This window comes from Panthera leo, chromosome A3 (assembly GCF_018350215.1).
Source record: "Panthera leo isolate Ple1 chromosome A3, P.leo_Ple1_pat1.1, whole genome shotgun sequence".
In the NCBI taxonomy this organism is placed as follows: domain Eukaryota; kingdom Metazoa; phylum Chordata; class Mammalia; order Carnivora; family Felidae; genus Panthera; species Panthera leo.
Genome location: NC_056681.1, coordinates 25128100 through 25198957, shown reverse-complemented (window position 1 = coordinate 25198957; position 70858 = coordinate 25128100). Strand labels below are relative to the sequence as shown.

Here is a 70858-nt window from a genome sequence, read left to right as displayed (position 1 = left end):
AAAAAGAACAAGGAAAATATCAAGTCCTAATATTTATTTATTTATTTTTAATTAAAAAAAAAATTTTTTTTTTTTAACGTTTATTTATTTTTGAGACAGAGAGAGACAGAGCATGAACGGGGAGGGTCAGAGAGAGAGGGAGACACAGAATCTGAAACAGGCTCCAGGCTCTGAGCGGTCAGCACAGAGCCCGACGCGGGGCTCAAACTCACGGACCGTGAGGTCGTGACCTGAGCCGAAGTCAGCCGCTTAACTGACTGAGCCACCTGGGCGCCCCAAGTCCTAATATTTAATAGATGCACAGTTGGACTGCAAGGGAGGAAGCTTGGACCATAATAACTAAATCCCTCCTAGGTAGGCAGATGGGATGACTGAGGCCTAGAAAGAGGAAGGCCCTTGGTCAAGGGTCACTCTAAGTTGACAACAGAGCTGCTCCAGGACCCCAGAGTCCCTCATAGACCTCCAAGATGCTGGGAGAATGAAGTGTAAAGAGGGTCTGTCCTGAGCATCCAGGGTCCCACAGATTTTGACATTAAGCAGAGCTAGGTTTGAATCCTGACTCTGCCCCTTCCCAGCTGTGTGACTGTGGCAAGTCACTTCACTTCTCTGAACCTCAGTGGCCTCATATGTCAAATGGGGAGAATAATAGTACCTACCCAACAAGGTTATTAGAATTCAGAGGGAAGGGGCACCTGGGTGGCTCAGTGGGTTAAGCATCTGACTTCAGCACAGGCTATGATCTCAGGGTTCGTGAGTCCGATCCCCGCATCGGGCTCACTGCTGTCAGCACGGAGCCCACTTCGGATCCTCTGTCCCCCTCTGTCTCTGCCCTTCTCCCCACGTGCGCTCGCTCTCTCAAAATAAATAGATAAATTTAAAAAATGTGAAAAGAAAATATTTTTTAAAAATTGGGAGATTTCATATAAAAATCTGGATTCTGACTTCTGTTGAAAATTAGGATGTCTGGGGACACGTGGGTGGGTCAGTTGGTTGAGCGCCTGACTTGGGCTCAGATCATGATGTCAATTTCTTGAGTTCGAGCCCCACATCAGGCTCACTGCTGTCAGCCTGTCAGTGCAGAGCCCTCTTCGGATCCTTTGTCCCCCTTTCTCTGCCCCTCCCTTGCTTGCACTCTCCCTAAAATAAACAAATATTAAAAAAAAAAAAAATTAGGCAGGGAGACAGCAGTCAGGTGGAGCTGAGCTAGCAGCCCCTTTAAATGGGTACATACATTCTGGATGCCATAGTTCCTGTTTTTCTCTACTGTCTCCCTGACGTTGCAGCTGGATGTCAGTTGCTACTTGCCATACTTGTGTTGATTTGTTTTAGAATAGAGACATAATTCTAATTTCCCATGTCTTTCAAGAGTAGGAGAACAAGATGGCCAGAGAGGGTCACATGAAATTTTTTATGTTCCTGACCTCCTCAATCATCTTACTGTCTGGACCTGAGGTATACGACTTGAAGAACCCTATAAATAGTGCTTTGTTTTCTCCCTTCCACTTCTAGTCCTCTATTTGCCTCTAAGCTAGCTGGCCTCAGTTTCTCTTTCAATAAACGTGGGGAATTGAGTCATAGCTAACTTTACTGTCCACTAAGTGCCCAACCTTGTGCTCTGTGTCTTATTTACATGTCACTGAGCCCTCAAGACACCCCTTGGAAGCAAGCTCTCTTATAATGCCCAGTTTATATATGGGGAAACCGAGACTCACTCGGAGAGGTGTAACAACCTGCCCGAAGACTCAGCTAGAATGTGTGGAGCTGGGCTTCAAACCCAGGGCTGACAGACTCCAAAGTTCCTACCTTGTCTTAGGATCGCTAAAGCTCTCACCAGCTCTGATAGGCCAGTATTTGGGGCTTTTTTTTAAAATCACTCCTCCAAAGCTCCAACCACTTTTCGTCTCTGCCATCGCTTCCCTGTCCAGGCTGCAAGCCTCTTTTGCATGGATGATTGCATCACCCTTCTCTTTGATCTCCCTGCTTTCTCTCTCTCTACACCATGATCCATTCTCTTGACAGCAGCCCAAGGGATCTTTCTAGAGCCTCAATCAGATTATGCCAGTTTCCTGTTTAAAACTCTAGTGGCTTCCAATATCTCCCAGAATGAAATCTAAAGTTTTCCTGGTAGATTTCAAGATTCTACATGATACAGCCCGTGTCTCCTACCACTCTTTTCTTCTCTCATTCTACTCCAGCCATACTTGCCCTCTTGCTGCTTTTCCATCATGTAAATTAGTTCCTGCCTCAGGGCCTTTGTCCTTGATGTTCCCTCTGTCTAGAATGCCCTTACCCCAGATTTTCCTATGGCTGGCCCCCTCCCTCTATTTACCTTTGTCCAAGTTATTTCCTCAGGCTTTCCCTGGCCAATCTGTCTAAAATAGCCCCCACCCTACCCCCATCACACTTTAGTCCCTTACTCTTCTTTTTTATCCATCATCCTTGACACTATATTAGATATTTCTCTCTTTTTTTTAAGACTTTATTGTTAAGTAATCTCTACAACTCAACATGGGGGCTCAAACTCACACCCCTGAGATCAAGAGTCGCATGCTCCACTGACTGAGCCAGGCAGGTGCCCCTAGACATTTCTTTATTGTCTGTTCCCCTCATTAAAAACCAAAAATTCCACAAGGACAAGGACTTTTCTCTGTTTTGTTCGCTGATACATCTATGGTGCCTAGAACTGCTCAGGAATTTCTCGATCAATATTTATTGAATAAACCAACAACGGCACTTTGAGGAAACAAGACCCACTCTACCACCCCTGCTCCCGTTCCATGGAGGCCAAGGGTAAGTTTCCCTCAGTAAGCATCTGCCATGTAGGCTAACCCAATGCACTGTAAAGCCCCATTTTCCTTTGTTTTAAGAGGAAGCCGAGACCATCTGGGACAAATGATCGAGGCAGTGGTTTGGAAATCTCAGTTGACACAGCAGGTATCTGGTGTGGCCCAGCAGAACCAGTTGGACCAGTTCTGCCTCCCTTGCGAAGGCTGGAGTGGAGGTGGCAGCTGCAGGTGTTCCCAACCCCCCAAAGCTGCCAGCAAATGCCCCCTACGGGTTCTCAGGTCCTGTAGGGTGGGAGCAGAAAGCCCAGCAGATTCCACCCCAGGGTTGGGGGTGAACCCCTGCTCACCAAGGATGGCTTATGGGTGGTCAGGCACAGAATCCTGAGGCCAAGGGCTGAGGCCCAACTTCAGGGCCTTGAGCCCTTTGTAGAATCCTGGAAAATAAAATGAGGCACAGAGAGGGAAGGGGTCTTGTCCAAGGTCTCATAGCAAGGCTAAATCCAAATCTAGTTCTCCTGCCCCCCAAGTCACTGCTCCCTCAGCCCACTCATGTATTCATTTCACAAATGTTTTTATTAAGTGCCTACTATATGCTAGGCATACTTCTAGGCATTGACAACACATTATGAGCCAAACAAATAATGATCTGTGGAAGAAGCAGACGATAAACAGCAAAAAAGCAAATTATATAATACGTTAGAAGGTGATAAGTACTATAGAAAAAAAAGAAAAAGCGGAGGAGAGTAGAATGTGAGTGTGGGGTGGGGCGCATGTTGCAGCATTGTATGGGGTGGCCTGAAAAGCCTTTCAGAAGGAAGCACTTTACCCTCTAGGGCACAGAGCCTGTTGCATGGCCTACACATGCTTGGATGAAGAGGTATGGAGTAGGCAGGCCCTGGAACCTACCATTAACTCAAGGACAGGGGCCCTTCCAGAGCAGTCTCCACCCCCGCTCCCCACTTGCCTCTCTCAGGTTCTGCTGGGTCTCTCCTACCCCTACTGCTAACTTTGCCCTGTTCCCAGGGAGGTCATTCATACCTGCTCCCGGGCTCATCACACTTCATTTATTTGTGTTTATTTGTGCATCTCTCTCTATCCATTCATTCATTTGGATGAAGGCAGTGTAGAATAGAGAGGTTAAGGAGGTTGTCGTTACAGTAAGACTCTCAGCTTTGCCCCCACAAGCTTGTGACCTTGGGCAAGCTGTTCAACTTCTGTTTCCCCAGTACTTAATAATATAAAATGGGGACAATGATAATGCCCACTTCATGCAGGTGTGCAGGCTAGATGAGATAATGGATGTAAACGCTCAGCTCAGTGTCTTGCTTAGCATGAAGTACTCAATAAAGATTTCCGATTGTTTGCTGGGAGTTCAAATGCCAGCCACGTCACTTAATAATGGTATTGATGAGGGAGCATGAGGCAAGTTGAGGGGCAAAGCACAAGCTAGCAACACCTCCCACCCCCTGCCCCAGGTGGGATCTTGTGATATTCCTCAGACACTCCCGGCTACCCAAGAACAAAGGAAAGGGGTTTAAGTGCTTGCTATGGTAATGTGGGAAACTAAGGCAAATGAAAAATTAAATTCCCTTACTGCCTATAGCCCATTGACAAGTCCTTGAAACCAGCAGAGTGATCTCCCTCTAGGAGCTCAGCTGCCTTCAACATGACACTTTGCTAGGGGCAAAAGAGAACCTTGGCTTAACATTGTCCCAACCTCGAGGATCCAGTCAGTCTACTTCCTTTATCTCAACTGCCCCAGGATATATGCTGGCAATCATGCTCCAAGCTTATGGCCCCCCATATGCATTTGAGGGGTCTCATGACTGAGGTTTTATTAAAGGGTGATAAATGGTGTTTCCCTAGCAACAGCTAGCCCCTGGAAACCTTGCTTCCAAAATTCCTTAGAGACATCCTCTTTCCCTGACCCCCTCCCAACCTGAGGGTATATAATGAGTTACCCATCACAACCCCAGTGCAGCTCTTCCTGCCCATGGGTCCTGTCCCCATGCTTTAATAAAATCACCATTTTTGCACCAAAGACATCTTCAAGAATTCTTGGCCATCGGCTCCAAACCCCATGAATCCCGCCCCCCCTCTCATCACCACAAAACTTCATCAGTATGACTGTGGGCAAGTCATTCAAATTCTCTAAACTTCTGTTTCCTCGGCTATAATCTGTACCTACCTCATAGGGCTATAGTCAGATAATTAATGAGATATTCTTTGTCAGCCATCTGACTCAAAGTGAGGGCCCATAGATGTCAGTAATTAATTATTATTCCTGTTGTTACTATTATTGTTTATTTTATAAATGTGTATTGGGTGCATATTCTGTGCCAGGCTCTTTATCTATGTTCTTATTGAATCCTCAAAATGGCCCGGTAAGGAAGATAGTGTCTCTCACAGTTGGGAAACCGAGTCGGATGGCACACCTTGCCACATGGCTGAATGGCAGAGCCTCAGTTCTAATCTGGGTTTGTGTGGTGGGCAGCAAAACATGTTTTCCTGTCATGACTTCAGCACACTTTTTTTGAAAATAAAATTCACATAACAAAATTCACCAATTTAACTATTTTAACATATACAATTTAGTGCCTTTTGATTGGGTTGTTTGTCTTAAAAAAAACTTCTTTTAAACGTGTATTTTGAGACAGAGAGAGAGAAAGCAGGGGAGGGGCAGAGAGAGAGAGAGAGAGAGAGGGAAAGGGAGAGAGAATCCCAAGCAGGCTCCGCACTGTCAGGGCAGAGCTTGACAGGGGGCTTGATCTCACAGACCATGAGATCATGACTTGAGCCAAAATCAAGAGTCAGACACTTAACCGGCTGAGCCACCCAGGCGCCCCTTGTCTTTTTGTTTTTTGAGTTGTAAGAGGGTTTTTAAATATAAGTATATTCTGCGTGCACCTGGGTGGCTCAGTCAGTTGAGCGGCCAACTCTTGATTTTGGTTCAGGTCACGATCTCGCAGTTCATGGGTTAGAGCCCCACTTTGGGCTCTGCACTGACAGAGTGGAGCCTGCTTGGAATTCTCTTCTCCCTCTCTCTCTGTCCCTCCCCGCCCCCCCCACGCTCTCTCAAAATAAATAAACATTTTTTTAAAAATAAAAAAATCTAGATTCTGTGTCTCCCTCTCTCTCTCTCTGCCCCACCCCCCTGCTTGTGCTCTATCTCTGTCTTTCGAAAATAAACAAATGTTGGGGCACCTGGGTGGCTCAGTCGGTTAAGTGTCCGACTTCGGCTTAGGTCATGATCTTGCGGTCCGTGAGTTCGAGCCCCGCGTCGGGCTCTGTGCTGACAGCTCAGAGCCTGAAGCCTGCTTCGGAATCTGTGTCTCCCTCTCTCTCTGCCCCTCCCCTGCTCATGCTCTGTCTCTCTCTTTCTGTCTCAGAAATAAATAAACGTAAAAATTTTAAAACAAAAGAAAATAAATAAATGTTTAAAATAAATAAGTAAAAATTAAAATTAAAATTAAAAATCTATACTCTGAATGTTAACCCCTTGTCAGGTATAGGATTTGCCATTATTTTCTCCCATTTCATGGGATGTCTTTTCACTTTTATTTATTTATTTTTTGAGAGAGAGAGAGAGAGAGAGAGAGAGAGAGAAAACGTGTTGAGTGGGGGAGGGGGCAGAGGGAAAGAGAGAGAATCCCAACTCAGGGCTCGATCCCACGACCCTGGGATCATGACCTGAGCCAAAATCAAGAGTCAGATGCTCCACCAACTGAGCCACCCTGGCGCCCCATTTCATAGATGTTCTTTATCAGATTGAGCAGCTCTTTTCTATTCCTACTTTGTTGAGTGTTTTTTATCAGGAGAGGGTGTTGGATGTACTCTGTTTTTTACAGTTAAAAATCAGCAAATTCTAGGGGTGCCTGGGTGGCTTAGTTAAGCGGCAGACTTCAGCTCAGGTCATGATCTCGAAGTTGGTGGGTTCGAGCCCCGTGTCGGCTCTGTGCTGACAGCTCAGAGCCTGGAGCCTGCTTCAGATTCTGTGTCTCCCTCTCTCTCTGTCCCTCCCCCACTTGCACTCTGTCTCTCTCTCAAAATAAATAAATAAATAAATAAATAAATAAATAAATAAATAAATAAACAAATAAAATCGGCAAATCCTCTATTTGATTTCATATAATCACACGAGGCCAAGTTTCATAAAAAATTTTGTTATTCATAATTGAAACCTGTTTTATTTATTTATTTTTTATTTTTTAAATGTTTTTATTTATTTTTGAGAGAGAGAGGGAGATTGTGTGTGTGAGCAAGAGAGGGGCAGGGAGAGAGGGGAACAGGGGATCTAAAGCAGGCTCTGTACTGACAGCAGAGAGCCCAATGCAGGGCTCAAACTCATGCACTGTGAGATCATGACCTGAGCCAAGATCAAGAGTTGGACACTTAACCAACTGAGCCATCCAGGTGCCCCAACAATTTGAAACCTATCATACCAAGTTTTATTAACTCAGCTTTTCTTGACTTGATATTTTTAAAGATTACAGGGGTGCCTTGGTGGTTCAGTCTGTTAAGCATCCAACTCTTGATCTCAGTTCAGGTCTTGATCTCAGGGTCCTGAGTTCATACCCCATGTTGGGCTCTGTGCTGGGTGTGAAGCCTACTTAAAAAAATAATTAAAGAAGTTTACAAATAAATATATAGCTGAGTGTCTTTAACCATGTGACCTTAGGCAATTTCTATTCTCTGGGCCTCGGTTTCTTCAACAGCAAGCTGTAGATAGGGGCGCCCAGGGGGCTCAGTCGGTTAAGTGTCCAACTTCAGCTCAGGTCATGGTCTCACAGTTCGTGGGTTCAAGCCCCACATCGGGCTCTGTGCTGAGAGTTCAGAGCCTAGAGCCTGCTTCGGGTTCTGTGTCTCCCTCTCTCTCTGCCCACCCCCCACTCATGCTCTGTCTGTCTCTCTCAAAAATAAATAATAAACAGGGGCGCCTGGGTGGCTCAGTCGGTTAAGCATCTGACTTCGGCTCAGGTCATGATCTCACAGTCCATGAGTTCGAGCCCTGCATCAGGCTCTGTGCTAACAGCTTGGAGACGGGAGCCTGCTTCAGATTCTGTGTCTCCCTCTCTCTGACCCTCCCCCGTTCATGCTCTGTCTCTCTTTGTCTCAAAAAAAAAAAAAAAAAAAAGTAATAAACAGTAAAAAAATAAATAAACAGTAAGCAGTAGATGGTATAGTAATGCTTATTTCTTGGGGCTTTGGTGGATGCAGATGAGATTTTGTAAGTGAGAGCACTTTGCAAATTAATAAAAACTGTATGCTTCTATTGCTGCTCTTACCAGACAAGTTTTAAAAATGGCAATATATTTAGTAAAGTACATAAGATATGTGAAGGGCAGTTATCTTCATTATGAAGACAGGTTAATTTGTATACAGGCAGGTGAATACCACTGGATCTTGATATAGAACCTGTCCAGCACCCCACAAATATCATTCTGCCTGGTCTGTACCACACCTGAAGGTAACCACTATTCTAACATCTATCGCCATAGATTAGTTTTGCCTGGTTTTGAACTCTGTATAAATTGAATCATACAGACTTGAGTCTGATTTCTGTCACTCAGCCTAATATCTGCAAATCATCCAGGTTGTTGCATGTAATGATAGGTCACTCTTTTCACATAGTTTTTAAAACTTATTTATTTATTTAGAGAGAGAAAGAGAGAGGGAAGGGCAGAGAGAAGGAGACAGAGAGAGAGAGAGAGAGAGAGAGAGAGAGAGAGAGAATATCCCAAGTAGGCTCTGTGCTGTCAACACAGAACCCGACGTGGGGCTTGAACTCACCATCGATGAGATTACGACCTGAGCCAATATCAACAGACGCTTAAACGACTGAGCCACCCAGACACCCCTTTCACATAATTTTTAGCACCAGTCAGTCATGGCTTGAAAAGGCTGTGCATTTGCCCAAGAGACCAGAAAAAATGAATTCCCCGGGCTCTCCTGTGTTGAGTCAGCCCACCCTATGAATTTCTACCAAGGCAGTTGGATTCTCAGCCAGGATCGCAGCTACCTTGCCCAAATATCACCACTTCCTATCCCACACTCCAGGTAAACATCACAAATAGATCTCAGCACATTTTTCAGGGAGTCCTGATGCAGCCTCAGAATTCTTCTCAATCCAGCAATCTGAGCACCCTACACCAATTGATTGGGGTTGGTACTCAAGATAAAATCGAAATGTTCTGTTATCATATCCCTAAGATGTTTTTCTAGGCTCCAGTTATGACATGAGGGCTTCTGCTATCACCCTCAGTTTATCCCACAGCAATATAAGACATTGATGGTGGTAAGGCCTATAGTGTCTCCTGCTCATATATTCATTGAGTCATGGCTCAAAGCCAGCAAGTCTTTTGCTACCTGTATGCCTGATTGCAGCATGACTTAGATAAGAGGGGAGGAAATAAATTGCTTAAGTATGGAGGGGTTGCTGTAGCCATGAGGAGGCGCTAATGAAGCCTCCTTATTGATATTTTTGTATTTTGATAAAACCTTGCAATGTCTCAATTACAAAACAAGCACAAGTGTGACTTATGTTTCATAATTTATGCAGCTGTGATTCTTGACAGTTCTGGCATGTCTCTCACATTTGAAAAATTCCTTCCAACCTGGAAAGTTGGGTGAAATAAACTTTCCCATCCTCTGGAAATGGTTCTCTGTGTATGTAGGCTGGGACTGTGGCTGATTACAATAAGAACAACAACATCTGAAGTATTAAAAAAAAATTCTTTTTAATGTGAGGTAGGTTTTTATCTACATGTAGATCATAGTCTGGGAAGGAGACAAGACTTGTATGTGAAATAATAGAGAAAATTTTCAGTTAAACTTTCATTTATTTGAAACTCACTTCAAAACAACTTCACATATTTGGAAGATCCAGAAAGGGATAAAAAAGCACTTTGAGAAGATATGTTTTTCTTTATTGGAGAGCACTTCAGACCCTCACTCAGAACTGGTTTACCCTTTGATTTCATACAAGGCTAAGTGACAAGTAACAAGACTTCCAAATAAAAGATTGGAAGCAGCAAATTAGAATGCTGGCTTAGGGTAGGTATTGGCTACTAGATGCTGCCTCACTGCTAATGGATGGAGAGTGATTTTTTTTTTTTTTTTTTTGAGGGAGAGAGAGAGAGAGAGAGAGAGAGAGACCGACCATGAGCAGGGGAGGGTCAGAGAGAGGGAGAGAGAGAATCTCAAGCAGGCTCCTAGTTGCCAGCGCAGAACCCGACATGGGGCTCACAAACTGGGAGACCATGACCTGAGCCAAAACGGAGTTGAACACTTAACTGACTGAGCCACCCAGGTGCCCCAAGGGAGAAGTGATTCTTGACAGCAAAGGACAAGGGAAAACAATGAAATGTGGCCCCATAACCACAGTGATCTGTATAATGCACGGACAAAAAACTCTTCAATACTTCTACTACTTTTGAAAGTTCTGGGTCTCTTCCTGGTTTAATTATTAGTGTGTATAATGATGACCAAGAATAAGGAATAAATTTTTGAGCACCTAGCTAGGCCATGCTAAATAAACACTTTACATTACCTATCTCATATAAACTTGGAGGTGGTCTTGTTATTATCATTTCTAGTTTACAGTTTCAGACAGGAAGGCACACAGAGTAGGGGAAGTAACTTGCCTAAGTTGCAAGGTGCGTTTTGAACCTTTGCAGTCTAACTCCAGTGCCAAGGCTGTTAGTTTCTACTAGGTTTCCAAGAACCTGCTAGGCGAATAAAGAGTAGAAAGGCATTCTAGGTAGAGGGAACAAAGTATACAAAGACAGGACTAGTCAATTAAGCTAGTCAGCCACTCAGTTTCTCTGAGTCTTGATTACTCACCTACAAAATAGGAACAGTATTATCTATCATTAAGCTTGTGAGAATTAAATGTGATAATGTGTGTAAAGCACTTTGCAAAATTCCTGGATCACAGAATGTATATAATGCTAATTAACGTTTTGAAAAATATTATTTCTCTTCTAGTCCTTCTACCTCTACAGAACGGGCTCCAAGGAGACTACATTTCCCAGCATGCCACCTCGCCCTTTGACTCTAGCTGGACCAAAAAGACGCGCCGCGGAGCGCCTCAAGCCGGAAGACTATAGTCTCCCGGCATGCAGTGCGCCTTCTTCCATTAGGTTTGAGGCACGGCCGGCGCGTTGCCCTCCGGGAGTTGTAGTCAGCGACGTATTGCTCTGACGCTGTCCGGCCCCGGGCGTGGGGGCCTGTGGGAGGTGGCGCGGCCGAGCCCAGCTGCGGGGCGGAGGCGGCGGAGAGGCCTGTGGCGGCAGGGAGCGGCGGGGCCAGGAGCGGGCGCTGGAGCCGAGCCGAGCCGAGCCGGAGCGGGCGGCGCAGGCCGGCGCGGCGAGCAGCAACCATGTCGGTGTTCGGCAAGCTGTTCGGGGCCGGAGGGGGTAAGGCCGGCAAGGGCGGCCCGACCCCTCAGGATGCCATCCAGCGGCTACGGGACACGGAGGAGATGCTAAGTAAGAAGCAGGAATTCCTGGAGACGAAGATCGAGCAGGAGCTGACCGCCGCCAAGAAGCACGGCACCAAAAACAAGCGCGGTGAGTCGGCCCAGTCCCTTCGGACTCTCTCAGGCTCTCCGGGCCCGGACTCCACCGTCGTCAGACACGCCCCGGGGTCTGCCCGGACCCTGGAACTCTCCCCGGTCAGACTCCCTTCTGGGCCTTTCCGGACCCCTCCCCTCTGGCTCCCTTGAGTGTCCCTTGGAGCCTTGGACGCCTCCACCATCAGACTCTCATTCCTGCCTTTCCCCTCAGGCTCTCCCTACCCCGCCAGGCCCCTTCGGAGCCTGGTTTCTCAGCACTTCCCTCCGCCCGCCCTATATTCTGTTCTCTTCCGCCTTTTCCTCCTCTCTCAGGCCTGCCCTCACCCACCTTCGAGACACTGCTGTCTCTTCCTTATTGGCTCATTTCTGCCCCCCATCCTAACTCATGTGCCCTTCCTTGTCCTCGCCCTGCCTTCTCCTGACCCTCTGTGGGGGGTCTAGGAGCTGCCCCAGCCCTTCCCCCATTTCCCACTCACAATTCGCCTTGAGAGACCTCCTTGATGGAAAGAAAAGGGGAGTGGGAGAGTGGAGACCCCTGGTACCGTCTCTGTTCACTTGCTGAGTGAACTTGAGTAAGTTGCTTTCCTTCTTGAGGCCTCATTTTCCCTGTCCATCAGCAAGTGCCTTCCAGATCTGTGATTCACTGCTTGCTGTCTCATAGCCAGGGCTTATCAGAGTTTCTGGTAGCAGCAGAAGCCTTCACGGGTGACTCACGGCTTCCCCATGGCTTCCCCCATCCTTTCCCCATCCCTTCCCCATCCCTCTGAACCAGAAATAGGGACTCCATTCCTCCATTGGCGGTGACTCCTTCCCAGTCCCCTCTACTGGGGGTCAGGGTGGGGATAGTGAACTCGAGGCATGCTTTTAATATACTTCTGTTGTTGTATGGCTTTCTGGGCAAGTGCTTTGTATTCTTCTTAAGGTGAACGTGACAATGCTTTAGTAACTGTAAAGCAGTTTAGAGATATTTGATCATTTTGTTGTTATGGCAATATGAGATTGAACTATAGGGTGACAACGCCTCCTCCTGCCCCCAGAGGGAAGCAAAGGTGAGAGGGATTGAGGAACTGCACAAACAAGTATTTAATTTAGAAGTCTGCTAGTTACTAGCTGCGTGACCTTGAGCTAGTTACTTTACCTCTCTGAAAGAAGATCATTTCTTTACAGTGACTTTACAGCACATAGTAGGGGCTAAATAGTAGTTTTCTTCGTTCTAACAGAAGAACAGAATAGCTTATCCTGAGGGTGCTTCTCTGCTGATAGTCAACAAATACTCTGGAAAAATTTTTTTGAGTGCTTTCTTTGCTGCATATTCACAGGATGAACAAAGCACAGCTTCCACCCTAATGAGAAGACAGAAATAGGAAAATAAGTGAAAAAAATATTGTCTAGTGGTGGTGGGTGCTTAAAAAAAAGATGATCTGATAGGGTGCAATGGAATGGGAAAAGAGGTGCCAGGGGAAGACCTCTTTTAAAAAGTCAAGTTTGAACTGAGCCTTAAGAAACCAGCTCTGTAAAAAGCTAGAGGAGGAGCTTTCCACTCAGGGAAAACAGCAAAGGAAAAGGCCTGGAGGTTGGCCTGTTTTAAGAAACAGAAGACCTCTGGGTCTGGAATATAGCAATTGAAGGGGAGAGTGGTATGAACTAGGAAGATGGGGATTGAGTGGACCTTGGACTTCCTGGTAGAGTTTGGATTTTATTTCAAGTGGGTGGCAAGATGTTGCAGGGTATTGTCCAGGAGTGTGTGCTTAGCATTGATAGAGTTTTAAAAACACCATCTAGCTGCTCTTTGGAAAGTAGACAGGTCAGGGGTGAGAGTGGGAGCAAGGAGGCCTGAGATAGTTGCTGTCGTCCATTTGTGGCCTGGATGCCAGCTGTAGGTAGCCCTGGAGATAGAGAACGGGGTTAGATTTTGCTGCCTCTAGCTTTTTTTCTCTGATGACTCTCCCTCAGTCAGGATCCTCTATTGTTTATTAGAGTCTGTGTTTTTAGCAGTCTGCATTTTGGAAAGCTTTGCCTGTTGCAGGGTGGTGGAGGAGAGGGTATCACTTTACCTCATCTCCCATCTGAGAGGGAGATTCTTCTGAGGTCTTTTGGTCTGGAGCTAGTTTAGTTTTTGCAGTTTTAGAGGTGATTGAATTTTCTTTCAAGAGGCTTAGAGAGGGTACCAGCAGACTGTGGAGGACCAGTCTCAGTTCGTTGTAATAATTTTGCTGAAAACAGTCTGTCTTCTTCCTTTTCTTTTTTTTTTTAAGTTTATTTATTTATTTTGAGGAAGGGAGGGACAGAGAGAGAGAGAGAGAGAGAGAGAGAGAATCCCAAGCAAGCTTCTTATGATCAGTGCAGAGCCTGATGCGGGGCTTGAACCCACAAACCTCGAGATCATGACCTGAGCCAAAATCAAGAGTCAGACACTTAACTGACTGAGCCACCTAGGTGCCCCCAGTCTGTCTCTTTGAGTTTGGCTGAGAGGACAGGAGCTACTATAAGCTGCCCTTCTTTTTTAGCATCTTCTGGTCTTTTAGACCAGAGGTCTTTTAGCATCAAGGTCTTATCTGCCTATTGGGATAGTGCTGTGAGGTATTAACACCACCACATACCGTCCAGTTAGTCACTTATTGGCTTGCTACTGTGGTGGGATCTGCACAATCAGATGGAAATACACTGTGCGTGCCTTCCAGGAATTCAGGATTGGTAGTGGGTGTGTTTTTGTTGTAGTTTGTGTGTGTGTGTGTGTGTGTGTGTAAAAGAGAGAGTGAGAGAGTGGAGGAGGAAAAGGAGTAGGAGGAGGAAGAGAGGAAGGGGTAGAGAAGGGAGAGAAACATACCAGTCGGTGCTGAAACGTGTGAACATGGGTCTGAGGCTGCATAGGAGGAGGTTCCTGTCTGGAAGGGAAAGGGCAAGGGGGGCTTCAGAGATGAGGGAAGTGTGAGATGGGTCAGCAGGGAGTTTGGGAGCAGTGAGAGTGATATGGGGTGAGACAGCAGATAAGTAACTGCAGACTGGCCTGTAGCCTCAGACCTCAACCTGGAAATGCTGAGGAGCCACTGGCTGTCTTAATGCAGAAGAGACAGATCAGCTTAGGTTTCCAAAGAGTATACCAGCAGCAGCGTATAAGTAAGTAAGGAGTGTAGACCAACCAGGAAGGGGCTGGAGGCAGGAATCCATTAAGACATAAGGATAGAAAATCTCATAGACATGATTTGAGCCGTAGATTTATCATTTACTAGCTGGTGCCTTGGGCTGGTTACTCTGAACCTTAGATTTCTCCTCTGTGGATAGGAGTACTAATATCTACCTTATTGGGTTAAATTGTGTTATGTGTGCAAGGCTCTTAGCATATGCCTGCCATATGGTAAGTGATCAATAAATGCTTGCCATTATCATTATTATAAGGAGACTTGTAATTATTCAGGTGGGAACAAAGGGCCTAGAGTAGAAGCGTGGAAAACTAGATGAGAAGTAATGCATGTCAGACTTTTCTGAAGGAGAATCAAAAGAGGCTTGGTGACTTATGGGACTTGGGGGCAGGATGAAGCAGGGAGGAGTTGAGGACGATTCCCAGGTTTACAGCTTGGACAACTGGGTGGATGGTGATGCCATTAATCAAGGTGAGAAACACAGAGGAGGAGCAATACTTCATAATTGTGTAGTCCTTTGAAGTTTGTAAAACTTCTTTTTTCCTGAGTCTCACAGCATCCATTGTGAGATTATGAACTCCTTGAGGTAGGTTGGATGCTTATGTTCATCACTGTGTCCCCTAGCATAGGGTCTGACATATGGTTAATGTTCAGTAAGTATCTATTAAATTAATGGAAACCATCTGTTGTCTATGTTCTGTTATTCCCATTGTACAGAGAAGAAAATGAGGCTCAAGAGAGGATGTAACTTGATTCAGAGACCAGTTCTTCTGGTGGCTGTGGGCATCTTGTGTTCTGTTTACTCCCATGATGGCTGAAGGCATCATCATTACCTTTGTCATCACTCGGCTCATTAAACACCCACCTGGGCAAGGTGTGGTGCTGAGTGGGGGGAAAAGAAGTGAGATAGGACCACGCCCGGCCCTGTTGCCCAGCCCGGCCAGGTCCTTGTGGCATACACATTGGAAAGATGATAAATTGTCCTTTAAAACAAATCTCTGAAGGGGTGCCTGGGTGGCTCAGTCAGTTAAACGTCTGACTCTTGATTTCAGCTCAGGTTGTGATCTCAGGGTTGTGAGATCGAGCCCAGCATTGGACTCCATGCTGGGTGTGGAACGTGCTTGGGTTTCTCTCTTTCCCTCTCCCCGCCCCCTCTCTCAAATAAAATTAAATTAAAATTAAAAATTAAAAATAAATAAAACAAATCTCTGAAGCTCAAGTAGATTATTTGCAGTGCACAGATGTGTTCTAGGAAGTAGTTTTAGTTAGGGGCCTGGAGCAAAATTTGGATTGCATATTTTTGCCACATTTCTTTTCCTTTCCTTTAGTCATGTATTCTTTCTTTTTATATTAAATTATTTTATTTAATTTATGGGGGGGTGGAGACAGAGGGAAAGAGAGAATCTTAAGCAGTTCCACACTTGATTCAGAGCCCAATGCAGGACTCAATCTCATGACCCTGGGATCATGACTTGAGCTGAAATCAAGAGTTGGACATTCAACCAACTGAGCTACCCAGGCACCCCACATATTCATTCTTAAGCATGTGGTAGGCTCTTAAACTGTGTCCTAGGCCCCATGCTCAGTGCTGGAAATATAGAGAAACCAGACATGGTCCCTGCCATTCAAGGGACTTAAGTATCATCACCTTTCCTTTTGTATAAAGTAGAAATAATATCTCACATAACCTTTGGTGAAGATGAGCTAAGATAGTATATAAAAAAGTGTGACACGTTGTGGGTATGAAAGTACACTTTTCTGGTAAAGGTTTTGCTGCTCAGGTTTCTTTCTTTCTTTCTTTCTTTCTTTCTTTCTTTCTTTCTTTCTTTCTTAAGTTTACTTATTTATTTTGAGAGAGAGAGATAGTATGGGAGCAGGGGAGGAGCAGAGAGAGGGAGAGAATCCCAAGTAGGCTCTACACTGTCAGTGTGGAGCCCGACACAGGGCTCAAACTCCCAAACTGCGAGATCATGACCCCGAGCTGAAACCAAGAGCTGGCCGCTTAACTGACTGGGCCACCCAGGTGCCCCTTGCTGCTCAGATTTCTTTGGTTTGATTGTCAAAATGGAAAAGTCCTTTAACTGAGAAGTGGATGGAAATCAGTCTAGGTGAACTGACAAAAATCACTCAAACTTAGGTGTTTTTTTTTTGGTTCCTTTCCACAGTACCCTGTTAGTGGTACTGTGGAAAGGAACCACTTAGTGGTACTAAGACAGTACCACTTAGTGGTACTAAGACAGATGATCAAATATCAAAGATTTTTTTTTCTTCTTAAGGCATTGTAATGAGTTATGAAGTATCTACCCTAGGTGGTTCAGATTTGCCTTTTGTCCTGTTTTAATAAAGATGAAAACAACTTGTAGAAAGGATCATATTTTAGTTTAACAAGAACTGTATAAGATTAGGAAATGGGTATGAGACTGGGTACCTTAAACACCCTACACCAATACATGTCTATTGGATTTATGGATGCAAATCAGTTCATTTACAGGTTAATTTAGGTTTAGTCGAAAATGTCTGATGGATGTAGAGAGGCTGTGTGCTCACAGGAAATACATCATCATTAAGTCCTGTTCATTGCTGGAGCCAGGGTGACTCTCTCATGTTTAATAGAATTGCTTTAAAATGTTAGCATGTGGGAAGACATCTTAATAAGTTACATTTATAGTGAATGTGGCCTTTTGGTTCTCTAGACTCAGGGTATCAGGTAGAAAAGTACAGCATCTTATTGGTGCATGTGTCAGCAGGATCTCCTTTTCCGGAGGCCCTGGGATGGAAAATCCAAAACTCACCCAGGGAACTGAGCAGTGGGAATTTCCCTTGGTGACGCTTAAGTTTCTTGTTTGAAGAAATGGCTGGCCAGATTGGGTTTGGTTTACTTCTTAAGACAGATGGAGTGTCAGAGAGGCCTTATGTGTTGGCTGTCCAAACATGCTGGTGCCTTTGATTCAAATGACAAAAATCTTTTTTTGCCCCATTTGGCAGGGAGATTAAATATTTTTAAGTGCCTGCCAGGAGGTTTATAATGTGCTTTGAAATTCAAGATAGATTTTGTTTGGAAGTTTAGCTACATGTGAGGACCTTTGAGCTTGACTATTTTGCTCAGGGAAATTTAGTGTTGTCCATGGTTGGGTTTGTGTGCAGAGAGTGAGATCTTGGAAAATAGCTTGTGAAGATGTATGGGAGCCCTATATCCCTGAGGCAGAAAGCCAGGACCTGATTTGTTTCCAGTGGTCCAGAGCCCTGAGGTGGAGCCAGGGCTGAATGGGAGAAGGGAAGCTCTTGGAGTCTTGAGGAATTCCTTTGGGTGGGAAAAGTTTATGAAAATTTGGGCCTCTTGCTCAGAATTTTTTATGCTGTGCCATTGTCTTTAAAAGAGTGAGAGGATCTTCAAACAATACAACTTTAGAATGGTCATTTTGAGGATAGATGGTTATATTTAGAAGGAAAAGTTGAACTTAGCAACAGGAAACAAGAACAGACCTATCTGGATATAATATAGCCTGTTTTTAAGGTGTTTGGCTGAAACCAGCAGATGCTTATAGAGTTCCTTCCGGGAGGAAGGCAGCATGATGGTTTAGGCAAAAGATTTCTCTGTTTGAATGCTGGTCTCACCACTCACCAGCAGTACCTTGGCAGTTACTTATCCTCTCTGAGTTTTCAATATCCCCATCTATAAAAAGGGGAAAAATAATACTTACTTCTTAGGATTCTTGTGAGGATATGGAATAAGTTGATACATGTAAAGTGCCTAGCAGAGTGCCTGGAACATAGGAGAGATGTCAATGTGTCCTTGGTTTCCCATGTATAGTCTTGGGCAAAATAAAGGATATAAAGATGGATAAGACACTACTTTCTCCCTACAAGGGCTCACACTTCAGTGAGGAAGACACATACATGTACAAGTAACTGATAAAAGGCAAAGCATGGTAAGTGTACAAATGAAGTATTAGAGGACAATACAGCAGGAATAGATTAATTCATCTCTGAGGGTTGGCAGGTTCATTTCACCCAGCCACCCATCCGGTGCCCAAATTCCCTTTGCAGTATTCCTGCCAAGCGATTAACCTCCGATTGAACCTCTATGCTGACAGGATTTGTATTAGGTGCTCTATCCTCCCATACTGCAGCATCGTCTGTCTTTGGATAGCTCTGACTATAAAATCACCTTTCTTTGGAACTGAGATCTTTCTTCCTGTAGTGCCTACTTGCAGTACAGGTTGAGGAGGTAGCTCTGTAGGGAAGCAGTTTGGGCTCGTAAAAAGAATGTGGTACAAGGCCTGGGGGCAAATCCTGGCTCTGACAGTAGAGGATTGTGAACAGCGTTTCTTCCCTTGGGAAAGCTAATTGCTAATTCTGCCTCTTGGGGCCAAAGAGAACAGGTCTAATCCTCCTTCAGTAAGATAAATCAGGGAAGATAGTGCTTAATGTTTCAAGCCTGCCACTTCTCTAGGACAGATCTCTGTTCCGTTGGCTGTTGCCAGGTATTTCTGTTCTTTCCCTGTTGCCCTCCTCTGGATGTGCTCCTCTTTATCGGCATTTCCTTTAAATTGTGGAGTGAGCAGAGCTGAATTTCTGAATATTCCAGCCAAGGTCTGAGCAGCGTAGGCCAGAACATGCAGGGCTAGCCATTTGTCTAGGAATTAATTTGATTCTGTGTACTAAATGGCCCTGATAATTTCCATATCACTGAGACAGGTTTTTGGTTTTTTGTTTTTAAGCAAATTATGTTTCTGGTGACCTTTCATTAATAAAAGAATGAACATCTTGGGGCGCCTGGGTGGCTCAGTCGGTTAAGCAGCCGACTTCGGCTCAGGTCATGATCTCGCGGTCCGTGAGTTCGAGCCCTGCGTCGGGCTCTGTGCTGACAGCTCAGAGCCTGGAGCCTATTTCAGATTCTGTGTCTCCCTCTCTCTGCCCCTGCCCCGTTCATGCTCTGTCTCTCTCTGTCTCAAAAATAAATAAACGTTAAAAAAAAAAAAGTTAAAAAAAAAAAAAGAATGAACATCTAGGAACTACTAAAGTTTGGCCTTTAAGGAGTCTTAACTGAAGGGTTGAATGATTTAAATTTTTTTTTTTTTTTAATGTTTTATATTTGAGAGAAAGAGAAAGTCAAAGTCCAAAGCAGGCTCCAAACTCCGAGCTGTCAGCACAGAGCCTGACACGGGGCTCAAACTCGCGAACCATGAGATCATGACCTGAGCCAAAGTCAGATGTTTAGGATACTTAACCGACTGAGCCACCCAAGTGCCCCTGGATGATTGAAATTCTTGACAAAAGCATCTAGCCGTCTTGATTCTCCCATAGCTGATATTTGTAGTTCTACCTCTTCCCTCTTCCATATAAGGCAAAACTGGCTGGAGGGCTTATTTGAGGGATGCAGGAAAACTATACATCTCCGTGGTTGTGGCTGTTTAGGTCAAAAGGTTAATGGCATGGTACGGTGGAAAAGGTGATGGGCTTAGGATCAGAAGACCTGACTTATATTCCACCTCTGCCACTTGCTGGTTTTGTGATATGCAGCAAGTTTCCTTGTATCTCTGAGCATCAGCTTTTTCAGCTGCAAAAACAGTATTTAATAACTCCTTTACAACTTTGCTACTCAAAGTGTAGTCCATGGGAGTATTTGGGAATGTGTTAGAAATACAGATTCTCAGTCCCTGCCAGCCCTACAGAAGCAGAACCTGCGTATTTATGAGATCCCCAGGTGGTTTGTATGGACATTAAAGTTTGAGAGACACCTCTCTGTTGTGGGGATTAAATGACAATAGTGGGCATTTTTTATATGCCCATGTCACTATTCATTCCTGGATACTCAGGGATGCTGTCTTCTGGGTCAGTTTGCTCACTTCTGTTGCTGCTCAGGGATTGAACTCTTACCCAACTCAGTCAGTTTCCAGATGCCTTCAGCTACCTCCAAACCCAGTGAGGCCACAGAATGTGGCTGGTTCAGTAGAATCTGGCTCCCCCACCTTTGAAAAACTTGAAGCACATATCCTGCTAATGGGGTAATGGCCTTCTTCATGAAAGAAGTCAGTCATCTGGGTAATTGAGAAGTATTTAGTCAAGCTGTCAGTCATGAGGACCCACTGATTGTTAGGCACTGGCAACCCTGGTGACAAATTGGGTGCAGTTCCCATCCTTAGGAAACACTACTGCCTAGTGGGGGGACCAGTTGGTAAAGAATTTTTACCCAGTGAGGCTTGTATAGAGTGCTATAAAAACCCCAAGTGAAGAGGAATTAATTCCACTTGGGGGTTGGGGGGTGGCTAGGAAATGAATTTTTTTTTAAGTTTTTTTTTCTACCAGAAATGATTTTTCAGAGAGTTGTGATTTCTTGGTTCAGTGGCTTTGTGGCTGTTTCCTGTTCTGTTTCTATGGCATTGGTAGTGTTCTGATCCACCAGTTAACTGCATCAGGAGGGACAGATGTTCTCTGAGAGTCAGTTCTATGTTAGGAGCCATCTGAGATGCTGTGTGGATTTCCAGGCAGTGAAAAAGACACAGCTTGGCCCAATGGATCCTACAGATCTGTTAAACAGATCTGTGGCTCTTTCAGAGAAAAAAAAGTTACCACAACTAAATAACCCATATGTTTTTTCACTGGAGTCTTACAGCCATCCTAAGCGTACCTTTCAGGAACTTATGGATAAAGTAAAAAAAGATTCAGAGAACTTCTCAGCCAGGGGGAAAGGAGTTATATGGGATAATGAAGTATATAAATGGTGGGAGAGGATCAGTGCAGGGAATTCCATCATGAACCTGCCCTGTTTGATTCCATAAAATGATATTTTTCTGGATTTGGGGTGATAGTGAATCAAGCACCAGGTTGCTTGGGGTGCTAGGCCTGGGACTTGGCACAATCTGCTGAGGAAAGTTTTCTCTCATTGAACAATCAGGGCAGTTGAGTTTGCTTAGAGCTGAAGGCTCTACAAGTCCCAAAGCAGAAGTTCAGACATTCATCCAATTCATCAAGTGTGAGGCCTGTCGAATGATCCTGCTCTCAGAAAGCCCATACTCTTGGTAGACAGGAATAATTAAAGTGCGGTAGTGTCTGTAAGGGCCAGCCACAGGAGCACCCTAAATGGCATATGTGGTAGAGATTTGAAGAAAGGAGCAGTTCTCCAGTTTAGGGTTGAGATGACAATGTGATCTTTTGTGTTGGTCCTTAAACAAGTAGGCAGTTATAGGTTGGAGTGGGGTGGGGTCGACTGGGGTAGGGATTGGGTGTAGACACTCATGTTTGGTATTTGACACCACCTCAGGTCTAGAGTTGTGACTGGAAGTTGCAGAAGAACCTCTCCTTTTATCTAGCTGTGTTGAGTATAGAGTAGTATATTTGAGAAAAGGAAACTAAGGCTTTTGAAATGGATTTGGATATTGTGTACTGTTTAGGGACCTTGATGCTGAGATCCCAAATCTTTTTGGTCTTAGTGCTTTATAGGTAAACATTTGCATTTCATTTCAGATGGTCCCTTTTAAAAGAAGGTAGCTAGAAGTCATCCAGATTGGAAAGGAAGAAGAAAACTATCACTATTTGCAGATGACATGATACTATATATAGAAAACCTTAAAGATTCCACCAAAAAACTCTCAGAGCTAATAAATAAAGTTGTGGGGTACAAAATTAATATACAAAAATCTGTTGTATTTCTATACTCTAATAAGGAACTATCAGAAAGAGAAAACAAGAAAACAGCCCCACTTAACAATTGCATCAAGAAGAATAAAATAGCCTTGGTGACTGAGCCGCCACGAGGGACTCAGCTGCCTGCCCCTTGAACCCGCTTGCTTCCCCGATGCTCTATCACCTCCCCCCACCTTTTCCCCACCCCTTCTCCTATAGGCCTTTTCCACCAAAGAAAAGAAATCATATTTATTTCCACTGTCCAGAACCTCCACTCTTTTGACCCCTTTGCTGATGCAAGTAAGGGTGATGATCTGCCTCCTGCTGGCACTGAGGATTATATATATAAGAATTCAACAAAGAAATGGCAGGAAGACCTATACTACTGTCTAAAAGCATTGTTGATGATTACGACAAAAACTAGTGAAGGTGTTTAAGAAGAAATATGCCTGTCATAGTACTTTAATTGAGCATCCAGAACATGGAGAAGTAATTTAGCTACAGGGTGACCAGTGTAAGAATATATTCCAGGGGCGCCTGGGTGGCTCAGTCGGTTAGGCGTTCGACTTCAGCTCAGGTCACGATCTCACGGTCCATGAGTTCGAGCCCTGCATTGGGCTCTGGGCTGATGGCTCAGAGCCTGGAGCCTGCTTCTGATTCTGTGTCTCCCTCTCTCTCTGCCCCTCCCCCGTTCATGCTGTGTCTCTCTCTGTCTCAAAAATAAATAAACGTTAAAACAAAAAATTAAAAAAAAAGAATATATGCCAGTTCCTCTTAGAGATTGGACGGGCTAAGGACAACCAGCTGAAGGTTCATGGGTTTTAAGTGCCTTTGGCTCACTGAAGCTTAAGTGGGGATTTCCTCGCAATGGGTAGAATTTCCTTTCTGTCCTTTGTTACATTGTTTAGAAATCTTATAGCTTCTTGTAAAGATGATGATTTGGGGTCTGCTTTTAACTTGGACTAGTTTAAGTCCTTTGTGTAATAAACTGAAAAGAGCCAAAAAAAAAAACAAAAAAAAAACCCAGAATAAAATACTTAGGAATAAATTTAACTAAGAAGGTGAAAGACCTGAAAACTATAAGAAATTGATGAAAGAAATTAAGATACAAATAAATAGGAAGATATTCCTGCTCATGGATTGGAAGAATTAATATTGTGTAAATGTCTGTACTACCCAAAGCAATCTACATATTTAATGCAATGGCATTTTTCACAGAACTAGAACAAATAATTCTAGAATTTATGTGGACCCACAAAAGACCTGAATAGCCAGAGCAGTCTTGAGAAAGAACAAAGCCAGAGGCATCACACTTCCTGATTTCAAACTATACTACAAAGCTGTAGTGATGAAAACAGTGTAGTATGGCCTAAAAGACACACAAGTCAATGGAACAGAATAAAGAGTCCTGAAATAAACCCACACATATATGGTCAATTAATTTATGACAAAGGAGACAAGAGTATACAATGGAAGAAGGAATGGTGTCTTCAGTAAATGGGTTTGGGAAAACTGGGACTGCTACATAACAAAAGAATGAAATTGTACCACTGTTTATGCCATATACAAAAATTAACTCAATGGGTTAAAGACTTGAACGTAAGACTTGAAACCATAAAACTCCTAGGGGAGCCTGGATGGCCCAGTCAGTAAAGCATCCAACTTCGGCTCAGGTCATGATCTCACGGTTTGTGAATTTGAGCCCTGTGTCAGGCTCTGTGCTGACAGCTCAGAGCCTGGAGCCTGCTTCAGTTTCTGTGAGTCATTCTCTCTCTGCCCCTCCCCCACTTGTGCTGTGTCTCTCTCTGTCTCTCAAAAACAAATAAATGTAAAGAAGAAATTTTAAAAATAAACCGTAAAACTTCTAGAAGGAAACGTAGGTGGTAAGCTCCTTGACATTGGTCTTAGCAATGTTTTTTTTGGATCTGACTCCAAAGGCAAGGACAACAAAAGCAAAAATAAACAAATGAGACTACATCAAACTAAAACGCATCTGTACAGTGAAGGAAGCCATTAACAAAATGAAAAGGCAACCTACTGAATCGGAGAAGATATTTGCAAATCATGTATCTGATAAGGGGTTAATATTCAAAATATATAAAGAACTCATACCACAATAACAATTTAAAAAATCTGATTAAAAAAATGGGACAGAGTATCTGAATATACATGTTTTCCAAAGAAGATATATAGGTAGCAATAGGCACTTAAAAGGATGCTCAACATCACTCATCATCAGGGCAATGCAAATCAAAACCATAATGATATATCACCTCATACCTGTCATAATGCCTGTTATAAAAAAAAACAAGATATAACATTTGTTGGTAAGGATGTGAAGAAAAGGGAACCTTGTACACTATTGGTGGGAATGTAAATTGGTACAAACACTATGGAAAACAGTATGGAAATTCGTCAGAAAATTAAATATAGAACTACCACATCTAGCAATTCCACTTCTGGGTACCTATCTGTTGAAAACAAAAACACTAATTTGAAAAGATATATGCATTTCCAATGTTTATTGCAGCATTATTTACAATAGCCAAAATGTGGAAACAACCCAAGTATCTGTCAATTGATGAATAGATTAAAGAAGTTGTGAGTGTATTTGGAATACTGCTCAGCCATACAAAAGAATGAAATCTTTATTTTATTTTATTTTATTTTATTTAACGTTTATTTATTTTTGAGACAGAGAGAGACAGAGCATGAACGGGGCAGGGGCAGAGAGAGGGAGACACAGAATCTGAAACAGGCTCCAGGCTCTGAGCTGTCAGCACAGAGCCCGACGCAGGGCTCCAACCCACGGACCGCGAGATCATGACCCGAGCCGAAGTCGGCCGCTCAACCAACTGAGCCACCCAGGTGCCCCAAGAATGAAATCTTTATAACAATATGGATGGACCTTGAGGGTATAATGCTAAGTGAAATAAGTCTGAGAAAGACAAATACTACATGATTTCACTTAAAAGTGGATTACAAAAAACCCAGACTCCTAGATACAGAGAACAGAATGGTGGTTGCCGGAGGGGATGGGGTTTGGGCAGGCAGTAAAATGGGTTAGGGGATCAGGAGGTACAAATTTCTAGTTATGAAATAAGTCATGAGGTATAATGTACAGCATAGGAAATACAGTCAGTAATACCGTTTTAACTTACAACACATGGAAACTAGGCTTATTATGGTGATCAGTTTGCAATACATGTAAAAGTCATAATGATACAAATGTTAAATCGCTATGTTGTACACGTGAAACTAATATTGTATGGTTATACTTCAGTTTAAAAAATAAGAGTAGCTAGAAACTTTTTCTTCACTCACAAACCCATTTGCTAAGTATATATTAACTTGAGCTGTGTGCCAGATACTGTCCTAGTTTATTGGGTAAATGCAAGTGAAGGCACGTCATTGCCTCTGTGATGCTTTACAATCTAGCTAGAGTGACAAATAATCAGATATAATCAGGGTACAGTGTGATCTGTTCTAGAAGCATATTCAGAATTCAGAGTACAAGATATGCAGTGGAGGTAACTGAAACAGTCTGTATGTGTGTATGTGTGTGTTGATTGAATCTATATTTTTATCAAATAGTTTTTGGAGAATAATAGAATATTACAGTAGGAAAGAACTCAAAATGTGTAAGTGCTTGAAACTTTGAATTAATATAAAAAGTTTCTGAGAAAGAAAACCCAGGAACATGGAAATATATGTGGTGCTTTTAAAAGCACTTTATTTGAATCAGAATCCCCTTTAGGGGGACATAAGAGTGGGTATGTGTTTAACTTAGCTTAGTCATAAAAGAATTGCTTTTAGAATACTAAATTTAAATTACAGCTTATTCTAATAATTATTGCAAATTCGCTTTACAGTTGTCTTATTTCCTACAAAAGAAAGTAGGAATAAACTTGAGGAATGATTTACTGTATGCATAAACAGGAACTGTAAGTCTCTTGTTTATAAGCTTTAAAAGACCTGATAGTTGTAAGAGCAAAAATTAGACTTGTACATGTGTAGCCTGGCTGCTATTCTCTGCAGAGTTTTGAGGAGGAGTTGGTATTCAACAAGGCCATCAGAAAGACTCCCCATTAGGGTGAAGGCTTTGATCAGCCTGTGTCCCCAGAGTTGATTAGACTTTGAAACGTTAACTAACAAGGGTGATATTTAAAACTTAAATAATTGCGGGCTCCTGGGTGGCTCAGTTGTTGAGCATCTGAGTCTTGATTTTGGCTCAGGTCATGATCCCAAGGTTATGGGAAGGAGACCCTTGTCTGGCTCCCCGCTGAGTGTGGAGCCTGCTTAAGATTCTCTCTTTCCCTTTACCCCTCTCCCTCACGCGTGCTCTCTCTCTAAAACAAACAAACAAAAATTTTTAATTAAAAAAATTTTTTAGAGCTCAAATAATTGCTAGTTTCTTAATTCTCCTTCAAGTATACCAGTTGCTTCCACCTCTCCAGAGCATTTTCTCCTTTTAGAATCTTGTACAAGGTCAGTGAATGGTTGCAGATTTCTTGGCAAGTTTGGAGTTAGAAAATTTGGGTTTTGAGTTGTAATGGGCTCTGATAGCCTTCTATGGCATGTCCAAGGAGGGAGCTAGTATCAGCCTGGCATCCAGCTTGTTGCGTTTAGCAGACAGGGCTGCAGAGCTGGTGGCGGCACAGTCTTTCTCATGTTTAGATTTTATTTATTTATTGTTTAAAAACATTTTTTTTTAACATTTACTTACTATTTTTGAGGGGGGTTGCAGAGAGAGGGAGACAGAGGATCCAGAACAGGCTCCACAGTGTAAGCATAGAGCCCGAGGCAGGGCTCGAACCCATGAACTTCGAGATTATGACCTGAGCCAAAATCAAGAGTCTGCCACTTAACAGACTAAGCCTGAGCCACGCAGGTGCCCCCTCATGTTTAGATTTTAGAGGTAATTTTGGAGGTGTAAAGGACAGAGCAGTATGGAAACACCTTTTCTTAAGTTATTTTCATCATTCTAAAAAACTTTTTCCAAAGTAAAAAGATTATTTTCAGAACTAGAAATATCTTCAGAAAATGAAAACATTCCCTTGTCTTTGGGAAATGCCATACACTTTACAGACTTGATCGTTTTTGATTTTTTTCCAACCACCCATGTAAGTGATATTACACCCCACACCCCCATTAGAGATGAGAAAGTTGACATTCAGAGTACAGAGTCACTGGTCCAATCCAGAAGTCTTGGGGGATCCTAATGTGGGCTGCATCACCGTGGGTTTTGGTATTTTTGGTGTCCGATAGGGCCAGGACTCCATAGCCTTCAGTGCTCATAATTTTACCAATGGACAAAATCCTGTCTTTGAGAATACATTTTTTTAAATGTTTATTTGTTTTTGAGAGAGAGACAGACAGACAGACAGATAGACAGACATAGCACAAGCGGGGAAGGGGCAGAGAGAAAGGGAGACACAGAATCTGAAGCAGGCTTCAGGCTCTGAGCTGTGAACATAAGAGCCCAACGCAGGGCTGTAACTCAGGGACCGTGAGATCATGACCTGAGGAAAGCCGATTCTTAATCAGTGGAGCCACCCAGGTGCCCCCTGGCTCCCTGCTGTTAATGCTTAATTTCAGATTCTCTTGCCAGCTTTAGCAAGGCAATGTGTCAATAATGGGTGTGGGTTAGGTTGAGGAGGAGGGGGAGGGCAAGGTTGGGGGTCCTCAGAATGACTGGATTATGTTTATCCAAAGTGGGACTAGTGCCAGAGAGAAAACCAAGTGACTGTTCATATGTGTCTAGAATGGTTTGAGAGCCTTTGCTCACTGCCTTCATTCACAGTGTTACAACATTAGCATTGTGCATTTCCCAGCCTGGTTTCCATTCTTTTACTACAACAAGCTCAGTTTCTCAGTGGTCTCTAGAGCAGTGTTTCTCAACCTTGGGACTATTGACATTTTGGACCAGAGAATTTGGTGCGGAGGGGGCTGTCCTGTTCATTGCAGGATGTTTAGCAGCAGCATCCTTGACTTCTACTTGCTAGATATCCATAGCATTCCTCCTCCAGTTGTGACAACAAAAAAAACATCTCTAAACACTGCTAAATGTCCCCTCGGGGACAGAAGCTCCTAGGTTTGAGAACCACTGCTCCAGAGAGTGGCCTAAGGGTGAGAGGTTTTAAAGAGCAGAGCTGAGAGGATCCATTAAGGGTACTTTTAATCCCACCCTTTTGTTGTTCTGCTGAGGACACCAAGGTCTAGAGATAGGACACAGCCTCCTGGCTCTGCTTTCTGGGAGTCTGGCTTGGATTGGGACCTAGATCAGAATGTCTCCCTACTCAGGACTCTTTAACCAACCCAGAGGTTTTCAGTCTTCAGGTTGGAGGACGCTTTTCCAATTCCAGAAAAAATCAGGGATGGTCATGTGATAATGTGTAGTTGTACTTTAGTACCCATTAATTGAGAAGATAAATAATTACCTTCAACCAATATTTATTGAATACCCACTGTCTGTGTTTCCATCCTAGGATTGTCACATGAATGGCAGTAGGTGGTCAAGTGACAGTTGCTTTTATTATTGTGTGATATATTCACCATTTAGGGCACAGACAGTGCTGGGCAGGCGCATTTCACAGAGCAGTGTAGTGTAGTGGCGACTATGAACCCTATGAGCTCACAACCCATAGGTTGGGAACCAGTTAATGTATTATACAATGAGATTTGAGAGAACAGCAGACCTGAAACTCGGGGCTTTTCTTGAAACCATGAACTATTTTTACACTCAAGAGAAAAATCTCCATAGTCTGTGGAAATACAAAGCCACTAGGCTACCCAGAGTCCTCAGTGCAGCTCTCTCAACAGCCATACACTAGGGCATTTGTGATAAAAGAAGAGGCATTTGGCTGGAAACAAGCTTTAAGTTCTTAGCATTAGTTGGTAAATGGTGCATTGGTCTGAGGGGAATTTAAAATAATGGCCTTGAACTTGAGAATATGTGTTTCCAAAGCCTCTCATCTCGAAGCACTCAGCTTCTCTGACAAGAAATATTACTCTTATTTCAGAGGTAAGAGAGTCAGAGAGGTGAGGCCACACAAATGGTCCCTGAAAGAGAGCCGGCTACTCTCAGGATTAGGAACTGGGACTCTGGTTGGCATCCCAAGATGGGGTTGTTTGTTTACGTCAGATGATGGTGGGATAAGGAAAAAAGTTGTTAGATTAGCTTCTACCCAATTTGGCCAGCATTTTAAGTGCCCACTGTGAAAGACTCCATGTGAAGGGATAGTAGGACACAGATGAAGATTTGGGACAGAGGAAGGGGGTAAGGCCATTCTGTGCTGGAGGAATTGTGGAACCAAGGTACTCTGTGTGTATGTGGGAGGGGAGGGGAGATGATAGGGGAAGGGTGGGGGGTAGTGGTGGCTCAGACAGAGTGACAGTTGGAAAGATAGGCTGCAGCCTCCCTGAGGAGGCCCTGGATACTAAGCTGAGGAATCTGTTAGGTTGAATTTAGTGAGGCACATACTGAATAGACACTCTGTCTGTTGAACAGTTTGTGGGGACCAGCAGCCATCTTGCTGCAGCACCCTGCTGAAGTTACCCATTGGTAGGCTTTCTACCCATTATTACCAGAGGGATTGAGGTGGGTAGAGAGTTGTTCCCTTATAAGGGGGGTCATTGCTCTTTCTTTGGTTACTTTTTCCTGGTTCCCCTTCTGCTTTATCTGAAGCCTGGAACATCCTGGGCAGCTGGGTAGAGACAGAACAGTAACTTTTCTCCACTTGAGAGTATCTCAGGTTATATGCTGAAGATAGGCAGATCTTCCCTACTTAAACTAGTTTGACCAAGCCTCATTTATTAATCACGTCCTTGGACTACCTCATGTTGTGCATTTTGCTCCCAACTCCCTGGCCGGCTTACTCAATTAATTGTGATCTTTGAGATTATTTAATTTTCCCTTCATGTTTATCTTTGATCCATGAGAGAGGGAGATGGGGAGAGTTTACCTCCCTTGGCTGATGAGAAGGACTTCTGAGGTCCATACATTTCAAGTTCAGCCTGGTCTCTGCTATCCTAGTCACAAAAATCTGAGAACTCACTCTTTTATTCACTCTTTCCTGAGCTCCCAGCCTCCTGTTTTTTTCCCTCTTTTCTAGGTGCTCCCTCCATTACCCAGGATGGTCAAGCAGAGCCCTAGGACTTAGAGACCACCCCAGTTCTAGTTCTGCTTCTGTCAACTAGTATCTTTGGGCAAGTGCCTTCTCTACTCTGGGCCTTTGTTGAGAAGCAACAATTTGTTGAGAATCAGCTATTGTTGAGAACAATAAAATGAAAAGGATGGATTAAATGAATGCTGAGATTCTTCCTGCTCTAACATTGTCTGAGTCAACAAGTGCTGTATTACAGTAACTCTCCAGAGAACCAGGTGTTGCTCTAAGCAATTTTGCTGCATAAAAAGATGGAGCAGCTTAGTGTTTGTTTTGTCTGTTAGCAGCTTGGGTACAGCCCTGCTCAGTGTAGATGTTGAGGGCAGCCACAGACTGTTTTGTAGAATGTGATGGACGTTTTTTTGTTTTGTTTTGTTTCGTTTTGTTTTGTTTTGTTTTTAATTATGATTCCCTGGTTCAGACGCCAGAGCTGAATAATCGTTTTTAGCTGCTCCCGTGAGCCTCTGTCCAGGTGAGCAGCGCAGTTGCCAGAAGGCATCTCTTCTGGTGTCTGAGCCTCCTTTGGATCAGTAGTCTGCCTCTGACTTGACTGCCAGTCTTTTGGCAAATCAGAAGCACACATTTTTTCTGGGGCTGAGCAGGCTTAAGCCCTGCTGGACAAAAACCCAGCAGTGACCAGTTAAACATACTGAGGATGCTTCCTTGTAATAGGACTTGACCTCCTCACCAACCCACAGGATTGGGGCCACAGGATACAAAGGAGTTGTCTCCTTTGTGAAGGGAGTGGAGAAAAGAACCAGCTGGTCAAGGCTGGCCTGACTTGAGTCATTTTATTTAAATCTGCTTTTTAGGGGTGCCGGGGTGGCTCAGTCGGTTGAGCGTCCAACTTCAGCCCAGGTCATGATCTCACGATTCATGAGTTCAAGTCCTGCGTCGGGCTCTGTGCTGACAGCTCAGAGCCTGGAGCCTGCTTCGGATTCTGTGCCTCCCTCTCTCTCTGACCCTCCCTGTTCATGCTCTGTCTCTCTCTGTCTCAAAAATAAATAAAAACATTTTTTTAAAAATCTGCTTTTTAGGATGGTGACTAAAGATGATGCTGTATATCTTGGGGAGAGCAGTGGGCTTCTCTGCAAAGACCTGAGGTCCTAGCACTGCCCTGAACAGCTAAGCCTTTTAAAAATATGGAAGACATTTACTCACCTGGTTCTAAATGAAGGCCTTTAAAACCTCAAGGCCCTACTAGTGCCCATTAAAGACCATTCTCTCCCTTTTATTAACTTTCATAGTACTTTCATGTGTCCTAAGCAGCTCTGGAAAAATCACACAAGTTTAGAGTTCATCTTGCCCGTATAGAGGGAGATTCCAGGCCCAGAGAGGTTAGATAGCTCAGGGTGCCTGGGTGGCTCAGTTGGTTAAGCGACCGACTCTTGCTATTGGCCCAGGTCATGATCTCACTGTTCGTGAGTTTGAGCCCCATATTGGGCTCTGCACTGTTAGCGCAGAGCCTGCTTGAGATTCTCTCTCTCTGTCCCCCCCTCAAAATAAATAAACATTACAAATAAATAAAAAGTGACACAGCTCAGGAGTGCCTGGGTGGCTCAGTTGGTTAAGTGGCCGACCTCGGCTCAGGTCATGATCTCACAGTTCATGGGTTTGAACCCTGCATCAGGCTCTGTGCTGACACCGCAGAGCCTGGAGCCTGGCTTCGGAGTCTGTCTCTTTCTCTCTCTGCCCCTCCCCCACTCCTGCTCTGTCTCTGTCTCTGTCTCAAAATTAAATAAACATTTAAAAAAAAATTTTTTTAAAGTGACACAGCTCATGAAGACAAACCTGGGACTAGAACCCTTGGCTCTTATCTCTTTCTGATTAGTTCTGTTGCCTCACTGCTTCTCAACAGACTCTGGGGTGGCCCGTTGCCAGAATGGCTTTGAAAATAAAATTAAAGTTGCCATGCAGAAGGCCAGCTGACTGGAGAGAAGGAGCAAACAGTTGCTATTTTAGGGGGTGGTTTTTTTTTTGAGTTATAACTGGCTGTTGGTGGTTTGGCAGGATAGCACAGCCTGGGTGGAGGCTCATAAACGTCAGGGTCTTGTAGCTACCTTCCTGACTCTTTGTGTAACCAGGCTGTCTTTCCCTGCCTTCTAAGAACCTATCCAAGGGATTAGAATATTCCTACTTTTAACCCCTTTTACAGGACTCTGGGGGAAGATTAGGAAGTCTATAAAAAGACCTAGGAAAAAGTTGGTATACAAATGACAATTTTTGGTACTTCTTGATTTTTTCTTTTTTTTTTTTTTTATTAATGTGTAATTTGTTTATAGTAAAGCAGACAAGTCTTAAGTGTATAGCTCAATGGTTTTTTTTTTTTTTTTAACAGATGTATATACCCATGTAATCACCACCCAGATCAAGACATAGAACATTTCTAGCACTTCAGTAGTCTTGGTGATTTTTATAGCAGCTAAGGACTTTATTTGTTTACTCCAGTCCCCTTAAGTATCTCAGAGGCATTATATTATCCTTCTGTTACTCATTCAGCATGTTTCCCAAACACCTAGTAGTGGAGAGTACTGTGCTAGGTGTTGCTGGGGGTTCAAAAATGAGTAATTGTTGGCCTCTGTCTTAGGTTCACAGCCCATCAGGGATTATGACTAGGATCCAATGGAGACTGAGAAGGGCTGTGAGAAGCGGCTTGAAGGAAAGAGGCTGCTTCTGGCTGGGAGAGGAGAGTATATATATTTACATAGCCAGAGAATTTTCCCCAGCCTTCTCACTATTCATAAATATAGGAAAGGAGCCAGATTTTGGACTTTTAGTCCCTTCTCAGCCAGTTCTTTGCATTTTCAGACCATATTGGGTACTTTGGAGAGGTATAAGCCTAGCTGAAAATCTGCATCTATGGTGTTTGCTCAGCCTTTCCACCTCTGCTGGAGACAACATGGACAATATGGAAGAGAGCAAAAACAAGGCACTTCTCCCCTTCTTTGTTTGCCCCAATGCAGGGCTCAATCCCACAACCATGAGATTATGACCTGAGCCTAAATTAAGAGTCAGACGCTTGGGGCGCCTGGGTGGCTCAGTCGGTTGAGCGTCCAACTTCAGCTCAGGTCATGATCTTGCAGTTGACAAGTTTGAGCCCTGCATCGGGCTCTGCACTGACAGCTCAGAGCCTGGAGCTCTGAGAGCTGCTTCGGATTCTGTGTCTCCCTCTCCCTCTGCCCCTCCCCTGCTCATGCTTTGTCTCTCTCTGTGTCAAAAATAAATAAACGTTAAAAAAATTAAAAAAAAAAAAGTCAGGCGCTTAACTGTCTGGGTCACCCAGGTGCCCCAGACGACAGATCTTTTGTGAGTTAATTTTAGCCTGAATTTCTCTAACCCTTTTGGTCAAATCGTTTAAAACCTCGAATTTTCTGTGTCTTAAGTGAAAGCAGACTCAAGAGTGACTTTTCTGATCTGTTTTCATGTGTGAGAAACAAGTTTTTGTTTTGTTTTAAATGCTAATAAAGGCATATGGCTCTGTGGTTGGTAGGAGGGAAGAAGACCATGTCTAAGTAGATGCAAGGTGGTCCCTTTCTTTAAAGAAAGATTCTTTCAAGGTAGTGAAGACCAGTGCCTAAGATAGGGTTAATAAGATAATAGCCTAGGACATCTGAACATTGCAGAGCTTTACCTTAGTGTATGTGTAGATAGGAAAGAAAGAAGGGCACATGACTTAGCTCGGCTGAACCGTGTTCAGGTTTGATGAATTACTGTGTCTTAGAATCATAAGTCTTAGATCGTTTGGGTCCATTCCCCATCTCCATTTTACAGATGAGGAAACTAAGACTTTGATTTGGTCAGGGCTGGAACCAGAACCAGGTCTCATGTCTAGTGAGTACAAAGATGTTCTGGAAGAGTGCTCAGCAGGATTTCGAAGGAAGCATTGCTAGGAGGGGGTAGTGGTGAGGTGGAGGGTGAATAGAGTGACAGGAGCACTGGATGGTTTCCCCCAACAGTGGACCAGGAGAAGCAAAATGCTGGAGGAGGGAGAGGTGAGAGTGTCTCTTCTAGGGAAGACTGAGGCTGTCAGTAGTCTGAGGGGGTGCCCTGGGATCCCCATAGCAAGGGGATGTGGAGGCTGCTGTGGCCAGGATTAAGTGCTTTAATTGGCCAGAGAATCTTCGGCACGTATCCTCCTTCTCTTTTTGTTTTCTATTTGACTACTTGGGGACCCCTATGGTATTGCTTTCCTCGGTAGGAAGCCTGCTTTCTAACATTCCTTTCTTTACATTCTTTTCTAAATGATCCAATTATAATCTATCACTGTTGTGTATTGTTCAAGGGAATAGAAATTATTATCCCTTCATTATTTTGGCTTCTGATAATTCTGTGCAGTTTGGAGTTAGTTCTCCAGTTTTATTATTTTCACATATATGGTTATAAGCTACAGTGTTTAGTGGAAAGACCAGATAGCAAATTCATGATTGGGTGTGTGTGCGTGTGTGTGTGCGTGTGTGTGTGTGTAGTAAAATCTGTTTTTTACATATATATGTGTAATATATATGTTACTTGATGTCTGTCATCAAGATTAACTATTTGGCCTCATCTGTAAAATAGGAGTAATAATCATAATAAGGGCTCTGAAGTCAGACAAACTGGATTTGCAAACCGGATTAGGCTCTATCACTTAACTGACTGCAATTTGGGGGAAGTTACTTAGCTTTCTAAGCCTCTATTTCCATTCTTTTGCTATTGAAGGAGAAGGGGATGAAGATTTATTGAGCATCTACTATTAGGTATCGTACTATACAACTACTTTGCATGTGCTGCCTTGTTTTCCTTGTAGTGGTTCAGTGAGATACAGATGTTATTATCCTTATTTTATATATACGGAAACTGAGTCTTAGAAAGGTTAAGTGATTTGCCTATGTCTTCCCAATTAAAAGTCTTGGGAAAACCTTTTGGGAATGACTATTACTGTACTTTCCGAAATGGGATTTTTTTTTTTTTTCATATGGATTCTGATTCAGTTAATGTTTGCTGAACCTTTTTTAGGTGATAGGCATTATAGTTAATACCAGAATTATTTTATTGTCTTATCACCATTTTATAAATGAGTAAGTTAAAGCTCAAGGCTCATCCAAGATTATCCAAATTATAGATGACAGAGCCAGGATATGGACCAAATCTGCCTGATTCCCACCTCATGGTACCTCAGGATTACCTGACTGTGGCCCAGTTGTTTATAGCATTTGTTGACAAAAATGGATTTCATTTCAGCATAAGAATTTGACTATCCACAGGAAATTAATTACAATGAGATTTGACCTGAATCAGAAAATAATAAAAGGTATTAAAGGAGGAGTAGGGGTGCCTGGGTGGCTTGGTCAGTTGAGCATCCGACTTCAGCTCAGGTCATGATCTTGCAGTTCATGAGTTTGAACCCCGTGTCGGCTCTGTGCTGACAGCCCAAAGCCTGGAGCCTACTTTGGATTCTGTGTCTCCCTCTCTCTCTGCTCCTCCCTTGCTCATGCTCTCTCTCTCAAAAATAAATGAAAACATTTGAAAATTAAAAAAAAAAAAAATGGAGTAGATTAGGAAGAGGGTCTTCCCAGCCATTATTAGCATGTCTGCTCAGAAGCTTTGCAAAGAACAGAAACAGAGAACTGCCATTACTATTAAATTCCCTGGAGGTTGGAGCCAGGAACAGATTCATTATTTGTTTTCTCCTTGACCCTGGGAGGTAGACCTGTGGGTGTCTTGTGATTTCATAAATAGTGAGGACTGGCAAAGATAAAAGTCTCATGAGAGCTATCTCCCAGTGTTATGAGGATCGCAGGCTGTTGGGGTTACTAGTCCATTGAGATAGTTTAAAAACTTTTTTAGTAGCCAGACTTGGTTCAAATCAACTCTTAGGCGTAGAAGCAACAATGGCAGGTTCTTGGGCAGTTTTTAAGTGACTGACCAGACCATAGGCATTGCTTATTCCTCATTCATTCAAGTGACATGTGGGCTCGAACAGCTTATCTAAGCCAGGGACTGTCCCCAGAAGCTTCATTGCACCAACGGGATGTCAGTTACAGTAGTACAGTTTGGTGTTTTGAGGCAGCTTTCAGCAAGGAGTGATTCAGGATCCAGGAGAAGTGTCCTCACTTGGCCTGGGGAGAGTGGGAGGATTGAGAATCTGCTGCCTGGACAGCCCTGCAAGACCGGTGGGAGCAAACCAGATGAAGAGTGAGATGGGCATTTGAGGAGAACTGGAAGCCTGAGGAGGCTACAGAGAATGAAAGCCAGTACAGGGTTTTCTAGGCAGGGGAGTGGAGTGTTAAAGTTTGTGTTTGGAAGGACCACTGGTTAAAAAAAAAAAAAAAAAAAAAAAAGAAGAAGAAGAAGAAAGAAAGAAAGACCATTGGTGACAGGTGGGGAGGGGGCACCTCCTACCCCCATCCACATACACTCTCTCTTCCCCCTGCCTTCCCCCAGCTCATAGAGCCCAAGTCACAACCTTGTGAGCAACTACACAACATAATCCCTCTGCCCCCCAAAACACACACTCAGCACAGGGTTCTGCCCTGGACACAGTCCTCTTGCTCTTGGGTCTTGATTGCTTCAGTTGTAGGAAGGGGCCTTCCCTTGGTGTGCTGAAGGTTTAGGGCTTAGGCTGAAGATTTGTGGGCATAGAGGCTTTTCATGCCTTTATGGAGGGAGGGGCTGAAGCTGTTTTCCATGTTTCAGCCTTGATCCAGGTCTGCCAGAATTGGGAGGGGTGGTAAATGGCTATGGGAGAGGAGGTAGAATTGTTAATCACCTAGCTCCTCAGGGAGGGTGAATATAGAAATAAGAGGTAAGTTCCCCCAGAGGTGTGGAAGTGCATATGTGTGTGTAAACAGGACTTTAGCCAAACTCCCACCTAATCGCCCTGGCCCAGGTCGACTGGCAAGGTGCATGTAGAAGAAGAAATGACCCTGTCCTCTAGAGATGCCCTTTTGTTCCTCTCTTCTTTTGCCCTGAGATCCTCAGAAGCTCTGCTGTATGTCTCTCCACCATGTGACAGGATCTATGACTGGGAAGAAAAAGGAAGAGGGAGGTTCTTATCTAATTACTGGGGTAAACAACCCAGCACAAAAGTTGCAGAAAGTAGAGAGTAGCAAGAAGAAAATATCAGTTCAGTTGCTTTCTTGGAGGCAGGAATATTTGTGCAGAGGCTACTGCAGGGGTAAAAGCAGGCATGAAGGAAGTTGGGGGCAGCAGAGCTAGGGGATGGAAACAGTAAGGAAGTATAGACCTCCAAATTTGGTAGACCATTCAAGAACTCCTGATGGATCCTCAACTGGAGACCCTGGCTTTGGGAGTGTCTGTCTCCCTTTTCTCAAGCTCCTTCGTTTTTAATTCTTTGGGACATCGTGGACCCTTTTCAAAATCCAGTAAGTGCCGTGTCCTCCCAGAACTACACATACAGTGCATGTGAAATTTTGCAGGTTGTGGTAGGGATCCTGGACCCCGGTTGAGAATCCTGCTCCAGCTTCTCTGCTGTTTTTCTGTACTATCTCATTTCTGGTATTGCCAGTTTGGTTTTAGTTGGAGGTGGTAAAATGCCAACTCATACCGGCTTATTCTGCGGAAGGAGAACTTATTGACACATATGACTGTGGGAAAGGGCAGGGTGGAGCTGGTCTCTCTTTCAGCATGTTGACTCATTCTTACTGACTTCCTCATGAGCCTGGGCCAGGGCTGCCAACTGCTCTGGCTTAGAGCTTTGGATCTTGGCAGGGAATGTGCCACTAACTCCCTTCACTCTCATTTCTCTCCTCTGGAATCTCCTAGCAAATTCCAGAAGAGGAATCTGATTGGCTGCTTGGGTTAGGTACTAGTGACTAGGCTAATCACAGCAGTGGAGGGGAGGAGCTGTTCTGTGACCCAGCTTGGATCATAAGCCTGTTCCGCTCCATGGCCAAGGAGGCAGGTTTGTTTGTAGAGGCTTGGTGTTTGAGGAGGGTGGTCCTCTGGAAACAATTGCCCCTGCACTTTTCTCCTCCTGCCTGGTAGAGCTCATTGCTCCTGCTCTTTCATTCTTTCTCAGCCCCAACAGGGCTTGTGGGGGCATGTGGGAAAGAACTGGAGACCTGTGTTCTGGTCCTAGGACCACCTTCCACCAGGGTTCACTGAATACACACTCTGCTTATACCTCCCTGGGTCTTAGTTTCCTCCTCTGTGCAAACAAGGTTGGACTTATTCTCCAGAAGTGTGTTTGTCCAGCCAACCATCCCTCACGGAACACCTACTATGTACTGAGAATACTGAGATAGAGAGACAAGTCCCTTCCTCCCAGAGTTCCCATTCTTAAAGTGTGAAAATAGAGATATGCATTAGGGTTCCAGGACACTGAGATTCCGTGCCCCTATTTATTGTGGACCCAGGCAAAACCTTCTTTCCCAGAAAGACACCAGCTTACTGTGGCTCCTCTTGCCCTCCATTCTTTGGAAGCTGCCATTTGGGCAAGGAGGGTAATTTGTCTCTACCCACTTCATCATGCCTCTCCGAGTCTGAGAGAAAACACTAGTTTGGTTTTCCCTCTTGCTTTGGACAAATACTTCGTAGTGCTTTTCTGCTGGCATTTCCCCCTCCCCACTTCCCCACAATCGACTTCAACCCCCAGACCTCTCTTGTCATCTCAGTTGCCAGGGTGCTTTCTTGCTTGTTCAGGCAGAGGGGGCTTTTGTTGGCTTGAATTCAGCTGGAAGCAGGGGAAGAAAAGCCAGTTGGAAAAGAAACATTTCATCCTAGCCTGGGAACGGAAACCAAGGGCAGGCTCTGCTTTTCCTATGTCCCAGCCAAGAACCTGATCACCTCCAGTAAGGCAGACTAAGAGCACACAGCCTGAGACCTGGTGGGTGGGAGGAGTGTGATCAGTGTCCTTACTCCACTCGTGGGACCAGGCCACAGATCAAGTGCCAGGCATAGTTAAGTTGTTCTTAATACATGTTTGCTTTTAAATACAACTGTCTTAGGGTACCTAAGTGGCTCAGTTGGTTAAGCATCTGACTTTGGCTCAAGTCATGATCTCATGGTTTGTGGGTTCGAGGCCCACGTCGGGCTCTGTGCTTGATAGCTCAGAGCCTGGAGCCTGCTTCAGATTCTGTGTCTCCCTCCCTCTCTCTCTGACCCTCCCCTGCTTGTGTTCTGTCTCTCTCTCTCAAGAATAAACATAAATTAAAAAAAAAATTAATAAAAAAATAGAGGGGCGCCTGGGTGGCTCAGTCGGTTAAGCCTTCCGACTTCAGCTCAGGTCACGATCTCACAGTATGTGAGTTCGAGCCCCGCGTCGGGCTCTGGGCTGATGGCTCAGAGCCTGGAGCCTGCTTCCGATTCTGTGTCTCCCTCTCTCTCTGCCCCTCCCCGGTTCATGCTCTGTTTCTCTCTGTCTCAAAGACAAATAAACGTTTAAAAAAATAAAAAAAATAAAAAAAAAAAAAAGATACAACTGTCTTTTCATGTCTGGGGATGGGGCAGAAATTGGCTGTTTTATTTAGGTTACTTTTTTGTTTGTTTTGATTACATAGTCATGTAAGTGATACATTATTTTATTTATTTTTTAAAGCTTTTGACATTCTTTTAAGTTTATTTATTTTTGAGAGTGAGAGAGAGTGAGCAGGGGAGGGGCAGAGAGAAGAAGAGAAAGAATCCCAAGCAGGCCCCACACTGCCAACATGGAGCCTGACACAGGGCTCAAACCCACGAACCTGAGCTGAAATCAAGAGTTTGACACTTAACCGACTGAGCCACCCAGGCGCCCTGGTATGTAATTTTAAAAGTGCCTTCTCGGGGCACCTCGTCTTTTCTCCCCTGAGTCGGTTACTAGTCTCTCTGAGAAATGGCATCTCCACCACCTTGTTGCTCCAACCAGAACTTGGGGGTTCTTCCTGACTGTGCATTTTCTCACTTCCTTCCCCTACACATTCAAACTCTCTGGATTATTGCAGTTGTCACCAGTCCTTTCTCTTCACAGCAGCCAGAGAGATCTTTCTGAAATGCAAATCTTATCACATGCTTGCCCTGCTTAGAATCTTTCAATGGCTTCCCTCTAATCCTGGGATAAAGTCTAGCAGCTCCTTAATAAGACATACAAGTTTGTTCTTGAGTTTCTCTCTTGAGCTTTTATCTTTCCTTACTCCTCCCCCTCCCCCCCCAATGCCTTTCTGTTCCTCCTGCCTGGGATATGTTTCTCTTGCCTATCTTTTATCATCCTTTATTTTTTTTATTTTATTTATCTATTTTTTTAAGTAGGCTTCACACCCAACATGGAGCTTGAACTCATGACCCTGGGATCAAGAGTCGGATGCTCTGCTGACTGAGCCAGCCAGGTGCCCCTTTCTTATCATCCTTTAAAGTGTGTGGTAACTACAAAGGTTAGGTTCCCCTCCCCTGGGCTACCATAGTGCCCAGTGCTTACCTCTGTCATTATATCACATTGTCCATCTCTTTGCTGGTTTGTGAACTCCTTCAGCTTTGGGGCTGTATCTTTTTTTGTTTCTGGTAACAAAGTATTACAAGCAAAGTATAATTCCTGATAGTAGAAGGAGCATGGATTTAGGTTGTTCAAGGAATTTTTCAATCTGAGTTTTCAAATTTATAAGCATGAAGTTGTGCATAATATTCCCTTTCCCTTTTAGCATCTGTGGAATCAGTAGTGATGTCACATCATTCCTGACATTGACAACTTTTTTTTTCCTGATCATTCTGGCTAGAAGTTCAATTTTATTGATCAAAGAGACAGGTTTTTTTGTTGTTGTTGTTTTGTTTTTTAGGGTTTATTTATTTTTGAGAGAGAGAGAGACAGATAGAGCACGAGTGGGGAAGGGGTAGAGAGGAGGAAGACACAGAATCCGAAGCAGGCCCCAGGCTCTGAGCTGTCAGCACAGAGCCCAATGAGGGGCTGGAACTCACAAGCTGCAAATTGATGACCTGAGCTGAAGTTGGGCACTTAACAGACTGAGCCACCCAGGTGCCCCAAGAACAAGATTTTTATTTCATTGATTTCTATTTTTATTTCATTGTTTCTGTTTTCTATTTTATTTATTTTTTATTTTGTTATGCTTTATTGGTATAATTGACATAATATTAGTTTCAAGTATACAACATATTTGATTTGATATGTATATATTGCAAAATGATCACCATAAGTCTAGTTAACATACATCTGTTTTCTAGTTTATTGATTTTCATTTTGATCCTCATTTCCTTTCTTCTGCATAATTTAGGCTTTATTCTTTTTCTGGTTTCTCTAAGGTGGAAGCTGAGGTCACTGATTTGAGGTCTTTCTTCTTTTCTAATATAAGCATTTAGTGCTATAAAATTTCCCCTAAGGATTGCTTTAAGTGACATCCCACAAATCTTGATGTGTTATATTTTCATTTTCATTCCATTCAAAATACTTTTTAAAAAATTTTTATTTATTTATTTTGAGAGAGAGCGTGCACATGCAAGCCAAGGAGAGGCAGAGAAAGAGAATCCCTAGTAGGTTCTGTGCTGTAAGTACAGAGTCCAACACAAGGCTCAAGCCCAAGAACCATGAGATCATGACCTGAGCCAAAATCAAGAGATGGAAGCTTAACTGACTGAGCCACCCAGGCACCCCTCAAAATACTTTCTAATTTCTCATTCTATTTCTTTTTTGACCTATGGGTTATTTAGCAATATGTTAGTTTTCAAGTATTTTGGGAATTTTCCTGAGATCTTCTGTTTGTGACTTCTAATTTAATTTTATTATGGTTAGAGAACATACTTTTTATGACTTGAATCCTTTTAAATCTATTGAGCTTTGTATTGTGGCCCAGAATGAGGTCCATGTTGGTAAATGTTCCATGTTCACATGAAGAGAATGAGTATTCTGCTGTTGGTGGTGAAATTTTCTATAGATATCAGTTAGGTCAAGTTTATTGATTTTGAGCTGTTCGAGACTTCTGTATCCTCACTGATTTCCTGTCTACTCTATCAGTTGTCAAAGAAGGGTATTGAAATCTGACTGTAATTGTGGATTTGTTTCTCCTTGTAATTCTATCCATTTTTGCGTCATGTATTTTAAAATTTTATAATTAGGTCTATAAATGTTTCTAATTGTTATATCCTCCTGATAATTGAACTCTTTATGATTATGAGATGACCTTCTTTGTTCCTGGTAATATTCTTTGCTCTGAAATCTACTTTGGTATATTAATTAATATATCCATTCCAGCCTTCTTTTGTGTAGTGTAACCTTGGTTACATTGTAACATGTAGTGCAATAATGATTTCAGGAGCAGAATCCAGTGATTCATTCCCTGCGTATAACACCCAGAGCTCATCCCAACAAGTGTCTTAATGCCCCTTGCCCATTTAGCCCATCCCCCACCCACAACCCCTCCAGCAACCCTCTGTTCTCTATATTTAAGAGTCTATTATGTTTTGTTCTCCTCCGTGTTTTTATATTATTTTTGCTTCCCTTCCCTTATGTTCATCTGTTTTGTATCTTAAATTCCACATATGAGTGAGGTCATATGAAATTTGTCCTTTTCTGACTAATTTCACTTAGCGTAATGCCCTCTAGTTCCATCCATGTTGTTGCAAATGACAAGATTTCATTCCTTTTGGTTGCCAAGTAACACTCCATTGTATATATATACCACATCTTTATCCATTCACCCATCGATGGACATTTGGGTTCTTTTCATACTTTGGCTATTGTCGATAGTGCTGCTATAAACATTGGGGTACATGTGCCCCTTGAAACAGCATACCTGTATCCCTTGGATAAATACTTAGTAGTGCAGTTGCTGGATTGTAGAGTAGTTCTATTTTTAATTTTTTGGGGATCCATCCTTTTACTTTTAACTTATTTGTCTTGATGTTTGAAGTGTGTTTTTTGTTGGCAGCATGTAGTTGGATTTTAATCTAATCAATAACTTCTGCCTTTTTTTTTTTACATTAAACTTCTTTTTATTGTTTATTTTTTAAATGCTTATTTTTGAGAGAGAGAGTGTGCATGTGTGCGTGCACAAGCAGGGGAGGGGCAGAGAGACAGTGAGACATAGGATCTGAAGCAGGCTCTATGCTGACAGCAAACAGCCCAACGTAGGTCTCAAACCCATGAACTGTGAGACCATGACCTGAGCCGAAGTCAGTGCTTAACTGACTGAGCCACCCAGGCACCCTATTGTTTAATTTTTTTAATTTACTTATTTATTTTTAATGTTTATTTTTGAGTGTGAGTGGGGGAGGGCAAGAAGATTAGAAGTGGGCTCTGTGCTGACAGCAGGGAACCTGATGTGGGGCTCCAACTCATAAACTATGAGATCATGACTTGAGCTGAAGTCAGATGCTCAGTCGACTGAGCCACTCAGGTGCCCACTGCCCCACCGCCCATTGTTTATTTTAGAGAGAGAGAGAGAGAGAGAGAGAGAGAGAGAGAATGAGGGAAAGGGCAGAGGGAGAGAGAGAATCTAATTCACACTGAGCATGGAGCCCAACATGGGGCTCAATCCCAAAACCCTGGGATCATGACCTGAGCTGAAATCAAGAGTCTGATGCTCAGCTGACTGAGCTACCCAGGTGCCCCAACTTCTGCCTGTTAATTGAGGTATTTAGATGGTTACATTTTATGTGATTATTGATATGGCTAAATATAAATCCGTCATCTTGCTCTTTTTAAAAATTGGTCTCATCTGTTCTTTGCTACCATTTTTTTCTCTTGATTCCATTTATCTCCTTTGTTGGCTTATTAGCTGTAATTCTTTGTTATTTTTAATATTTACTTTAGAGTTTGTAATATACATCTTTGACTTATATATTCTGTTTTCAAGTGATACTATCGCCTTACATACAGTACCTGAACCATACAGTGGTACAGTCTCACTTCCCCCAGGCTTATGTGCTACTGCTGTCATATGTTTTACATATGTTATAAACCCCTCACTACATTATTGGTTTTTCTGTTTAAAGAGATTTAAATAATTAAAAAGTGGGGTTCCTGGCTGGCTCAGTCAGTGAAATGTGCAACTCCTGATCTCAGGGTTGTGGGTTTGAGCCCCACATTGGGTGTAGAGATTACTTAATATAATCTTTTTAAATTAATTAATTAGAAAGCTGTATATGTTTATGTATTTATTCTTTCTGGTGCTCCTCATACCTCTGTATAGGGCTGTATTTTCGTCTGGTATCATTTTCCTTCTGGCTAATTTTATCGGATGTCAAATGGAAATTTTACCTTACTGGGTATTGGATATTTCTGTATTCCTATAAATATTCTTTTTTTAAAAAAATATCTTTCCTTTTAAGAGACTCTTTTCTTTTAATGTTTGTTTATTTTTGAGAGAGCGTGGAGGAGGGGCAAAGAGAAAGAGAGGGAGAGAATCCCAAGCAGGCTCCGTCTGCACTGTCAGTGCAGAGCCTGACATGGGGCTCGAACCCAGGAACCATGAGATCATGACCTGAGCCGAAGTAGGATGCTCAACTGACTGAGCCACCCAGGCACCACACTGTAAATATTCTTAAGCTTTGTTTGGGCATAGTTCATTTTGTTGGTAACAATTTGTGTTTTTGGGTCTTGCTTTTAAAATTTATTTGGTGGGACCAAAGCAGGGCTATTTATTTCCCACCACTCAGACAAGACAGACCCTTCTTCTTTTTTTCTTTCTTAAATGTTTATTTATTTATTTTTGAAAGAGAGAGCACAAGCAGGGGAGGGGCAGAGAGAGATTGAGGAAGACACAGAATCTGAAGCAGGTTCTAGGCTCTGAGCTGTCAGCACAGAGCCCTATGTGGGACTCGAACCCACAAACCACGAGATCATGACCTGAGCTGAAGTTGGATGCTTAACCAACTGAGCCACCCATGCGCCCCATAATTTTTCTTTTTTTAAAGTTTATTTATTTTGAGAGAGAGAGCGAGAAAGAGGGAGCGGGGGAGGGGCAGACAGAGGGGGAGAGAGAGAATCCTAGACAGGTTATGCACTGTCAGTGTGGAGCCCAACGTGAGACTCAAACTCATGAGCCTTGAGATCATTACCTGAGCCGAAGTCAAGAGTCAGAAGCTTAACCAGCTGAGCCACCCAGGAGCCCCAAGACAAGACCTTCCTGAATACTCTACCCAAAGCCCCATGAATTGTGAGGTTTTCCAGTATGGCTGAGGAGCAGGTACTGTAACCAGCCCCATGTGAGCACCTGATACTGTTCTCTCTAATCCTTTTGAGTGGTTCTTTCCCTGATCACTGATCAGTATTTTGCTGAATACTTGAGAGGGCTCTCTACAGATCTCCAAGAGTTTGTGTTTTGTGTTCTCTTTCTCTCTCCCTTCTCCCCTCTCTCCCCCTTCCAGCTTTGTCTTCTCTGGTACTGTGTCTCCTGTGAACTCTAGCCACTTTGGTCTTTCTAGACTCTTAGCTCTATCTCGTCAAGTCTGGAAGCCTGCCAGACTCTGCCTGGTTTCTCTCCCTGCACAGAGGCCTAGGAAACTCTCAAAGCAATAAACTAGGGGAGTTGTCACCTAGTTTATTTCCCATCTCAGGGATCACTGACCTTTTTTTACCTGATACCCTGTGTCTTGAAAATCATTTCATTTTTCTTAAGTAGGAGGTTAAGTATTAGGTAGTCCCTACCATTTTATCTTGGCTGGAAGCAGAAGGAATATGGATTTGGATCCTGACTCTGCCAGTTATTCACAAGCATTGAGAGGTTAACAAGTTACTTAATCTCTCCAGCTTAAATCTCCTTATCTATAAATGGACCAAGACTAATTCCTTATTGTGAGGATTAAATGAAGGAATAAAATACAAGGCTGCGAACAGGTGTTAGCTCAGGTATGTGTATAAAGAACTCAGGATCAAGGTTCGAGGTCCATCCACCCATTTGGAATTGAGAAGAGGAGAGAAAGGATCCAGAAAAACCCAAGAATAAATGATTATGGGAACCAGAGACCCTCTAGGGTATCTTTTTTTTTTTTAAGTTTATTTATATTTATTTTGAGAGAGAGAGAGGATTAAGGGGCAGAGAGAAAAGGAAGAGAGAGAATCTCAAGCAGGCTTCACACTGTCATCACAGAGCCCAACATGGGGCTTGAACTCATGACCCATGGGATCATGACCTGAGCCAAAATCAAGAGTCAGACGCTTAACTGACTGAGTCACTCAGGTGCCCCTCTAGGGTATCTTCTAAGACTGACAGGAGAGAGCCATTTCAGAGAGAGGAAGTCAGCAGTGCCAGAACTTACAAAGAAATGGAGAGTGAGGGCTTCTGGCTTTACATTCTAGCTGTAATTACCTCTTCTTCCTGAATGATGTGTATGAATGACATTTGTGGCTAGTTGTTGAATACGAATGCTGACTTCCTCTCCCCAGCTGGAGCAGCTGAGTTCGGATGCCAGAAGGAGTCTCTGATTTTTCTAGCACAGTTTGTGAAACCAGTTGAAAGAAATACTGCTAATTTTATTGGACAGAGAAAACTTCATTATGCAAAATACTCAGGAAATGGAGAATATTGATGGTAATTACAGTTTCAAGATCACACAGGGTCAATCAGAAGAAACCTTTGTATTTGTTTTAATCAATTACTAGAAATTTCAGAACTATATAGGTTCATATATTGTTAGAGCTGGAGGAACACCTTAGAAGAAGCATTTAATCCATCCTTCTTATGTCCTTGATGAAGAGTCTGAGCCCTAAAAGGGGCATTGCTCAGGGACGTAATTTGATCATGGCAGATTTAGATCTAGAAGCTAGATCCATGATCACAGGACCCATGTTCCAGGTTCTGTCTAGACATAAGTCTTCTCAAGAGTAGTGGAAGGAGCACTGTCCCAGGGGACAGGGTACCTGGCTTGGATTCTTCTTAGCCATTACCTCTAACTTTGTGACTTTGAACAAGTTGTTGAACCTTTGGTTGCCTGTCTTTAGATTAGGAATAACCTTAACTGCCTGAAGGTAAGGGATTGTTCCAGATAACTCGTAACTGTTTACTCCAGACCTAAGATGAATGTCTAGTGTTATGGGGTAGTCAGGACATGTGTATGAATAACATGGCCATGTATATGTTAGTGGAAAGTGGTGGGCACTGAGGTGAACTAGAGAGTGTGTGCCCTTTCTAAAAGGATAGCTGCTACTTAGTTATGTTGGATTGTTGCCAGAAAAATTGCAGTATCGAAAGGAAGCCAAAAATCTGGATATTTGTGTGAAATATGTAACATTCAAATTTATGTATTAAGACATGGGACAACCAAGACATATCTGTGGGCTGCATGGGTACTCAGTTTCCGTTTCTGACAGCTGCTTAAATAAAATTCTGTGCCCTGACCAGCATACAGAAAAGAACCTTGACCTAGGATCCCAAAGCACAGGCTGTCTGACTGTGGCCCTCAATAACTAAAGGCAGATCACTTTCCTTCCTGGGATCCTAGTACCCCCATCTGGCCCTGAGTTACCCTTGTCACAAGAGTTACTCTCTGGATGTTTGCTGTGTCTGGGAACTGAAATGGGGCTTCTTCCTGCCTGAATTGAACCCAGCTGCAGCAGAACCCTGAAAAGCCATCAGCTGCCCTTTTTGGAACAAAAGGGAGCAGCCTCACAGGCCTTTGCACTGCTACCCTGGGTGGACTTCCCTTGGCCATCTTTTCTTCTTGCTTATGGCCTAGGCCACTCCCACTGACCTAGTCTGGAACAGTCTATTGCTTACTCTGAGTCTTTGCTACTTCCCCTCAGATGTAGTCACAAGGGGAGGTCCTAGGCTCACTGTCACTTAAACAGGCCCCTGGACTCTGGTTTTAAATTTCTAGGCATTGGGGCGCCTAGGTGGCTCAGTTGGTTAAGCGGCCGACTTCAGCTCAGGTCATGATCTCACGGTTCGTGGGTTTGAGCCCTGTGTCGGGCTCTGTGCTGACAGCTCAGAGCCTGGAGCCTGCTTTGGATTCTGTGTCTCCCTCTCTCTCTGCCCCTCCCCCGCTCACACTCTGTCTCTCAAAAATAAATGAACATAAAAAAAAGAGAAAAATTTAAAGTTCTAAGCATCATGGGGTGCCTTGGGGTTGTGAGTTTGAGCCCCATGTTGGGTATAGAAATTACTGCCCCTCCCCTGCTCATGCTCTGTTTCTCTCTGTCTCTCAAATATAAATACACATTTTAAAAAATTAAAAAAAGAAATTAGTTTAAAAAATAAAATAAATACAAATAAAGTTCTAGGCACTCCACTGGGAGTTAATACAGGGAAAAAAAACATAAGCAAGTGACAGAAGTTTGAGAAACTTTACCAAGTTCTTATAGCTATGGTCCCTGGGTCTTCTAGAATATAGAGGGAAGGTCATTTTAGGTTCTGGGGAAAAGATCTAGAGGATATTATGGGGTGAGAGGACAGAGGGCAGAGCCCACTGGCCTCAGAAGAAATGACAGGGCAAAGTTGGGCATTATGAAGTACCCCCATCTCTTTTCCTTGTGTCAGTGCTATTAGGGGCACAGAAGTGTGGGTTCCACTCTTTAGGAGCATGTGGTCTAGGGAAGACACAGGGCAGGCATGAGGGAAAAGATATTCTTTTTTTTTTTTAATGTTTATTTATTTTTGAGAGAGAGAGAGAGAGCACATGTGAGTAGGGGAGGGGCAGAGATAGAGGGAGACAGAGGATCCAAAGCAGGCTCCATGTTGCAAGAGAGCCTGATGTGGGGCTCAAATTCATAAACTGTGAGATCATGACCTAAGCCGAAGTCAGACGCTCAATCAACTGAGCCACCCAGGCACCCCGAAGCAGATATTCTTTAAAACAGAAAACCACTCATTACAATCTCCCCATTTATGTAGAATTGCCAACCTAAATGCAGAGGAGATAATAAAATGGTTGGACTTTAGCACATGTGCCTTTAACCAATTTAAAATCCAGTAGGAAAAAAAATTGTCTTTTCAGCCAAAGGCTTTTACTGCCTACCCTCATGGATTACCAATTAGTCAAGTGTTTCTGGGCAGACTGAGCTGCCTCTGGATGCCTTTGGTGCCAGGCTACTAGCTTGTGGAATCTGTTGTGTGGGGAAGGCACAGGAGGCTCTCAGATCCCCAGGCTCAGGCAAAAGCAGGCCACCTGCCTTCTCAGTGCAGGGTAGATAGATGTTCTCCATGGAGTAAGAACACACTCTTTGCAGATAGGCAGCCTGGCATTGATCTCAGGCCTCTCACTGTGTAACCATATGACTTGGGCAGGTGTTAAACTCTTTGAGCCTCAATTTTCATATCGGTCAATGGGGCAATAACAGTACCTACTTTATAGGGTTCTTGGGAGGATCCAGTGAACATGTAAAGCACCAGTCATGGTGCCTGGCACCCAGGAAGCCACTTATAAATGTTAGCTGCTGTTCTCTATTATATTTTGCTCACTGATCCACAGCTGCAACCCTTTCTTGGAGAGATGCACTGGGCTAAGGGGAGGAACAGGATAGAGAAAAGAAGATACAGAGATTCCCCCGAGAGAATGTCAGGCATAGGCAAGGAGAGAGAGGCAGAAATTTAAAGAAATGAGCAAGATGGAGAATGCTCGCATTTATTGAGTATTTTCAGAGAGATTATCTTTCTCATTCATCTTTGGGGTAGTGTTATCCATTTTCCATTTGATGAAGAGGTGAAATTACTTACCGCAGTCCAGCGTCAGAGCCAGGATTCTGCCACCAAGCCTCACAGTCTTTTCTTTGTGCCCCTTGCCACTACACATCAACCAGGACCAAGGATGATGAAGCTTATGTTGGCTAAGTAATCAAGGTGGTTTTAAATTTTTTTTTCCCCCAAGCTATCCTTTTTTTTGGAGGGGGGGAGTAGGTGGTGATCGTGGTGGTTCTCTTTCTGTTAAAACAGGCTCTGAGAATTCCTGCAGTTAAGAATAATACCAATGACCACTTATTAAGCACTTGGCATGTCTGGCCCTGTGCCAGGTGCTTCACAAACATATCTCATTTTAATCCTCACAGTGATTCTATGAGATGAATATTATTATCTGAGGATTAGTGAAATTCAGTAATTTGCTCAGAGTTTACTTGATAATGGAACTGAAACTCACAGCTGAACTGCTAGACTCTCTAAATGACCATGTTAACTTGACATGACCCAGCATTTCCTAAGCTTGTTTGAAGGTGTCTTATCCTGCCTTTATCTGACTTTTGCAGAACATATTTTCTATGTGCTGTTTAAATGATTTGGAACAATTTGATACTCTGTTAGATTGTTGATTGGGGGACGTATTTCTTTCATCTTTGTCCCATTAAGCAGATAAGGGGCTTCTCTCTGTCTCTCTAGGATTTTTCCTTGCAGTGAGTACTGTACTCCCTGTGTGTTTGCTGATGAAGTCAGCAGGGTTTCAGACTCCACTTTCCTGGTCATACACAAGTACTTATTTTACCATCTCTAAATGGAGTGCATTAGCTCCAAGCCACGGAGAGCAAATTAGGGGAACGGGGAGATACATCACAGAGAAGGAGGCTGCTCTGAAAAATGCTGCCTGTACCTCTCGCCTATACTCTAGCCATGTGGGCTTAATAAATACAACATTCCAAGGCTTTTGCAGGATGAGGCCCTCTTTTTCACAGGTGAGCCTGAGATATTGAGTGATGATGATGAACACAAAACAGCCTCTGTTTGGCCTTAAAGGCACATTTGGGTTTCTGAGACCTTTCTGTAGCCCCTGTAGACCCAGGCTATTGCTATTCCTGCCACTTCTATACAGGGTAGAGAAATGAGAGCCCATCCAGGCCCCTTTTTCTGCAGCTGTGGACAGGATCCACAGCATCCATGTAGGGAAAATATTATGGAACCAGGAAGATGTTACACCTTTTTTCCATTAATTTTTCTTTTTCTTCTAACTGGGGACTTAGGAGAGAATATTGGTAGCTTTATTTATTTTTCAAGATTTTATTTTTAATCTCTACACCCGAGATGTGTTCACACTCACAACCCCAAGATCGAGTTGTGTGCTCTACCGACTGAGCCAGGCAGGTGCCCCCAGCATGAGCTTTTAAATGAGGTTTGCAAAGGGCAGAATTTGGAAATTGGATGGAAGACCATTAGGAGATTGTTTTCCTTATGGTGGGGAAACTGCTGGTTTACTTGTAGCAACTTGATTTGGAGATAAGAGAGTCAAGATGGTAGAAAGAGCCCTGGCTGCAGACCTGGGTTCTGGTTCTTTCTTTAATTCCCTATATGATCCTGACAAGCTGTGTCACCTTTTCTGGGCATCATTTTTTCTCAGTTCTCTAATGAGACAGGTTGGACATAAGTATTTCTGTGAGTTCTTCAAGCATGCAGCCTTCCCCCTTTTGATGCCAAAGTTGGAACTCATTTGGTCGGGTCTGGTGGGACATCTGATGCCATGGGGTGCGGGATGCTTACTAATAACCGTCCCTGCAGGAGGATGGCTTTCTTTGACATTGGTGATCAACTGGGTTGTTTTGACTTTGGGTCTTTTCTTGCCCACATACACAGGGTAGATGACAGGTAACCCCAGCCGTGACTAGTGGCTTAAAGGCCAGATGTGGTTTTCTTGGCTGAGGGTATCCTGAACAACTGAGGCTTTACTCATGGGCATGATGAGCAGGGAGCATCTGAATGATGGCTGGAGGCAGGCAAAGCAGGGCTCCCTCAGCTTCACTTAGCTGCCTGCCTGCCAGTAGCCCTGCCATGATCAGACTGCTGAGTGTTCTTCAGAATTCCCACTTAGTGTTGCATCTGTGTGTAGGTGTCCTCTGGAGTATGTTTGTGTTTGCTGTGTAGTTCATGCTGAGAGTGGGAAAGGAACTGCACTCTCCTCCTTCCCTCCTAGTCCGTGTATCTTTTGCTTGATGAATTCAGATGTGGAATCTTGGGTCTTTGAAAGGACTGTAGACACCATCATTCATTCATTCAGTGAGAGGTTATTAGTAGGCCCTCCTTCCAGCCATTGCCTAAATCTCTCTGTATTAGTCACTAAGCATACAGTTACGACTTTTTAGCATCTGTAGAGATGCCCTGGGCTCATGACCCCTATATTGAATGCCCCCAGATCAGAACAGGCAAACTTGCCCTCCTTAGCAACTCTTCAAAGAGAAGTCAGATCTGCCTTTGCCTAAGAGAAAGGAGCACCCTATCTAGTTGTATTGAATTGATGTGTTCTCCGAAAATGGTTTCTGTACTGTCACTAGCAGGTGCCTTACAGAAGGAGTTTCCAGTCCTGGGTGAATGCATTTTCAACTGCTCTCTTTCATAGGGTATCTCTTCTGTATTTTTCCTCCAAATAGCTGTTTAGAGTGTCTAATGAAGCAACTGTCTGGAGACCAATGTTTATTTCAACATGGTTGGAGTTGTTTTTGCTTCAGCTTTCAGAGCCAATAAAGCTGGTTATTAGATTCTGTAATTGCTGCTGTAATTACTCTCTTGGAACCAGCAAAGGCATAATTAAATATGGAGATTCCAAGGACTATTTTTTTCCATCTAAAAGCAACCTCTTTAACTTCTATTGGCCTGAGTTAGATTTTAGTTGTTTGTTGTGTTGTTCTTAAAATTTTCCTTTATTTTAAGTAGGCTCCACATCCATTGTGGGGCTTGAACTCACGATCTTGAGATCAAGAGTCACATTCTCCACCAACTGAGCCAGTCAGGTGCCCCTAGATTTTAGTCGTTAAAGCTGCTGTGCTTATGGATGACGCTAGGGTTCTTTGGCAGAAAAGGGATTTCTTTGGACACCTCTTTATTTGGTTTAGATAAACTCCTTGTTAACCCAGTACTTTTTTTTCCCTTTACCCCCCATTTTATTGAGATATAACTGACTTAACATTGTATCAGTTTTAGGTATACAACATAATGATTTGATGTATGTGTGTATTGTGAAATGGTTACCACAGTAAGTTTAATATCCATCACCTCACACAGTTGTTTGTTTTTTCTTGTAATGAGAACCCAGTACTGTTTTTGTTTTTGTTTTTTAACCCAACCGTTAGGAATTTAGAGACATATAAAGTAAGACATTAAGAGTCAGCATATATTTATGTAAAACATTGTGTTTGGCCCTTTAAACTTTGGCTACTTATAGAAGTAAATTTCTGGGGGCACCTGGGTGGCTCAGTTGGTTAAGCCTCCAACTCCCGGTTTTGGCTCAGGTCATGATCTCACTGTTCGTGAGATTGAGCCCCACATTGGGCTCTGTGCTGACATTGTGGAGCACGTTTGGGATTCTCTCTCTCCCTCTCTCTCTGCCCCTCACCTGCTCATGCAGGCACACACTCTTTCTCTCTCTCTCCAAGTAAATAAACATTTGGGAAAAAAGGAGAAAAAAGAAGTAAGTTTCTGTGGTCAGAAATAAGGTTGGGATGGATGATATTTTACTTTTAAATGTAACTATGCAGGAAAAGTGGCACTTTGCTCCTTTAATTTGGCCTAAGTTATACTTCACCACTGTGCCACACTGTTTCTAAAATAACAGAGTAGTTTAAGTGCTGTGAATATTTATGTTTATATATCTTGTAGCCCAAATGGTGACCCCATGTCTAATTTCAAGATTACTTTACTCATGAACCATGTATGAAGGGAGAAAATGAATTAAGTACCCCTTCTCTTTGAAATTTTTAACTGGTTGAGAGGTACACACAGGATTAGATTGGGATAGATAAATCAAATGTCCTGCCAGACACCATCCTGGAGAGTTTGCTACATGGAGAGGAAGAGACTGTGTGAACCCTGCAGGCAGAATGGGAACCCTGGAGAACAAGGCTCTGCTCAGGCCTTTTTTCCAGTCTCAGGACACACTTTTCAGTGAGAAGAGAGGGTAGGGCATGTGATTATAGAAGTTCCTGCAGGAGGAATGCAGGGAAAGAATCCTGCCAAATGGTCATTTTAGCCAGTGTTTCGATGAGACGTTATCATTTCTCCTTTGAGTCAGAAGTACACAAGTGATAAAATGTGGATGCATCACACATGAAGAACCTTTTGCATAAAATATATGAAAAATTTAAATACAGATGAAATTAGAGATTCGGTTTAATACGTATGAAGCACTTACTATGTACTAGCCACTGTGCTGGTCTGTAAACATGAAAAATATAAACATTTCATTCATGGGGGACCCTTGCTTACCTCCCTGGTATGTTTGGGTATTTGCTTCCATATCATTTATCGCTTAGAGAAGTTTAGAAGTAGGGTGGAGATCAGAGAAATGTAAGATTAGCATGTAAGGAGTCACTGCCAATTGAAAATCTAGTAGAAAAAAAGTTAAAGCAGTTCTAAATCTGTGATGTTAATAGGGAAAGAATAAATTTGATTTTAAAAATCAGAATGTGGGGCACCTGGGTGGCTCAGTTGGTTAATTAAGTGTCCAACTTCGGCTCAGTCACAATCTCACAGTTTGTGGATTTGAGCCCAGCATCAGGCTCTGTGCTGACAGCTCAGAGCCTGGAGCCTGCTTTGGATTCTGTGTCTCCCTCTCTCTGCTCCTCCACTGCTCATGCTCCGTCTCTCAAAAATAAATAAACGTAAAAAATTTAAAAAAAAATCAGAATGTATGGGGAAGTTGGTGCTAAACCATTCGTGGACCACCTGCTTCTTTCTGGGTTGGGGTTTTGTATGTAGCAGAACAGCTCCCTCACTGCCATCTGTTGAAAGTCAGCCCTCAATACAAGAGTTCATTAAAAAGAAGAAGAAGAAGAAGAAGAAGAAGAAGAAGAAGAAGAAGAAGAAGAAGAAGAAGAAGAAGAAATTTGTTTTTAAACTGAAAACAAAACAAAAAAATCAGAATGTAGCTGACTGTATAAAATCAAGGCCTCTGCTATACTCAGGGCACCGAAAAGCAAGGCAGATGTGTCATCTCATTGTTCATGCTTAAGAACTGTCCCAGTGTCACTTGCCATCATTCTGAGCCTGTGTGGGAAGAGCAGAGGCCTTGGGGTTTATGCTCCAATCTCTTTGTTAAGTAAGAAGGTGGCCAGGACTGCCACAACAATCTTGTTTACTTACCACACAGCAGCCGGTCAGACAACCTTGTTCACTTTACTCATGAACATGGCAGACAAGTTTTTATAGGCTGGGGTATTCCATGGGTGATGGGGATGGCTGAGGTGGACCTGGGAAAGAGGCATCTGTGGTCTGAGAAGGTTTGAGAATCATTTGTTTAGAATGTGTCTGAGTTTCTGTGGAAAGGCAGCATGGCACTAAGGAAAACACAAGGAAACAGCTCCGGGCCCTGAGCACTTACATACCAGGAGATCTTCCCTCTGTCGTGATGTTCAGTGGCAAAGGGCTCCCAGAACCTGACCTGTGGTGAGAGCCCCAGTCCCTTGCAGGATCTTACCGGCTACATTAAATCACATGGAGGCTTTGTCTTCTGGGTACAGGTAGATGTTGAGGGTTTTTAAGCAAAGGAATGATGTGGTTGGATTTGCACTCCCTCTTCTGTGTTTCCACGGTCTCCTTGACACTCTTTGCCGGACTAGATGACTCCTCCAGGGCAGGATCCTACCTTTTTCATTAAATGCGAGGTGCAACAGAATGGCAAAGCATGGACTTTGGAGTTCCGCACTTGACTTAATCTCTTATGTCACTTACTACCAGGTAACCTAAGTTTGAACCTTAGTTTCCTCCTCGGCTAAAAAGGGTGGTCTTTTTTTTTTTTTTTTAATTTTTTTTTAACGTTTATTTATTATTGAGAAACAGAGAGAGACAGAGCATGAGCATGGGAGGGATAGAGAGAAGGGGAGACAGAATCTGAAGCAGGCTCTAGGCTCTGTGCTGACGGCTCAGCACAGAGCCTGACATGGAGCTTGAACTCACAAACTGCAAGATCATGACCTGAGCCCTGAGCCAAAGTTGGACGCTCAATCCACTGAGCCACCCAGGTGCCCCAGAGGGTGGTCATTTCTACCTTAAAGAGTTGCCGTTTTGTGAGGTACTTTTATAGCATGTATGACTTAGTATTAGCAGCTGAAGGGGTTCATTCAGAGGAGTCTTGGGGACACCTGGGTATGACTTGAAGTCATAGGCCATTCACACAGAAATCAAGGGAAATAGGTTGAATGGCTTGTCAGCATTTTTTTTTTTTAATGTTTATTTTTGAGAGGGAGGGCGCGCACATGGGGGAGGGGCAGAGAGAGAGGGAGACACAGAATCCAAAGCAGGCTCCAGGCTCTGAGCTGTCAGCACAGATCCCGACACAGGGCTCAAACTCATGAACCGTGAGATCATGACCTGAGCTGAAGTCAGACATTTAAACGACTGAGCCATCCGGGCGCCCCATTTGTCAGCTTTTAAGTAGGCACATTTCATTGTTCTTCAGATTTTTTGCCGTTTTTCATTAGCCTGCTTTATGCTTTGGCTGGAGGAATTTTCCTGGTGGTTTTGTTTGCTGCTTTTAGAGGAAGTGTGGACTGCTTATGTGCAGGCCAAGGCCATTTTCCCTTGGCAAATGGTGTTAAGGATGTAATCCTAGGCTAACAGGGAGCATGAGTGAAAGGAGCATGGAACCTATTCATGTGACATGTGGAGAAACCACAGCCCTGTAGGGAGGGCAGTTGCAGGTCTCTGAGAGCCCACCAGAGATGGCTGTGGTCTGGAACTCAGGGACATGGGGAGTGTGTGTGTGGGTGCATAATATGTGTGTCCGTATGTGTCTAAGGCTAGCGCTGTCCAGGCCAAGGTAGGGCTGGGCAGCTTCCCGGACCCAGCCCATTTCTTATGTTTAAGTCTGTGGTGAGCCTTCTTTCTGGCTTTGATAACCATCTAAGATGTATACTAAAGATACTTTCTGGTGGAAAGCGGGGAGACAGTAAGGGGAACAAAGCCCGGGTTGAGAGTAGGGAGATATGCTTTTGGCTCTTGCTCTGCCGCAAATGCACCTGGTCAAATTGCTTACCCTGACTGGATCCAGGAACCAATGATCCAGGAAGCATAGACAGATGCGTAGACAGAAGCATAGACATGCCAGGAGGCATAGACAGATGATGACATTGACTTGACCAAATGGTCAGACTCTAGATTTGTCCCTGATAGGGAGTTCTGTCTTTATTTTAGTTGTGTTTTGTTTTCTGTGATAGAGAATGCTATAGTAACCATCTTTAGGCATGAGGATTTTTGCTTTTGTTGAATACATTTCCAGAAGGAAATTACTGGGTCATAGGGCAGGAACATCATTATGGCTATTGCTATATGTTGCCATGTTGCTTTTCAGAAGCAGTGTATCAATTTACAGTTGTCAGCTATGGGTGAGAGTGCATTTTAACCCCAACTGGTCCAGTATTTAGTATAGTAATTATTTATTGTTTTTATAATTTAGTTAGCATAAAATGATACTTTAAAAGCTGCTTTATAATAATTAGAGGTGCTGTTTTCTGGGTGTCCGCTCTGTTTAATGTTGTGCTAGGTGTTTACATATATTATCTCATTTACTCCTCACAGTGAACCTATCAGGGAGGCACAGTAGCTCACCTAAGTCTGTGAGCTGGGGTTTGAACCTAAGGCAGTATGGCCTCAAAACGCAGCCTCCATCTGGGTGCCTCTCCATTCTTTGATTTGTGGGGTGTGGTTACACAGTGTGAACTTTTGCTTGTGTGCTTTGCTGCATTTTGAAGTATGTGAATTTTGTATAGTTTTTTTAGAAAATTGAATGTGCTCTTTGCATAGAAGAGATTATTAACCCTGTGTTAGAGTGAAAGCAGCAACTGAGGTGCGTCTGCTATAATTAGGGAGAAGACTCAAGTGAACTCGAAGATATTCTGATCTGGGCTCTCTGAAACCCTATTTTCTCCCCCCATGCAGCTGCCCTCCAGGCACTGAAGCGCAAGAAAAGGTACGAAAAGCAGCTGGCGCAGATCGACGGCACACTATCAACCATTGAGTTTCAGCGAGAGGCCCTGGAGAACGCCAATACCAACACGGAGGTGCTCAAGAACATGGGCTATGCTGCCAAGGCCATGAAGGCTGCGCATGACAACATGTACGTGGTCACCCACTGGTGGGGTGGGCACCGTGTGGCAGGGCAGTGCTGGCCCTGGAATGCCTCAATCCCAGGACAAGGCCTTAGGCAACCCCTTGACTTACCCATTCAAACATCTGAATTTGTATTAATTTGCATTCTTTTTTGGAACTCCTAAAATGGATCCTGTATCCTGTTGCCTATAGAAGCAGATCACATGGAATGAAACTGTATTTCTGAGTAATTCAGAGTTAACTGTGATGAGCAGAGTTTCTTGCTGGAAAGGTCCTTAGAAAGTCCTCTTGCCCAGGCCTCTGATTATCAAGGGGGACGCTGTGTCCCAGAGAGGGGAAGTGACTTGCCCCGGGTTATATGTGAGCTTGGATAGAACTGGGATTAGAATCACTGTCCAGGGCTTTTTTCTGATGCTGTAGGGATCCTGAAAAGATTGGTGCTTCTGAGGACTTTGGATCTCTCTGTTTTTACATCTGCTTTCGATGGAATTTTCTGGCTCCCCCCTTGCTCTGTCTTTGGCTGTCATATTAACAATGTTCTTGGGGCGCCTGACTGGCTCAGTAGAGCATGCAACTCTTGATCTCTGGGTTGTGAGCTTGAGCCCCATGTTAGGTCTAGAGATTACTTTAAAAAATATATCTGTAAAAACGATGTTCTTGACCTCAGCAATCCTTCCCTTATGTGGCTACTTCTCACATACAGTGGCCTAAGAAACTAGATAGCCACCCTTGTTATAGTTGTAATTAAAGGCCAGAGTAACACTAGACTCCAAATGAGAGCCTCTCCCATGAACAAAATTCTGCATTTGTTGCAGTGCTTGGACTTGGATCATATATTTGGGTACTTGAAGCCCTTTTTTACTTCCTTGGGGTACTTAGCCATGTTCTAGAACAGGGTTTGGCAAGATGCCTCCTATGGGCCTGCCACCTATTTTAGTAAATAAAGTTTTATTGGAACACAGTTGTGCCCTTTAAGTTACATACTGTCTATTTGGCTGCTTTTGTGGTATACAGCAGGTTTGTGACAGAGTTTGTATGGCCCACAAATTCTGAGATACTTGCTCTTTGGTCCTTTATGGAAAAAGTCTGCTGATCTCTGCTCTAGAAATTTGGGGTTGCAGGAAAAGTAGCCTTTAAATAAGTGAAGTATTGGGGCACCTGGGTGGCTCAGTCAGTTAAGCGCCTGACTTTGGCTCAGGTCATGATCTCATGGTTTGTGAGTTCAAGCCCCACATCAGGCTCTGTGCTGACAGCTCAGAGCCTGGAGCCTACTTTGGATTCTGTGTCTTCCTCTCTCTCTGCCCCTCCCCAACTCATGCTCTGTCTCTCTCTCAAAAATAAATAAAATATTAAAAAAAGTTTCTATGTTCTCCAAGATGCCCAGCAGAGAGCACGTCTCAGTGAACCACTATGCATACTTTGAAATATGTGTGTGTTTATTATATTGATTATTTATAAGATTGATAGTATATAGAAAATAATTCTATATGTTTGCCTTTCTTTTGGAGCCCGGTGGAGGCTCATAAGTGGATTTGAGTAGATGGGGAGGAACTGTCAAGTGGCACAGCTATATTTTATGATTTGTGATTTTATCTCCCCCTGTGCGGTGTTAGAGTTGCCCTTGAGCTTGAAGAAGAGCTTACTGGCCCAGGAGTTAAAGTTCTGTAGTCTCATTTGACATGTTTATTACTAGCTTACATGAGAGATCATGAATGTGGCACCTAACTTTGCTAAGCCTTATTTCCTTAGGGTGTTGGGAGTAGATGATGTCTAAGAATACTTCCATCCTCTTGATTCTGTGCTTCTCTGTTTTAAAAGGGGGAGGAAGACAATAAAGACAAAAAAGTAATTCTTCACAGGGAGTAATTATAGTGGGTATAGAGGGTAGTGCTAGGAAGCAGATTGTGTGCAGTGGGGTTTCTCTTCCTGCCTCGTAGGCCCTCTTCACACAGACTGAATGTCTAATATTACGTCTGTCCATCTCGTTTGAAGGGACATCGATAAAGTTGATGAGTTAATGCAGGACATTGCTGACCAGCAAGAACTTGCAGAGGAGATTTCAACAGCTATTTCAAAACCTGTAGGATTTGGAGAAGAGTTTGATGAGGTGAGTGGTTTCATGCAGTTCTCACAGGTTCCACAAATGACACCAAAGCCACCTTTTGATGTGCTGTTGAAGGCTCTCCAGTAGGGTGTATGTGGTTTGGAAATCACCAGTTCTCATCCCTCCAGAGACTTGGACATAAACAGGGCATGGTATTAACTCTCCCTAATTCTGGATTTTTAGAGATGCTTTCACTCTTTGGTGTAGAAGTTTAGGTTGAGTAGAGGAACCTTCATAGGGACTCCTCAGCAGGCTTCAGGTCAGTAATTGGTTTCCGTAAATAATTATCTTACACCTTTCATGGTGGACCCTAGGCTCAGAGCTGTGGCAACTGAGGTGACCATTCCCTGGTACAGGATTTGCCCTCAGGCAACTCTGATTTGAGGTAAAGATGAAGCCAAGGAAGGAGCATTTATATCTGACCCCTGAGGGATCCATCTGGAACTCGGCCACCCGCTGGTTTCTGCTGTAGCAATTGGGATCTTGGGTCTCTTAGCTTTCTAAAATCCAATAACAGGCCCTGTTGAAGGTATTTCGTTCTGTGTTAGATTTGAGGCCACTGAAGGTGAGGTCCTCTCCACTGGACCTCTTCATGCTGATTCCCGCGGTGTAGCTGACAGTACAGCCTGTGGCTTTCACCTGTGGCTCCCAGCACCAGGGTTTTCATGTTGTCAGACTAAAATTTGATGGACTAGTCAAGTCAATTTCAATTCAGCAAGTATTCCTGAACATTCATGGAGTGTGCCCAGTTCTGAGATAAAGAAATAGGAATGAAAATACATGATCCCTTCTCTGAATCGCTTCTCGGCCTTTTGGCTAAGATCAAGTGTATAATCCCTTCTCTCAAAATGCTGACAGCTAGTGCAGAACCCTGGATATAGACTCCATAACTGCTTGCTGGTGTGTTAGCTTCACCAGTAGAACCATGTTTAGGGTTTGAATCGCAGAGTGTGGACCTGGAGTTCATCTCTCTTCTGACCTTCTTCGAAGGGGTGTGTGTCCCCTGAGCCATCAGGAAAGAGGTACTGCTGCAGGGGCTAGGATTCCCAGGGACATCTCTCTCACTCTTGTGTTTCCTTTTACCAGGATGAGCTCATGGCAGAATTAGAAGAACTAGAACAGGAGGAGCTAGACAAGAATTTGCTGGAAATCAGTGGACCCGAAACAGTCCCTCTACCAAATGTTCCCTCTATAACCTTACCATCAAAACCCAGTGAGTACTTCTTACCCAGTCATGACATATCCCTGATGCCATGTGGTGGTGTCAGTTTGGGACCTGAGTTTGCCCAGGATTGAGAACCACATAAAATCTGTTCTGACGGCCATAGAGACGACGTCACCTGTGTTTTCCTAGTTTTTCTCTAGAACAGTGTTTTTTAACCTCGGCATTATTAACACAGTCAGGTAATTCTTTGGGTTGGAGGAAGGGGGTTGTTTTATGCACTATGGATGTTTATGCAGCACCCCTGGGCTCTGTCCTCTCCAAGGTGTGACAACCAGAAATGTCTCCATACTGCCATATGTCCCCTGCAGAGTATGTGGGGGGTCACCCCCAGTTGAGAATTATTATTCCAGAATGATTTTTCCTATGTCACCAAACAAGACAAAGCTCTAGGCACTGGGAGAAGATGTGAGAGTTTAATTCCAGGATAGCTCTTACTCCGTCTAATAGCCTGTTCTGTGCACACCTATAAAAACTTAGGGCCTCCGAGGCAGCCACTGTGGGAAGGAAACTTCTTTGGCTTTTTTTAGAGACCTGGTTCTATAAAACCTTCGTTTCCTTCTGCCTGCTCCTTCTTCCCCCTCCCTCCTCCATTTTTCACCCTTGGTAGAAATATTCCACACCAGACTTCTAGAAAAGATATAGCAGTTTGATTTGTCATGGAGGGAGAACCCAGGGAGCAGTGTAACCAGGCTGTTGTCCTCTTACCCTCCCACATACAGAGAAGAAATGGTCCCTCAAGTTGAGTCAGCAGCCTGTGGTGGGTTCAGGCAAAGGGGGTCCACATCCACACACTGTTTAAGGGGCACTGGTGGGTGTGGAGAGGTGGTTCAAGCCACTTAATGTGGAGGGGGAGTGCTGGCAAGGATTAGATCTCCTCTGGGGTTCTTCCTTGAATGCTCTGGATGGAAGCCTCACCTGAAGTCTGACAGACTCTCAGTGTAGAATCCTTCTTGTTTTGCCTGGCTTCAGTGCTGGTGGAGGGGAGGTGCTGGGAACTGGTATGCCTGTTATCAGGAGTTTTATGCTGCAGCTTTCAGGCACAGAGAAACAGTCTGCTGATAGCTTGGCCACGAGGCTGGGTGTGAGGGCAGGGCTGTTTTATAGACATGATGTGGCACAGCCCTGGCACCCAGCCAGAATGTGTTGAGAGCACTGTAACCAGCTTCTAAGTAGCCCTTTCTCTCTTTACACAGCCAAGAAGAAGGAAGAAGAAGAGGACGACATGAAGGAATTGGAGAACTGGGCTGGATCCATTTAACTGGTCCAATGCGGGCTGGGCCCAGACAGACTCTGGTGGCCTGTGCAGCGGGCAGGCATGTGCGTGTGTGGGGCAGGCAGGACATGGTGCAGGCAGGTTCCATCGCTCCTGAATCTCCCTCCAAAGCAGTAGGGCCACATCACTGCTCACTCTCTGCATAGCATGGTCTGCACCCAGCGGGATGGGGAGGGGGGTGGGGGGCGGGGGGTGGGTGGGAGGTGCCTGCTGTTTATAATGTTGAATTTCTGTAAAATAAACTGTATTTGCAAATCCAACATTGAGCTTCTGGACTACGCTAACTCCACTGCTGAACCTCAATGGAAAGGGTCGACCGTGTGCAGTTGAAATGATCTGAAAATGTAGCCTCTGTCCTTTTAAGTCAGTTGACTCGTCGCACATCTCTGTGAGACTTGTATGGTACTGGCAGAAGAGTCGTTTTTTAAAGCCATAGGCTTTTCCTTGTCCTTAGCTGTAATAATGCATCTGATTTGGGTTCCTTGAGAGCTGTATTTCTGTCCATCACCTGTATACTGGCCCCTGTGTTTACCACTCTGCCCACCCCTCACTCGTACTCCCCTGGTTTTTTGGAGTTTGTGACACTGATTTGAAATGAATGGTGTTCTTGAGAGCAAGTGAGATTGTAGAGTTAAATTCCAGCTATATACATTTTTCTAACATAGCTCTAAGGTCCTTGTTGCTGTTTGTGATAACTGATAGATAACTCATTGGAAACATGTGCATACATTTATATTCAGATGAAATTATGGTTTGCACTGTCTATTAAATATCTCAATTAATTTTCATACTTTGCTGTTGTGTTCAATCAATCTGTCATTTGCTTTGGGAGTTGACTCTTTCAAGGCTGGCACGGTATCCAGTGGAGCCTGTGGAAGCATATACAAGACTTGAGCATGACGTGCATCAACAATCGGAACCAAAGAACAGAGTACGTCTTACTGGAAATGCATTTACGTTCTGGATGCCATGGATCCGTGGCCTTCATCTTGCTCAGGGATCGTCTGGGCACAGCTCAGGAGTGAATGGTTCTCGTGTAGTTCCATGGTCTTTCCTAGTTCTTCTCTGTTAGTGTCCATGAGCAATGCCAGCAGGACAGCAGAGCCTCCACCTTTTGGAAACCATGGTCTTCCCACTGACTAGTCCTACCTGGTGCATTGGTTTATTGAACCAATCTGATACATTGGTGCACTGAAGAAAATGGCCTTTCCCATGGAGAGAAAGTGTAGGGCAGTGACTGAGAATCTAGGACACAAGTGGTAGTCTCAGGTTTGCAGTGACTCACCATGTGACCCTGGCCTGGCCTCTTCCATTCTCTCTACCTTTCTTTAGTCTTATATCCGCTAGAGAATCTGACAAACACTGTGGACCTTCTCCTTCAGAAAAGTGGACCTGGGGCGTCTGGGTGCCTCAGTCGGTAAAGCATCTGACTCTTGATCTTGGCTCAGGTCGTGATCTCACAGCTCATGAGTTTGAACCCCACATCGGGCTTCATGCTGACAGTGCAGAGCCTGCTTGGGATTCTCTTTCTCCCTCTTCCTCTGCCCCTCCCCCTCTCACTCTCTCTGTCTCTTTCTCAAAAATAAATAAACTTAAAAAAAATTGGACCTATGCATATTTGTTCTTAATTCTGAATGCCAATTGGCAGAATTTGAGAGGATCCCTTCTCTAATGCCCATCCCTAAACCTCTTAAGATTAAAATCAACCTGAGTTCACAAACACTGCCATTGCTCACTAGGTACGGTGGGGCAAGTTGCCCACTTACCCTGGATCTCATTTTCCCATCTGTGAAACAAGGGGCCGGGACTAGATCATCAGAGGTCCTATTTGTGAAGTTGCTGATGCCCTGTGCCTGCCTCCTCATTTCTCATCTTCCCTGGCTGCCACACTTAGGATTGAGACTTGACCACAGTGGCTTGAAAATTCATGACTTGTATGGAGGGTGGGTCTGGCTATTCTCAGAAGTTCTTTCTTTCCACTTCAAGAAGAATCTAGTGGCAACACTTGCTGCCAGCTTCCACCTTCTCACCCTGCAGTTGGTGTAGCTCCTGGATGTCCTTTGGTGTGGGAAATCCAGAGTGGATATTCTTAAGCTTCTCATTAGTTGCCTCAGGGGCTTCTGACCCCAGGTCTGGATGAGGGGAACTCACAGACCCAACTGTCCAGCTCTGGCAGGCCTGAACCCAGGTCCAGGACAGTGTTTGGAGCTCCTCTGAGAAAGAGCTGCTTATTCCTGTTAGATGTGGGCTGTGGCAGGCCTGTGGGGTAGTGTTCAGTCATGCTCAGTCTCTCCTGCTCTCAGGAGGGTCTCAGTCCTACTGTGTCAGGATTCATTGGCTACAAGCTAACAGATGACTCAGATGACTGGTGTAAACCTTAAAGTCATCTACTTACCATTCAAAACTTACTCAACAAATACTTACTGAGCACCTACTGTGTGCCAGGCACTGTTCAAGGCAGGGAGAGTGCATGCAACAGACAAAGTCGCTGCCCTCAAGAGAGCTAGATTCTAGTAGTCTCAGGACAAGAAGTCTTGGGTTGGTGGAGGGTTGGATGGAAGGGCACTGGCGGAGTCTGGGTTGGAGGCAGTGCCTCAACCACGTCCTCAAGAACCAGGATCATTGTATCCTTCTGCTCTGCCACCCTCCATACATTAGCTTTTCCTTATTGGGCTTGCTACCTCTTGATCCTTAGATGGCCTTTCATCACACACTCAGGATCTAGAAGGAGGATCAGCACTAGCCAGATTTTCTTTTGCGTCTGCCCATGTTAACAGGAGGCAAACCTTTCCCAGATGACTCCACACAAACTGTCCTTCTATCTCCTGAGCCACAACTGTTGCATGGTCATTTCTTGTCGTAAAGGAGTCTGGGAAAGTGTATAAAAGGAATCTGGGACTGGACAAAAGGGTCCAATCCGGATCCTCCCGTTGGGCTGGGGGTGGAGCCTCCTTCTGTGAGCCCATTATTCTCTGTTAGGAAGAAAGGAGGGATGGTTGCTGAATTAGGTGGCACCAAGTATCTACCACACAGGCAGACACCAAAAGGCAGATGTGAGATTAGCACCATCAATTTCTTCTAAAAAGCAAATCAGATCATGACGTATTCCTTTCAAACCCTTCAGTCTACCTCTACTCTCTCCTCTTCTGTGTATTGGAATTACCCAGAGAGCTTGTGAAAAATTCAAGTGTATTGGGCCCCATCCCTGATCTGGGTAGGGATCCAAGAATTTACATTTTAACAAACTCCTTGGGTGATTCTGATGTAGGGTGGACGGGATCAAGACATCAGAATGGTTCACATGAACTTTCTGTGACCTGGCCCCCATTTTCACCTCTCCCCATGACTTCCCCATATTGTTATGCAGGATTTTGTCTCCTAGAATATGTGCTCTCTGCTTCCCAGCCTTTACATGGGCTCTGGTCCCTTGGCCTTCCTTTACTGGGCACAGCTTTCCTCGTTCCCGCAGGCATTTGCTGCTTCATCCTCTGCTTCCCACTTTCTCCTCTTGTTAGGATTCCCCACTCTCTTACCAGACAGTGAGGTCATCACACTTCCTGGCCCCTAGATCTGCTTGGCACAGATCGGGCCTCAAGGATGTTTGCGTGAAAGCATGTATGGTCAGAGGGGAATGTGCTATTGACTGGGTGTGCCAGGAGGAGGTGGAAATTGGGCTTGGGCTTGAAGAAGGAGTAAATTTTTTAAATTTACTTTAAGAGAGAGAGAGAGTGCCTGCACACATGGGTGAGGAGCAGAGAGGGGGAGAGAGACTCCCAAGTGGGCTCTGTGCTGTCAGCTGTCAGCACAGAGCCCAACACAGGACTTGATCCCACAATCCCGCAAAGCGTGGGATTCAGTGACCTGAGCTGAATCAGGACGCTTAACTGACTGAGCCACCCAGGTGTCCCAGGAGTGGATTTTTTATGTGTGCCTGTGATGGATGGGGCATTCTAGACCAAGGGAACCTTATGGGGGGAAACAAGAAGGCAGTGAAGTGAGGGCTGGCTCAGGAGGATTTGACTGGAGGAAGGGCTTGCTTGAGAAGAGGTAGAACTGGAGGGATAGGTTGGGGCTAGACTGAGATATTGAGCATGAGATTGAGGGATCTACACAGTCCTCAAAAATCAGGCAGGGGGACGCCTGGGTGGCTCAGTTGGTTAAGTGTCCTGACTCTTAGCTCAGGCCTCAAGCTCTGTGCTGACAGCGCGGAGACTGCTTGGGATTCTCATTTTCTCCCTCTCTCTCTGTCCCTGCCCTGCTTGTGTGCATGCTCATGCAGACACTCTCTCTCTCTCTCTCTCTCTCTCTCTCTCTCTCTCTCTCTCAATAAATAAACTTAGAAATGAGGCAGGGGAAGGAGGGAGGAAGTAGGGCAGATAGGAAGGAGGGGAGGAGAAAGAAAAAAAAAATGAGTTGCTCAGGCAATAGTTTCGGGACAAGAGGAGCAGTAGAGAAGAAGCTTTTTAGGCTGCCTTCCATTTCCCTCATTGAAGTGAGGGTGGCAGTTTTAAAGTTTATTTGTTTACTTTTGAGAGAGAGAGAGAGAGAGAGAGAGAGAGAGGGAAAGTATGCACGAGTGGAGGAGGGACAGAGAGAATCCTGACTTGGGGCTCTAACTCACTTATGATGAACGAGTCAAAATCAAGAGTCAGGTGCTTAACCAACTGAGTCATCCAGGCTCCCCGAGTGTGGCAATTTCAGAAACAGCAGTTACCACGGGTACAGTCCTGTGTCTTCCAAGCGCAGACTAGCCAGTGGGCTGGTGTGTGGGCAGCAGCAGGCCAAGACGTAGATGCCAAGGGCACAGGGCTCTGGGGTCTGGCATATAAGGTTCAGATCCTGCCTCTGTAGCACAAGGATTCTGTGGGCCTAGGGAGGTGACTTCATTGCCTTAGCCTGTTTCCTCATCTGTAATGTGCAGGTAATAACACACCTGTCTGTTTTGGTCTTTCAGTGCTGCCATAACAAATGACCACAAACCAGCTGCCTTAAAACAATAGAAATCTATTCTCTCACAGTTTAAGAGGTCTGAAGCCCATGGCTTTCTTCTGTATGTTTCTGTGTATCCTTTTCTATCTCTTATAGGACACTCATCATTGTTAGGTCCCCCCTAATTCAATATGATCTCATCTTGATCCTTACTTGAATTACATCTGCACAGACCCTATTTCCAAATAAGTTCCCATTGTAATACTCTGGTTTCTCTTCAGATCGTATAAATCTTTTTTCTTTTACAAATAAGTTCCCTGCACTGCAGAAGAAACAATCAACAAAACTAAAAGGCAGCTGACAGAAAAGATATTTGCAAATGACATATCGGATAAAGGGCTAGTACCCAAAATCTATAAAGAACTCACCAAACTCCACACCCAAAAAAACAAATAATCCAGTGAAGAAATGGGCAGAAGACATGAATGGACACTTTTCCAAAGAAGACATCCAGATGACCAACAGACACATGAAACGATGCTCATCCTCAGGGAAATACAAATCAAAACTACACTCAGATACCACCTCACGCCAGTCAGAGTGGCTAAAATGAACAAATCAGGAAACGATAGATGCTGGCAGGATGTGGAGAAACGGGAACCCTCTTGCACTGTTGGTGGTATTGCAAACTGGTGCAGCTGCTCTGGAAAACAGTGTGAAGGTTCCTCAAAAAATTAAAAATAGAACTACCCTACGACCCAGCAATGGCACTACTAGGAATTTACACAAGGGATACAGGACTGCTGATGCGTAGGGGCACATGTACCCCAATGTTTAAAAAACATTGTTTTAAATGTTTATTTATTTTTGAGAGAGAGACAGAATGAGAATGGGTTGGAGCGGAGAGAGGGGGAGACACAGAATCTGAAGCAGGCTCCAGGTTCTGAGCTGTCAGCACAGAGCCCGATGCGGGGCTCGAACTCACCAGCCGCGAGATCATGACCTGAGCCAAAGTCGGACCCTCAACCGACTGAGCCACCCAGGCACCCCAAACATGTACCCCAATGTTTATAGCAAGGCTTTCAACAGTAGCCAAATTATGTCCACCAACTGATGAATGGATAAAGAAGATGTGGTTTATATACACAATGGAATATAACTTGGCAATGAAAAAGAATGAAATCCTGCCATTTGCAGCAACGTCAGAAGACCATGGGGGAAAGGAAGGGGGAAAATAGTTACAAACAGAGAGGGAGGGAGGCAAACCATGAGAGACTCTTAAACACAGAGAACAAACTGAGGGTTGATGGGGGAAGGGGGAGAGGAGAAAGTGGGTGATGGGCATTGAGGAGGGCAGTTGTTGGGATGAGCACTGGGTGTTGTATGGAAGCCAATTTTACAGTAGATGATATTTTAAAAAAAGAAATGAAAAGTGTATCAAATGGCCTGAAAGCAGCAGTAATTCAATACAAAAAATAAAAAGTAAACAAAACAAAATGAATAAGGTCCCATGGTGAGGTTCCAGGTGGACATGAATTTTAGGGGACACTTCAATGCACTAGGTTGCCTCATAACTGCTGTGAGGTCATGACCTGTAAAGCACACAGCAAGGTTTAGAGAGCTCTGTGAGATAGAGGTGGGAAGCACAGGTATTAGGAGCCAGTCCCACTTACTAGATGTGAAAACTGAGGCTGTAGGGAAACTTTGGGTCCCACTGCTAATCAATGACGGAAAGAAGCAGATTAATTTTCTGTTCTGTGAAGGCCATTCCACAACTGTATTTGGGCATCTTTGTGCCAGTTCATGGTTTGGTGGGAAAATCAGGCCATCATCCTCTTCAACATCATTGCCACCACAGGCTGGGTAATCAATGTAGTGAAACCCATTGAGAAGAGGGTACCTGCCCCAGAAGGGCTTGTGAGAGGAAGCACTGCCTTAGCCAAGATTGAGGGGCGTTGAGGACTCAGCAAGGGAAATGGTGTGAAAGACAGGGAGTTAGGATAGTTTTCAAAGGCATGTTCAAAGTCCTGGAGGCCACCCTGGTCTTCCATGTGGGTCTGAGCTGGTCAAGAACAAAATCAGTAGACCTTCAGTTAAGTATTTATGAAATGAATTATAGGTGGGGAAACAAAGGCACTAGGTACTTCAAATCCCATAGCAAATACTGCAGAACTAAGACATGAACTCAACTCCCTTGTCTCCCTACCCAGGTCTCTTCCTGTCTGCCCTGGGTACCCTGTCCTGGAGAAGCAGCTTCCTTCCTTCCTGCTAGGCTGTGTCCTGGTCTTGCTCAGACAACAGAGGAGTCAGGTAGAGCTGGGATAGAAGCCCAGAGCTTTGGGTTTCACAGCCAAGGTTCTGCACCAATCCCAGGCTAGGCTTCCATGAGCCTCTGGCTAAACCGGGCCCAAATTTGCACAGGGCAACTCTGGGCTGGAGAAGAGGGGAAAGGTCTCCCCTTTCAGAGCAGAAATGTGTTCTCTTGCTCAGTGATGTTACTTGCCTGGACTTGTTCGTTTTCAGTAAGAACAACAGCCTTAAAAGAATGGCAAATATTAAGGAGGTATTTACGAAGAACAAGGGTTTAATGTGTTTCATCTTATTTTATCCACCCAAGAACAATTTCAGGACAGGGCCAAATATTGCCCTATTTTACAGCTAATAAAACCTAAGCTCATTGGGATGAAGTGACTTGCCCAAGGCCACAGAACTGGGGAGCAGTAGAGCCACAAGAATCCAACCCCCCCTATTCCCAGGCCCTGCAGCCCTTCCTTCCCTGCCACAGTGGTGTGGGAGCGGGGAGTTCACAGAATCTCCTCCCTGTCTCCCTCAGAAGGTGCCAACTCTGAATGTGACCAAATGGTCGGGTCCAAAGAGGAGGCCAACTCTCTCAGGAATCTTCCTCTGAGAGCAAAAGGGCCACAGGCAACAGGATCTAGAATCATCCAGTGTGACCAGGAATGGAGTGGTGGTGTCAGAACCACGCAGTGGAGTCAGGCTCCTAGCTCCTTCCTAGAGCCTTTCGCAGGTGGGACCCCTCAGGGGCTGGCTTGCCCTCCCACCCTGAGACCCTACCCATTTTCCTCCAGAGCATCTCACCGGTAATTACTACCTCTTTCCTTCTCTCCATCCTCAGCTTGGTCGGCTATGCGGGGGACACTTGGTT

At 44.0% G+C, this 70858-nt stretch overlaps 1 protein-coding gene across 2 annotated transcripts; it reads left to right on the top strand.

Annotated features, from left to right (window-relative positions):
• The first annotated feature begins 10775 nt into the window (after positions 1 to 10775).
• CHMP4B (charged multivesicular body protein 4B) lies at positions 10776 to 63023 on the top strand. Of its 2 annotated transcripts, none has more exons than XM_042931199.1 (5): positions 10776 to 11356; positions 57991 to 58168; positions 60154 to 60268; positions 61352 to 61478; positions 62684 to 63023. In XM_042931199.1, exons 1-5 carry the CDS (start codon positions 11167 to 11169, stop codon positions 62746 to 62748), a joined length of 675 nt encoding a protein of 224 aa, XP_042787133.1. In that variant the 5' UTR covers positions 10776 to 11166; the 3' UTR covers positions 62749 to 63023. The 2 variants fall into 2 exon arrangements, with proteins under 2 accessions (XP_042787133.1, XP_042787134.1); XM_042931200.1 differs by lacking the exon at positions 10776 to 11356 and adding an exon at positions 36642 to 37656.
• The last annotated feature ends 7835 nt before the right edge of the window (positions 63024 to 70858 follow it).

Bases quoted from the DNA above. Each gene is read 5' to 3' on its own strand.
- CHMP4B (XM_042931199.1), top strand. From the start codon at position 11,167: ATGTCGGTGTTCGGCAAGCTGTTCGGGGCCGGAGGGGGTAAGGCCGGC. The intron at 11,357-57,990 runs GTGAGTCGGCCC...CCCCCCATGCAG, and splicing joins CGGCACCAAAAACAAGCGCG to CTGCCCTCCAGGCACTGAAG. The intron at 58,169-60,153 runs GTACGTGGTCAC...TCTCGTTTGAAG, and splicing joins AAGGCTGCGCATGACAACAT to GGACATCGATAAAGTTGATG.